At 39.5% G+C, this 72,089-nt stretch overlaps 1 protein-coding gene across 1 annotated transcript; it reads right to left on the reverse strand.

Annotated features, from left to right (window-relative positions):
- Positions 1–23,633: 23,633 nt before the first annotated feature.
- LOC121310223 (PAX-interacting protein 1-like) lies at positions 23,634–47,329 on the reverse strand. Its single transcript, XM_041243528.1, has 21 exons — positions 47,133–47,329; positions 46,079–46,213; positions 45,573–45,616; positions 45,088–45,151; positions 44,006–44,119; positions 40,637–41,413; positions 38,176–39,058; positions 37,222–37,316; positions 34,524–34,619; positions 33,283–33,420; positions 32,775–32,896; positions 32,355–32,539; positions 31,786–31,829; positions 30,503–30,570; positions 29,815–29,917; positions 28,419–28,587; positions 27,606–27,706; positions 26,095–26,229; positions 24,970–25,045; positions 24,677–24,737; positions 23,634–24,134 (listed from the first exon to the last, which is right to left on the reverse strand). The coding sequence occupies exons 1-21, from the start codon at positions 47,211–47,213 to the stop codon at positions 24,119–24,121; spliced, it is 3,507 nt and encodes a 1,168-aa protein (XP_041099462.1). The 5' UTR covers positions 47,214–47,329; the 3' UTR covers positions 23,634–24,118.
- Between the last annotated feature and the right edge of the window lie 24,760 nt (positions 47,330–72,089).

Raw genomic sequence — 72,089 nt, forward strand, 5'->3', positions numbered from 1 at the left:
GCTGGGATTCAAGTGAATGATTAATGAGTAATTGAATCCTGGCAGAGCTGTATATATAGAGTCAGTTGTCATGCACATGAGGGTGTGTGTTTGGAAGTAGAGAACAGGAGAGAGAAGGAGAAAACAATTAAAAACTAAAAACATAAACAAGCGCTATGGGTGCTGGAAGCACCAGCATCGTACTTGTTTAGCTGGTGTCAGTTTTGTGTTCGTGATTTGTTTTGGGTTGAACCTGTTATTTTGTTCTGTGAGCATTGTTTCTGTCAAACCTTTTTATTGTGTTTCAATATACCATTCTCCATTCTGAATCCTTCTTCGAGCAGCCAAACTGCAGCTCTTTTATATTGGTGACCGAGGGATCAACTAGCTGTCAGTTATTGTATTATCCCTCGGTCACCTTGTGCACAGGTTTAGTATGGATGCATGTCTGTCAGCTAACTCAAATACTTAGCAGCTGATCAGTCACGCATTCCCACGAGGTATTTAAAATATAAACAATAACAACATGGCGGATGGCACCTTGCTCGTTCTGCCACACAATAATAATACACAAATAAACACTGCCTTTTCACCGTCATATATACATAAATCATAACAATAATAATAGTAAACAAATATATACACAAAGGGGCAGAACACCCTGCCACAAAAACCCACTCAGTGGCCTTGAGGAGAGAGGATGGTTACTGGAATGTAACGTGTACGACACACGCTGGTATGCTGCCACCCCCAAGAGGAAGAGCGGCCAGCTCAAAAAAAAAATTATCCCCGGAAGAAATGAAAGAAGCCAGTGCCAGTGCTAGTGTCAGCTCCAGAGATCCTGCAGCAGCAGCAGCTGGAGGAAGAGTTTCTAGGGGTGCTACGTCTGTGCTGAGCCCCGGCATTCATGGATGGACTGCCCCTTGTATCCTCACTCTCAGCCATCGTGGTAGACACTACATGGCCAACAGCCGCGTCCTCCAAGAGGAGGAGGAGGAGGAGAAAGAAAGAGTGGGAAAAGCCCTGCTGTCTCCAGTGCCTAGAAGGGGGAATGACAAGTGTCCAGCACCTGAAAGTTGGGAGCACGAACGTCCAGCACCCGGAAGGGGGAGCATGAGCGTCCAATGCCAGAAAGGTGGGAGCACAAGCGACCAGTGCCCGAAAGGTGGGAGCATGAGTGCCCAGCGCCCAGAAGGGGGAGCACAAGTGTCCAGCACTCAGAAAGAGAAGCACGAGCATCCAGCGTCCAGCAGGGGGGAGCACAAGCATCAAGCGTCCAGCACCCGGAAGGGGGGAGCATGAGCATCCAGCACCCAGAAGGGGGAGCACAAGCTTCCAGCACCCGGAAGGGGGGGAGCACAAGCTTCCAGCACCCGGAAGGGAGCACAAGCTTCCAGCACCCGGAAGGGGGGGAGCACGAGCCTCCAGCACCCAGAAGAGGGGAGCACGAACATCTGGAAGGTGGGAGCATGAGTGTCCAATGCCCGGAAGGGGGGAGCATGAGCATCCAGAGCCCAAAGGAGCTGCACCAGTATCCAGAGACAGAGGGAGACTACCTGCTGTTTCTGCCTCCACCAGCAGGGGAAGATTGTCTGCTGTTAACACCTCCACCAGCAGAGGAAGACTACCAGCTGTTTCCACCTCCACCAATAGAGAGAGACTTCTTGCAGCTCTCATCACCACCACAAGAGGAAGTACAAGGACATGATGCTGGGATTCCTCTACAGTCATTGCATAGGCTGCTGAGGGGATCATGGGGGAAAACAGCCCAGCTGCAGTGGCCATGGAGATGGACAAACCCGCTACAACCACTACCAGAGTGGCCAATCCCAGCAACATGAGTGGAGCTCCTTCTGCCGCCTCATCGGCTGGGGGCTTCCCTTCCGGCTTCCCCTCCCGATGGTCCACCCTTGCTGTCGCCTTCCGAGGGACCTCTCCAGTCCTGTCCCTCACTGCCTAGGCCTGTTGAGCCTGCAATGCCTGGGGATGCTTGTTCGTCATTGCCTAGAGATGTTGGTGTGCTATTGCCAGGAGATCCTTGCTCTGCAGATTGTTTGCTGCTGACCTCCAGGGATTTGCAGGCTGTCAGCGCATCTGCTGATAGCAGTATCCTTGACGGTATGACTAATGGTGTTCAGAGTGGGTGGAGAAAGTCAGTGATCTCAGCCATTCATATGCAAAAAATATCTTTCTTTATTTAGGTCTGAACAATGTCATAAATACAGACCATCATATTGAGGGTAGTATGTATAAAATGCCTCAGTGAGAATGAATCAGTCCCATTTTGTCAGAGCCATTTATCATCCCAAATAAGATAAAAAGATCTGCAATGATTGATGGTTTAGTTCTGAACTTTTTCCTCTTATGCTTTGAATAGAAATTCAATGGCACATTATATAAACATCAAATGGTGTGCAGTTTTAATGTTTCTATAAATACCTAAAAACCTTCTTTTAATAAACAGTATGCATTTCTACACTATGACAATTATACATAAAAGGTAGTAAAATAATATTAACATACAACCTGATACAATAGTTTTTAAAAAACTGTTTGTTACAGTAACCCTTTTAGTATAGCACCAAAGTGTAACCAAGGAAACTCAGGCAATAGATTCTTTATTAAAATGTAGACTAGACAACAATACTACATTATTTGAATATTGGCCTCACCTATCGAGGTACCCCTGCCTATAAATTAGCTGACAGATAAGTGGAGAGGCTGACTGTAGGGAAGCCATGGGCAGGGGGTAGGATAGCTGCCCTCCCCGTTAGACGAAGGCGGAGGAGGTGAGCTCTGGCACACTTCGTGGATGTAATAGATTGAGATAAGATATAAACCCCTCCCTTGCCAATCTTTGGATGTACAGTATTGTTTATTGAAGGACAAATAAGATACTAGCTATTTAACTGATGATTTGATCTGGTATTGGAAAAGTGTCTAAAATATGCATGATGTTTAAATGATTTGATCTAAGGTTAAAGTGAGTTCCCTACCAGAACAATGCTTTGCATGACTGCTAGCATGGTCACAGTTTTGCAGCTTTGTATTGCTGTTTGAGATGGGGGGGGTGGGGGGCTAGCTAGCAACATAGGGCTGTAGGGTATTGTGGTATTATTTATTTAGAGTTATATCAATTATCCAAAGCCTTTTATTAAATTACAATATAGTTATTTAATATGAATTATTAAATACCAATGACAAATCTTGAGCAATAGTAAATATAATCAAATTATATTTTATTACAAGTTAATATTGATGGTTACGAATAATAATAAAAACATAAAAAAATAAATAAACAAACAGCACAGTTACTACAAATATACTCGCAGACTGAACACATCAGTCAGATAGCTTTAACAGTTACAAAATAATTGATCACTATTACCTGAGCTTTGGAATTCTCTTTCAGGCAAGATCTAGAGATGTCAATAGAAATGAAATGCCTGGTCCAAACTCTTTAGTTTATATACATCTCAACAGGATGGTTTTCATGCCTTGTATGGTACACAGCCATACAGCTCTGTGGCATCCCATCACTCCTGTTGCTATGCCTTTCAACACACAGTTTAGTTTCACTCCTACATGGTCTCACATTCTAGCATGTGACTCTAGATATTTCCACTGATAAGAGAACCCAGTACACTATAGAATGGGCAAAATGCATGGTACTGTAATTCTGTGCATGATTACTGGATACTATTTATACAACTTCAGTGTATTCCTCAGTATTGGTACAGGGGATTCATATTATAGTTACAAGAGTAGTAACCAAGGCTATAACATGATTTTCATACATCTCATAGCATAACGTTCTTGCTAGTCCGTTATCAATGCTGAAGCTCGTTTATCCAGTCACAGCACTGTAGATTCAGTCTGGGTCCTGTCTGGACCACACCTAAAATCCTACAGTATGTACCGCAAAGGGAGCTTTATGTTTTAGGTGGGGTGCACATTGGGTGGAAGCAGATTAACTGGACTGAAGAAATCTGGAGAACTGAAACATATATAGAAGAATCAGAAGAGGTTTGCAAGAAAATATGTATTTTTCTTTCTTTTTGAAGAACCTTGTTCTGATTGCTAACACTTTTTCAGCAGCTGTGATTTTCCCTTCCTGTTATGCCACTGAAAAAGCAGAAATACAGCAATATTCTTGGTTTTAATGAGGTTTTAATTGGTATGTGTCACCTGTGTGTCAATATGCGCTGTATCAACAAAATCTAAACTTATTGATAGTCAATCTAGTTAACAATACAGTTATTCAGGGCTCGTATAAAATCCAGTTATTCAGTGTATTAGTGATATCAAATCGCTATGACAAAAGTGATAGAAAATGTTTTATATATATGTGTGTGTGTGTGTGTGCGCGTGTGCACATTGTTCAATATCCCAACAGACATCTCTAACATAATGAGGTGTTTCTGAATAAATATTGTTCAGTCTAGAATATGTATTAAGTTTCTCATGCATAACCCATACGAAGACTGTGTAGCGATTCTATTGCAAACATATCTCAAGATCCTGATTTTAAGTTGGACAAGTATTCATAAACAGTATATTGGAGATGCATCGCAAAGTGTTCTTTATAACAGTAAACAGCAGTTTTCAATATTCATACGTGGTACTTGATATATTTTGATGTAAAAAAAAAAAAAAAAGTAATAACCAATAATAATAAATAATAAACAATAAACAATATCACAGAAAAGAAAAGCAAACAAACATTTGAACAAGAAGGAGCCCATCATATTTAATGAGCAGCACAGCAAGTAGAGAGACTGAAAGCAGCTGAACTAGCTTGTTAAGACATCATTTATTTAGCTCAATAGCTGAAGTGCAGCACAGTAACTAGAACCTTAAAGCCATAGCGCCAAATTTACACCCCTGTATGATCCTTTAATAAATTATGAAATATCTTGAATATCTTGACATTTCACCTAGACAGTCAAAATGCGTTGAAAGAAGCAATTTTTACTGTAAAAAAATACAAACCTACTTGTAAAAACAAGTCACCCAGGACATGTTTAAGCTAGCCTTCTCAGAGGCACTCCGTCGTGTCTAACTGCATTGCTTCTCAGAGGCACTCTGTCGTGTCTAACTGCATTGCTTCTCAGAGACACTCCATCGTGTCTAACTGCATTGCTTCTCAGAGACACTCCAGCGTGTCTAACTGTATTTCTTCTCAGAGGCACTCCCTCGTGTCTAAATGCATTGCTTCTCAGAGACACTCCCTTGTGTCTAACTGCATTGCTTCTCAGAGGCACACCCTCGTGTCTAAATGCATTGCTTCTCAGAGACACTCCCTTGTGTCTAACTGCATTGCTTCTCAGAGGCACTCCCTTGTGTCTAACTGCATTGCTTCTCAGAGACACTCCATCGTGTCTAACTGCATTGCTTCTCAGTGGCACTCCCTTGTGTCTAACTGCATTGCTTCTCAGAGACACTCCCTTGTGTCTAACTGCATTGCTTCTCAGTGGCACTCCCTCGTGACTAAATGCATTGCTTCTCAGAGACACTCCCTCGTGTCTAACTGCATTGCTTCTCAGAGACACTCCCTTGTGTCTAACTGCATTGCTTCTCAGTGGCACTCCCTCGTGTCTAAATGCATTGCTTCTCAGAGGCACTCCCTCGTGTTTAAATGCATTGCTTCTCAGAGACACTCCCTTGTGTCTAACTGCATTGCTTCTCAGAGGCACTCCCTCGTGTCTAAATGCATTGCTTCTCAGAGGCACTCCCTCGTGTCTAAATGCATTGCTTCTCAGAGACACTCCCTCGTGTCTAACTGCATTGCTTCTCAGTGGCACTCCCTCGTGTCTAAATGCATTGCTTCTCAGAGACACTCCCTCGTGTCTAACTGCATTGCTTCTCAGAGACACTCCCTCGTGTCTAAATGCATTGCTTCTCAGAGACACTCCCTCGTGTCTAACTGCATTGCTTCTCAGAGACACTCCCTCGTGTCTAACTGCATTGCTTCTCAGAGACACTCCCTCGTGTCTAACTGCATTGCTTCTCAGAGGCACTCCCTCGTGTCTAACTGCATTGCTTCTCAGAGACACTCCCTCGTGTCTAACTGCATTGCTTCTCAGTGGCACTCCCTTGTGTCTAACTGCATTGCTTCTCAGTGGCACTCCCTCGTGTCTAACTGCATTGCTTCTCAGATGCACTCCCTCGTGTCTAAATGCATTGCTTCTTAGAGGCACTCCCTTGTGCCTAACTGCATTGCTTCTCAGAGACGCTCCCTTGTGTCTAACTGCATTGCTTCTCAGAGACACTCCATCGTGTATAACTGCATTGCTTCTCAGTGGCACTCCCTCGTGTCTAACTGCATTGCTTCTCAGAGACACTCCCTCGTGTCTAAATGCATTGATTCTCAGAGACACTTCCTTGTGTCTAACTGCATTGCTTCTCAGAGGCACACCCTCGTGTCTAACTGCATTGCTTCTCAGAGACACTTCCTTGTGTCTAACTGCATTGCTTCTCAGTGGCACTCCCTCGTGTCTACATGCATTGCTTCTCAGAGACACTACCTTGTGTCTAACTGCATTGCTTCTCAGAGGCACTAGTACCTGTCAATCAAAGCATTGATTTACTGCACAGAAGCGTAAACTGTCACTTAACATTGTAATCTGAAATACTAGGTACTTTTATAAACTGTTATTCCACAATTAATTATACAAAAACAAGTAGTGTGCTGAATAGAAGCTTATTCTCAAACATTCAAGGGAAGAGTAGCTTTGGAGCCCATTCTCATGATGCAACACAAGCTTGTACAATGAAGAGTGTAGACTTTGATTCACTCACAGCAGATTAAGATTCTTAATAACTAGTCACAAATATAAAAGCCGGTCATTGGTTGTTAATTTTTGTCTTATATGCAAATAATGCCTCTGGAGGGAAAATATCTGTGCAGGAGAATGGAAAGTAATTTCACTTCTTAATTCTTGTGCTGGATATAATTGAGAATGTACATTCTTTTTTCAGCATATGTTCTCTAAGGGTCAGCTTTATAGAGAATGTTGAAACAATTACAGGAGATTCAGACAAAGCTATATGGCCCGTGCTCCTTTCAAAGTGTTAGGTCCCACCTGAGAGGCGACCCTTCTTAACCTATTCCATATATCCCCATGGGTTCAAAGGCTATTTCAAGACAATGGCTTGTTATAGAAGTGCTTAGATAACATATTGCTGCTCTTGGCTTATCTGCAACTAAAGGTAAAAAACATTTTTACTATGCTGCAGAATGCCTTGTTTTCCAGACTTTATTTTCAGTTTGACTAAATTAAAAACAAATTTTCCTTCCATACAAATTAAGCAAAGTGGTGGTTCTGGCAGAGAACTCACTTTAACCATAGATAAAATAACATAATCCTCAATCATATTTTAGATGCTTCCAAGATCAGATCAAATTGTCAATCGAATTGCTAGATCTTATTTGTCCTTCGATAAACAACATGTCCAATGATCAGCATGAAGGGGTTTATATCTTACCTCAATCCATGACGTCCCTGCTGAGCGCCAGAGTTCACCTCATCCTCCTCCTCATCCTCCACCTGCTTTTTGGCTTCGTCTAATGGGGAGGGCAGCTATCTTGCCCCCTGCCCATGGCTTCCCTACAGTCAGCTTCTCTACTTTTCTGCAAGATTATTTATGGGCAGGGTTACCTTGAAAGCCAAGGCCAAAGAATGCAGTGTGCAATATGTACAATGTAGCCATGTTGTCTAGTCTGTTTTAATAAATTCTCTGTCGCACACGTTTCCTGACTGAACTAAAAGTCCACCGAACAATGCTGCACTTGTACCCTGACAGTGCTGGCTTCTTTCAAGAATGCAACAGAATTGCGCTTAAAAGGTTTGATGAGCATGAGAGAGACTTCTAGCAACTGGCTTGAACCGCTACAATCCCTGGTGGCCATCCTACTATTCGGTAAAGTTCCTAACAAAGTTTATGTGGATATCACATATAAAACAGGAATCTAATATGGATAGAAAACCAAGCAAATCAATAAAACTTATTGGTTCCTGTTGCAAAGTGATTGATAGTTGGCAGGTGCAGGTGATCAATCAACAGACAGACAATTATATTCCAGGTGCAAAGTCTGTTTAATGATATTATTTGTGTCCAGTGCCTGACGGCAAAACAAACAGTAAACAATAATACAGCAATGTGTATTACTTAAATTACAATCCCCGGGTTTGTCCCGCAAATAACAGTCCTGTTTTTATTATACACCCACACAAAACACAAAAACACACACACAAGTCTGTGAGTACATGAATTAGTGCTAGTGGTACAAATACAGTTATTTGTGATACAAGTGCAGTGCTGTTCCGGGTTTGTGCTGGCCTCTGGTGACAGCTGCGGAACGTGTTCGCTGTCTAGTGATAACAAGCAACAAATAGACAGAACAAACAAACACTCACGATACGGATACACAAAACACAGGTCCTTCTGGGTCACACTTCATAAACCAAATGAAGGAACAGATAACATTGTTTCGACCCCTATTTATACCATCACTCATGACCCCTTGGTAAACGATTGCAGCCACTCGTCCAATCCGCGGCTCCAGATCATTTCCCTTCTGGGTCAATGAGTTAGTGTATCGAAGCTCTGTCTCTTTCCTCCACGATGACTTCCTTTTAACCCTCGGAACGAAGTGTGAGGCCAGGTAGTCCAGAGTACTGTGTTCCAGTTACTTAGCGCCCTCACCAAGAATCATTGTCTTTCTGTCACACTTCCTTATTGGAAAAGTGCAGTGCAAAGACACCAATAAAAAACAAACAAGTAAAACAGCTTAGTTGTAGGACAAACACTGTTAAATTACTGTTCACTTGCTTCACAATATGATAAATCACAATTGGGTAGGACACTGTTAATGTTAGGTCACAGTTTAAAAGAAGTAACAAGTGAGGTTGGAAGCACTCAAGCTGCAAAGGGAACTTGTATATTTTAACAGACAACGCTCACACTGTGTGAAAAGCAACAGGTTTCCCGAGGTGAAGGTGTGGGGAAGCTTAGGGAGGAAGAAGTGAACTCCACAGCACAGCACAGACTGTATTAAAAGGTAGGTTGTGACTAGCCTGGCTTGAATATTAGTGCAGGTGACAGGTGAGGATGGTTAACAGGTATAGTAGCCGTTGGTAATTGTTGCTTCTACTTTCTTGACAGGTTTGTGCAAGGAACTGCCACTTGTGTTGAGTAGATTTTTGCAGCACTTAGAGCTAATTTTTTTCTTCATACCCCTTAAGCAGTTTGGACACTGTCAGACTTAAAAAATAATATGAGTATCTTTCAAGGACTTCACTTCAAGCAGCGACTTTTTTTGTATAATGTTCTTTTCTATGCATTTTCATATTCTGGCATTGTGCATTTATATTTAAGGTGGATGGAATGAGACATGTAAGGATTTACAATATATTGTGTTCAGGAATATTAATGAAAAAAAATTCCAAGAACTGTCAAGTAGATTTGAATGACAGTTGCTATTCTCAGAGTCAATACTCCTGGGTCATCGGGCTGCAGTGTTATTTTAGCTAATACACACATGCACTATGCAATGAGAGTGTGTGTAGGGATACCAACTGTCTTTAGGAGATTCAAATTGCATTTGAAGACCCTGTTGTTGCTGTCTCAAATAAGTGTTCTGAAATCAGAACTAAAACGACTAAGAGGCTGTCTATTTGTTTTCCTGTTTCTTGGGTAATATTGTGTTTTATTAAACCTTTGGATCGCAACATTGTTGGCTTACACAGTGTCAAAAGACCATCGCTCAGCAGTCATTAGTCAAAACATTATTGCCTAACACAGGTTTAATAAAACAGATACCAACAGACAGTTCCATCGATACCAGTTATTATTTGTACAATGCTCCAACAGTACAGTGTATTTAATCTGTTGTAACATTATACAAAGAAAGTGACATGTCTTCCACTGTCTTTTCCGTTTTGATAAGATAACCCCTAGAAATTGTAAAGTCTAATCTTTGGGCCATCTCATTTATAACAATAATTAGCTAAATATATTAATGCTGTATAATTGATTGAACTTGGGAATAAGACACTTTTTTTCTTTAACAAATTATATTCCTATGGGAACAGGAACGATGTAGAAACCTTCATGAAAGGATTGCAGATCTAGCCGTAATTACAAATATGATATGTGAGCCTGATGGCAGTGCCTGGTGTGATAGAGATAACTGCTGTTTTTGTTAGCTCATGGTTGTAAAAAGTTTAATCTGTTAATGACCAATACTGTTAATGAAAGTGTTCCAGACAACAACTAGAGGAGAATGTCAGACAATGCTACATTCTCACTGAATTAGAGAGGACATGCCGAGGTTCAATGTAATAAACAACTAAGTAATGCCATTAGCAACAGACAATACAGTGACCTAGACAGCCTAAAGAAAGTTTACACACGACAGGTGTCGTCTTGCTCGTTTGGTTGTTAGTAGCTTATTGATCCCAGAATCTCACCAAGCAGCTTCTTGAAGGATCACAGGGTATCAGCTTCAACAGTATTACTGGGGAGTTGGTTCCAGATCCTCACAATTATATTTTATGTTCTGAATGCCCCTTTATCTAATGTCCATTTGTGACCCCTGGTCTTTGTTTCTTTTTTCAGGTCGAAAAGTCCCTTGGGTTGACATTGACAATACCTTTTAGAATTTGGAATGCTTGAATCAGATCCTAAGTCTTTTTCATAGATTCCGTCTTCAATTTCAGTATCTCCCATATGATATTTATAATGCACATTTGTATTGCCTGCATGCAGTACCTTACACTTTTTTTTCTATTAAATGTCATTTGCCATATGTCTGCCCAGTTCTGAATGCTGTCTAGATCATTTTTTTACCATTTGTATCTCTTAGACATTTTGTCTCCTCTTTGAATGTTCTTTTGCTGTTATAATATTGGAAACACTTTTTGGAATTGGTTTTAGCCCCCTATTCATTTCTATCTCTCTCTTGGCCTTTCTAACTTCCTTTTTGACTTGCGTTTGCAGTTCCAAGTACTCTTTCTGTGTACTTTGTTCTTGGTCCCTTTTAAACACCCTGTAAAGTGCCTTTTTTCTCAAATATATATATATATATATATATATATATATATATATATATATATATATATATATATATATATATATATATATATATATATAATTATATAATTGATCTATTAAACCATTTTGGCAATTTAGTTTTAGATTTGTCTACTTTTGGGTTGTAATTGTTTTGCGCCTCTAGTGCTACATTTAAAAAAAAAACAGTCATCCTTTTTCTGTGGATGTTTTCTCTATTTTACTCCAATTTACTTCTGTTAATCTCTATTTCATTCCTTCATAGTTTGCTTTTCTAAAATTGTAAACCTTAGCTTTAGTCATTAATTCTGGGGTTTTAAAAAGCACTTCAAATGAGGCCATGTTGTGGTCTCAGTTTGCCAATGGTTCTCTGACCTCTGTTTTAGTTATTCTGTCTTTGTTATTTAAAAGACTAAATCAAGGCCTGCCTCCCCTCTAGTTGGTGCCTTGAGAAATTGTATTAGGAAGCAGTCTTTTGTCATTTCCACCATTTCAATTTTGTCTGTTGTGCTTCCCATTGGGTTTTCCCATTTTATATGATGGAAGTTGAAATCCCCCATTAGTATGGCTTCTCCTTTGCTACACGCATTTCTAATGTCATTGTATAACAGATTATTTTGCTCGGTGTCTGAATTTGGCAGTCTATAGCATGTTCCTATTATTATGCCCTTTTGATGTATAGTGCTACCCCTCTGCCTCTTCTGTCCTGCCTGTCTTTCCTATACAGTGTATACCCACTAATATTATATTTGTTTTGATGTAGTCTCCCTTCTGTTTTTTTGTTGATTTCTCCCCCTAAAATTTCTAGTTCAAATGCTTCTGAACCTCCAAGTAGGTTGGTTCCCTTTTTATTTAAGTGCAGTCTGTCCTGCCTATATAGATAGTCCTCGTTGTAGAATGTGCTCCAGTGATCAAGGAAGGTGAAGCCCTCCTGTGTGCACCATGTTTTCAGCGATGCATTTGGATGATTTATTTCCAGCTGTCGTATGGTCCTTTGCAAGGTACCAGCAGTATCCCAGAAAACACCAGTTTTGGTCTTGTCTTTTAATTTCCATCCTAGATCTCTGACTTTGTTTTGCAGGGACTTTGGTTCCAATGTTGTTTGTACCAATGTGGACGACTACTACCACATCAGATCCTGTTCATTCTAGGAGCCTGTGTGCCTTCTGAGTGATGTGCGTGACAAAGGCTACTGGAAGGCAGCACACTGTTGTAGTAAGGGTGTCTAGACTGCACAGTGAACTTGCTGTGTTTCTCAGTATGGAGTCCCCTTCTGGGGAGTTCTTAATTCGCAAACCCTGACCTTCGGTCCTGAATGACCTCAGTACTGGTCCTTAATACAAAACGCAGTTCAAATGGAATTTAGCACCATTTGTTGGACTAACAAGCTGCAAGTTTACACTGGTCTCCGAATCAGGTCTATAACGATAGTATAATGTAGGAACATAGACAGTTGCAGCTAAATTGTGGTCCGGCAAATGTAAAAGATGGACACAAGTTTAAATTTAATTTGAGTACCATCAACATAAAAGATTTAACTATGTATTTTCATTTTTAAAAAATGGAATTGTGCTAGGTTAAAGAATGCTCTGTTTGCAAACATTAACACACCGTTTGCTTCTCCCAATAATCAAAATGCTTTGCAACAAGAGATGAAACACCTTTCTTACTGACATCAATGCTTTCAGAAGTTAGCTTGCTAATGACATCACACCATCAGAACAGCTGCATGGTATCATATTACATCATCCCATAGAAAAATGTGAATTCTAAGCATGCAAAGAATACAATCAGTTCTAGATGAAGACTGGCGCTCCGAGCCTTTCTCGCAGTTTGTTGATGTCAGCAGAACCATTAGAGCTCATTACATACATTAGTCACTTTGCAGATTGTACATTGTGTGTTTCATGATCCCCAGAATGCTTCTGTATAAGATGACACAGTGTAAAGTCACCCTTTTATGTATTTCTTGAGAGTGTTATACTATGTCCCGTTTTGCACGCATGTTTTGAACTAGAAAATGCCAAGCTGGCCAGTGAAGTGGCATCAGATAATCAATCCATACAAAAATAGATCTATTAGAGATGCATCTCTTTCATAATGTACTCGGCTCTGAAAAAACACCTCAAAGACCTTGACTATCTTGAACTGTCTGTAATTTTTAGGTCACATATGTTGGATATGAAATTGAATTAAATATAATATCACTCTCTTATATTTGTGGGGTTGAAGAATGATGAGATGTCACAATTCCCTATGAGGGAAATGATTTGCATAAGGTATAATTAGTTTTTTTTTTTTTTTTAATTCCAGGTTTATTTTATTGGAGATATGTAAATCAATTAATATTCAATTTCATATATTAATATTTTAAATACAATTTACTTTATCCTCAGCAAGATAATTACAACACAATTATTAGATAATGTGCATTGATTGATGAAGGTTAATTTCCATTCCATAGTAAGAAAATAATATTTTTTTAATCTTCCAGGGTAATACAATTATATTTGATATTTTAAAACAAAAGGACCAGTTGTGGTCCTTGGTACTATCCTTTTAAACTCTAATTTATAAATGACACCGTGCTATCATCTAAACTGTAATATTATGCAATATTTCTCCCGGTGGATTTCGACCATGAAGAATTTGCACTACATTTCTTGGAAATGTTCAAAGCCTGGTGGTCTACTTAATTGTGTTTGCAACAATCCTAATGGGTTATTTTTTAAATGACTTTTTATTATAATTATAATTTTTTGTTAAGGTGATTTAACAGCCATTCAAACGTTGCTCTTCATTTCTGTTTTTCTATATAAATATATAACTATCTAACCTAGGCTAGATCCCCTGTATAGTCCATTTCTAGAAGTAAGTGATCACCTCCTTTAAATCAAGATCTTTGCATTGCTGGTAAGATGGTTCTAGCACTAATATCCCCTTGGGTCACTCATTTTTAATATATTTTTACAGACACTGCTCTGGTCTAAGGCAGATACTTGGAATTGAAAAGCAGCTCCTGCACTCTAGTGTCAAAATACATTAACACAAAGTTATTTCAGAAACAATAATCAGACACAAAGAAAACTCAATAATGAAGTAATTGCAATAATAACATAATTATTGCAAAATTTGTGAGACGGTAAGGGGATAGTCAAAAAAATAAACAAACAAAACAAACAATGAAAAAAGTAATTTATAGCCACCTAGTTTGTTAAAGCTTTAATTGTTTCATAATAACGTATCTCCTTTTTTATACACTAAAGCCCTTTTAAACCTAGAATTATTTTTTTAATTGTATTGTATATTAAAACAAGTCTTGTTTTTATTTGTAAATAGCAAATAAATCAAACTTCTCTTTGTAGCAGAAAAACAGAGATGTTTTTTAAATAATCTAATGACGGGGTCCCAGAGAGTCTCACCTGGTAAATACGGCTGAGGGTTTGATTCCTGGCTGTGCGAAGTCACCGCTCTTCACTGGGGGTGCTGGAGGGAGCTTTGGCTCTGGCACTCCTGTGGGTTAGGGACGCAAAACTGGCCAGATCTGTTTCTTCTCATTGCGGTTCAGCAGAGAAAATTCAGGAGAAAATTGGGCACTCAAAAAAAAAAAAAAAAAAAAAACTTTATCCACAATTACACTAAGATCAAAAAGTGCATTTTCAGCAAAAGAGAAAGGAAGGGCTCTGTGCTCTTCAAGCAATGCAGAACTGACATATCCTGATACAGAGCTTCTTACAAGTCCAATGAAATTGACATTGAAAGACATGGTTGACCTTGTGATACTAGGTGATAGTAAAGTGTAGGATGTGTAGCCACATAATAAAATAACTGGCTGAGATGAGAAGGAGTTTTACAAAACACAGGATGCAGAGGAAAATATTTTCATTTTAGTCTCAATTTTAGTGTCATGAGCTGAATTCAGCTGCATTTTTTTCTGGAAGACAGGAGAAGATTGCAGGGAACAGGTGGATGATGTTTTCCGTAACTGGGATTATTGTCATTTTAATTTGAGCCTGACGCTGTGACACTAAATGTGTTGCTTTTGTTGAAAATTAATATTGGGGTTATACATACAGTATCAACACAGGCATAGGATGGTGGTGCCATAGCTAAGTATAGCTATGGTAGCACTATAAACTTTGATTTAATTCAGGGTACAGTCTTATTTGCCAGGATGAATTTATACATTAACATTTGTAAATGTACTTATGGAACACATAATAGCTAGTTTTTAAATGTATTTTACATTATCAATGTAACTAACATGACTTACAATGTGACAGACATGTTTGATTATATTGACAGTCTAAAACATAACTGCTGTTAATTGGTGAAAGCACTATTCTGATTTGCTTACTTACCATTAATTAGCTTGTTTGAGGTAATTAGCACAACTGTAAATTAGAAATTAATTAATTCCAAAGCACTAATTATAACAAAAGATTAAATCTGAGTTTAGTTAACTTCAAGATATATACCACATGTTATCATTTCATAGGACAAGTTGTTGTAATTAAAAAGCATGTAATTTATTTTTGCGTCTAATCTTAATTAGAAGCGTGACTTTTCCCTATACTTTACAACTGAAATATATCAACATATTTAATCATTGAGGACACAAAGAGCAACCAGTAAGGAACTTCTTGCTATTAATTAAATCTATGTGCTCCAGAAATGGGATTAAAGAAGAAAGCTGTTGTATGCAAATCCAGAATGGACTCCATACTCAGTCTCCTCTTGAAACTGAGAACCTCTGGTAGAACCCTTCTCAGTGAAGGATAAGTGGGTTCCCCTTGTAGTCAGTAGTGCCTGTATTTAGTAGAATAGCAATACTGTTTTATTTCAGTTCCACATCATTTGATGTTCACTTTAGGTTTTTACATACCAGTACTGAGTATTTTAATAGTCCTCTATCTTTAATGCTATTTTATCATACTTGAAAATTCATAAATATACAAAATACGTGTGTCAAATTGCAATGGTTGCAGTCAGAGGAAAACACTAAACTATGATTAAGGGATCAACACACCACGCCAGTGCCATTAGCACTATTATTTATTTCTTTACTTACCTTTTTTATCTGAATAAAAGAAAATGTTTTCAAGTTTACTTTTTGAGAGCAGGGCTCCAGCGTCCGTGTGAATCGCTTCACCAGTAAGCCATGGTTTTTAGAAGAGCTGTCGTTAAACAGCATCCTCTTCTCAATTGTGCTGCATCCCTTACTGAGTAATAACAGCTCTATAGAAACAAGGGATTGTAATAAAAAAAAACAATACAATACAAAATCAGAAAGGCGTGTTCAACAAGTGTGGACTGCAGCCTATGACAGGCATGATCACTCAGAGCTGGGTGCTATTAAACACAGGATCTTAGATCATGATTAATGGTCTGATGTGGAATAGGCCCACATACTGCACATCACTCCAACCCACTCTTCACCCATTAAGAGTGGGTTGAATAACTGGATGTGTAGGCCCCTTTTCCAGCAATTTATTATGACACAAGGGTTCTCTGCCCCTCTGTTTCTGATTGCCAATATTATTAAAATGAAATTGGTTTGCAGCAGACAGGATGGCCTTTTCCTTCACAACAAAAGTAATTGATATCTTAACATGGTGATTATGGGGCAGCCGGAATTCAATGATATTCACATGCAAAGAATCAGACAGGTGTATGCTTGTTTAACGGTGGCTCTAGTGCCTTTTTCCTTATATCCAAATATAACAAGGAGTTCAGAAAGGCTTGTGACTCATCCACTTACAAACAGGAATGCTTCCCTGGAAAAACCCAAAACAACTTAGAGACCTGAATTGCTTTGGTGTCTTGAGATAGCATGCAGTAACCAGATTGCATGTGTGTGTAATGTATCAATTTTGAAGAAAAAATGAAACAGTTTAATTGCATGCAGATAATATTCAAGAGTAAGAAAAGATTATGGGAAGCATACACCTTATGAAGGGAATATTGTCACTGCGGCACTTGATGAAACCACTAAATACTGTGCTGGAAGATTGAAGTCGTTTCCATGTAATATATTGCTTTTTTAGCATACGAAAAATATGGTGGCTTTAGTCCAGGGGTCCTTAAAGTTGTGCTTGAGAGTAAATTTGAGTCTGCAAGACAAATGTATGTACTGGTACAGTGGGTGAAATTAAGCAAAGCGGTGTCTCTAGCACGGAGATCACTCACTGTAGATGAAATCCTGTAAACATCAAGCATATTTTAGATGCTTCCAACACCTGAGCTAATCATCAGTCTAATAGGTAGTTTCTTATTTGTCACTTGATAAACAATATGTCCAACGAATGTCAAGAAAATGATTTCTAACTCAATCCATTAAGTCTCCACTGTGCGCTAGAGTTCACCTCCCCAAACTCCACCTGCTTTTTGGCTTCATCATGGTTCAATTTCATACAGGGGCACCTTGTAAGGTGAGGACACCAAAGAACGTAGAGTAAAAAATGTATGTTGTAATAGTGTAGTTTAGTTTGTTTTAATAAATAATCTTTTGCACAAGTTTCCTGCCTGAACTAAAGACATTACAATGTGATAAACTCTCCAGTTGTGTGCTATTTGATAAAGCTGTGTTTTGATGTTATTTAGCATTTTTAAATATGTTAGTTAATCCCCCTGTAGTCTGCTTTCAGAGATAGAGGATTCATCCCCCTGTAGTCTGCTTTCAGAGAAAGAGGATTCATCTCCCTTTGGAGAAAGAGGATTCATCTCCCTTCAGTCTGCTTTCAGAGAAAGAGGATTCATCTCCCTTCAGTCTGCTTTCAGAGAAAGAGGATTCATCCCCCTGTAGTCTGCTTTCAGAGAAAGAGGATTCATCTCCCTTCAGAGAAAGAGGATTCATCCCCCTGTAGTCTGCTTTCAGAGAAAGAGGATTCATCTCCCTTCAGTCTGCTTTCAGAGGAAGAGGATTCATCTCCCTTCAGTCTGCTTTCAGAGGAAGGATTCATCTCCCTTCAGTCTGCTTTCAGAGGAAGGATTCATCTCCCTTCAGTCTGCTTTCAGATAAAGAGGATTCATCTCCCTTCAGAGAAAGAGGATTCATCTCCCTGCAGTCTGCTTTCAGAGAAAGAGGATTCATCTCCCTTCAGAGATAGAGGATTCATCCCCCTGTAGTCTGCTTTCAGAGAAAGAGGATTCATCTCCCTTCAGTCTGCTTTCAGAGAAAGAGGATCCATCTCCCTTCGGAGAAAGAGGATTCATCTCCCTTCAGTCTGCTTTCAGAGAGAGGATTCATCTCCCTGTAGTCTGCTTTCAGAGGAAGGATTCATCTCCATGCAGTCTGCTTTCAGAGAAAGAGGATTCATCTCCCTTCAGAGAAAGAGGATTCATCTCCCTTCAGTCTGCTTTCAGAGAAAGAGGATTCGTCTCCCTTCAGAGATAGAGGATTCATCCCCCTGTAGTCTGCTTTCAGAGAAAGAGGATTCATCTCCCTTCAGTCTGCTTTCAGAGAAAGAGGATTCATCTCCCTTCAGTCTGCTTTCAGAGAAAGAGGATTCATCTCCCTTCAGTCTGCTTTCAGAGAAAGAGGATTCATCTCCCTTCAGAGAAAGAGGATTCATCTCCATGCAGTCTGCTTTCAGAGAAAGAGGATTCATCTCCCTTCAATCTGCTTTCAGAGGAAGGATTCATCTCCCTTCAGTCTGCTTTCAGAGAAAGAGGATTCATCTCCCTTCAGAGAAAGAGGATTCATCTCCATGCAGTCTGCTTTCAGAGAAAGAGGATTCATCCCCCTGTAGTCTGCTTTCAGAGAAAGAGGATTCATCTCCCTTCAGTCTGCTTTCAGAAGAAGAGGATTCATCTCCCTTCAGCCTGCTTTCAGAGGAAGGATTCATCTCCCTTCAGTCTGCTTTCAGAGGAAGGATTCATCTCCCTTCAGTCTGCTTTCAGAGGAAGGATTCATCTCCATTCAGTCTGCTTTCAGAGAAAGAGGATTCATCTCCCTTCAGAGAAAGAGGATTCATCTCCCTGCAGTCTGCTTTCAGAGAAAGAGGATTCATCTCCCTTCAGTCTGCTTTCAGAGAAAGAGGATTCATCTCCCTTCAGTCTGCTTTCAGAGAAAGAGGATTCATCTCCCTTCAGAGAAAGAGGATTCATCTCCATGCAGTCTGCTTTCAGAGAAAGAGGATTCATCCCCCTGTAGTCTGCTTTCAGAGAAAGAGGATTCATCTCCCTTCAGTCTGCTTTCAGAAGAAGAGGATTCATCTCCCTTCAGCCTGCTTTCAGAGGAAGGATTCATCTCCCTTCAGTCTGCTTTCAGAGGAAGGATTCATCTCCCTTCAGTCTGCTTTCAGAGGAAGGATTCATCTCCATTCAGTCTGCTTTCAGAGAAAGAGGATTCATCTCCCTTCAGAGAAAGAGGATTCATCTCCATGCAGTCTGCTTTCAGAGAAAGAGGATTCATCTCCCTTCAGTCTGCTTTCAGAGGAAGGATTCATCTCCCTTCAGTCTGCTTTCAGAGAAAGAGGATTCATCTCCCTTCAGAGAAAGAGGATTCATCTCCATGCAGTCTGCTTTCAGAGAAAGAGGATTCATCTCCCTGCAGTCTGCTTTCAGGGAAAGAGGATTCATCTCCCTGCAGTCTGCTTTCAGAGAAAGAGGATTCATCTCCCTTCAGTCTGCTTTCAGAAGAAGAGGATTCATCTCCCTTCAGCCTGCTTTCAGAGGAAGGATTCATCTCCCTTCAGTCTGCTTTCAGAGGAAGGATTCATCTCCCTTCAGTCTGCTTTCAGAGGAAGGATTCATCTCCCTTCAGTCTGCTTTCAGAGAAAGAGGATTCATCTCCCTTCAGAGAAAGAGGATTCATCTCCATGCAGTCTGCTTTCAGAGAAAGAGGATTCATCTCCCTTCAGTCTGCTTTCAGAGGAAGGATTCATCTCCCTTCAGTCTGCTTTCAGAGAAAGAGGATTCATCTCCCTTCAGAGAAAGAGGATTCATCTCCATGCAGTCTGCTTTCAGAGAAAGAGGATTCATCTCCCTTCAGAGAAAGAGGATTCATCTCCCTTCAGTCTGCTTTCAGAGAAAGAGGATTCATCTCCCTTCAGTCTGCTTTCAGAGAAAGAGGATTCATCTCCCTTCAGTCTGCTTTCAGAGAAAGAGGATTCATCTCCCTTCAGTCTGCTTTCAGAGGAAGGATTCATCTCCCTGCAGTCTGCTTTCAGAGAAAGAGGATTCATCTCCCTGCAGTCTGCTTTCAGAGAAAGAGGATTCATCTCCCTGCAGCCTACTTTCAGAGAACGAGGATTCCTCTCCCTGTAGTCTGCTTTCATTTACTTTAACAGGTCATTATGTCTTCCTTCATACATTGAGGGTGCTGCCCTGAGACTAGCAGAGTTCCAAGCATGTTCTCTCATTAGGAGCCCTCAGAGCACAGCACTGATTTAGTGTAAATTGGTTACCATTGTATCCTGTAGTACAATGACTTTGTTCTTAGGGAGCAACAGAAACTGGGGGATGATTGATTACCAACTATACCCTGTTACACACAAAGCTCAATAACCTTTCATTTCAATTTATCATATAACTACAGGTATTTTGCTGGAGAAAGGAACCATCCAGATTTCTACGGATTATCTCAAGTAATATTTTTTAAATATATTTTTCAAATGTTATTAAGCGGGTTTCACATTCATGGCTGCATGTGTAGTTTATATTGTTTAAAACAGAAAACATATATCACACACACACTGTTGTCCCGCGTTATAACGCCAGCTATTCTCTGAACAAATGTCACCAATATAAAAACAGTGCTCTTTTTACCCGTTATATCGCCATCCCGCTGTCCGCCACCTGCCAACTTCCCAAGCCAAGCAAACGTAAATATAAGCATTGTAGTTTCCCTCATTGTAGTGCCTGTGAAATAATCATGGCCAATTAAAAACAACAAAGTTATGCAGTAACCTTTGACTCGCTTTCCTAATTAGTTGTTAACTGAATACTCATACCAATGTCATCAACACTCCGACTTCCAAACCAAAACAACGTACAAAACGGCGAGTCGACCCCACATTTAACATCAGAGCAAAAGAAACAAATATGCATATGAAAATAAAGCAAAGACATTGCAAATGTTTTCTCACGTAACTGAGGCATATACTGTAAATCAAAAGGACAATGTAATAGATAAAAAAAAAACGGCTTAAATTGACGGAACGGGTCGATCTGTTTAACCTGAAAAAGGCTTGACGCGGTCTAAACTAAGCGACTTTTATAAACCAGTTAAAAAAAAAAGTTTGCTGGTACATATTCATTTTTTTTTTTTCCTGTAACCCTTAAAGAAAAAAAAAAAAGTTTTAAAGTATAAACTGTTCCTCGAAAACCACGTATGTTTCATTCAGATGGAAAAAGATGATAAAACGTCACTAACTACTATTGTGTTAAATTCTTACTGTACTTTAAAAAAAATAACGTTTTATTAAAATGGCCTGGAGATATTGTAATTGTATAACAAAAAAAATTAAACATTTGTATTTATTGCAAACATAAAAGGTTTTTTTTTTGGATCCTCACTATAACGCCACCCCCACTTATTGCCCATTTTTGCACATGGCCCTTACCAGGCAGTATAAAGAGGGCTGACATTATACACACACTATATATGTCTCTCTGTGTGTGTGTGTGTGTGTATATATATATAATATATATATAATTACACACACACACACGTCTGTAACGACTATTAGTGTGACCAAATAGTTCTATTTTTGTTTCATTCCACAAAAGCTTTGACCAGAACTCTCATCTATCATTCAAATGCCGTTTTGCAAACTTTAAGCGATTGTCCTTGTTATGTTTTCCAAAGAGTGGCTTTTTCCTTGGCCTGTGACCAGGGACCTTCTCCATGCAATACTCAACCTATGGCTGAAATGGAAACCCCAGTCCCATCTGCAGCCAATTCACTTTGAATATCTTTGGCAGTCAATCTCAGATTGTTATTAACCTTCCTCACAATTATTCTGCTTGTTCTTGGTGAAAGAACCTTCTTTCAGACCAAGGGAGCATTGTGACAGTACCATGAGTCTTGTACTTCTCGATAATAAATACAGTATTCAAATGATTGGAAATCTTGAGTCCTACTCCAGGTTTATGACAATAAATAATTTCCTGCCCAAGGTCTTAAGATAGCTCTTTATTTTTTTCCCATATTGACTTATTAGTAATGACAGCAATCATCCTATGCCTAACCCTTTTATACTGTCTAAGAATGTTCACCTACAATCCAGCATTTTCTAGAATTAGGTTCTGCATTATCATACAGACATTTCTAGCCTTGTAGACAATACTATTATAGCATCAAAGGGTATTGAATTAGCATTTTTTGAGTTTTGACAAAGAAAATTGCTGAAATAACTTTTTTCCTTATCCACAAAAGTAAAACTTTTGCGACAAAAGATTTTTCCTAAAATTGTTTCCAATACATTTCTAGAAATTATAAATTTCCAATGGGATATGTAAACTTTTGACTACACATAGATACAATAATATATGGGCTGCTGTGCATTACAAGAACATACTTCATTGAGGGTTTCTGTGACATTATAAACTGAGAGTGGAGCTCAAGTGGTTTATGAAATGCCATAATATTTTCTCCTAGTAACCCATATGTAATTGCTGATCTTACATAGGTTTTTAATATGGTAACATATGTTGTGGTTCAAGATATCTATCAATACTACTCAGAATAGAATGTATCTTTCCAGGTTTACAGGGTACTCACTCACCACTGTCTTTTCATAATGTATAAACACAACAACAAATGTTGAATTCATTATAGTATTGTTAGCTTAAAAAGATGCCACCTACTGGATCAATAAAGAAAAAACAAGCCAGTGGCTTCAGAAAATGCAGATCTTTATTTGACAGCCATCCCGATCCCCAGTTTCACAGTCTGACCAGAGTCTCTAAAAAGGCCCTGCTAGGAGATAGCAACGGAAGGAGAGAGTAGCTTCCACAACAGCAGGCTTTTATGGAGCTCAGCCCATACACAGTGCCAGGTTTGTACTCACCGATTTTTTCTCATAGGTGGCAATAATATTTATATCTATATATCAAATATGGACCGGAGAGGAGTGCTATAAATACTTGCAAGCCTTATTGGAAAAAAACAAAATAAACCGCAATATACTACTAGTGCAACAGGTCACCAACATTTCTGGAGCAAAATATGTTTTGTGGGATACGCCAAATATTTTGGTCGCAAATATTTATGGCTTTACAATATTTTGTTTTAATATAGCTGATACAACAGAAGTAAATAACTAAACAACAAAAAGAAGACATTTTTCAAGCTCATATCTCCAGTTTTTTCTCTCTTTTGTAGTATGCAATTCATTTTCTGTTAGGTCACAGAATCGCCGTTCAGCAGTTTTTCCATCCAGCCTTTTTATCTTATTGTTTAGGAGTGGAGGTGTTGTGCATTCCTTTAAAAGGGGCGGGACTGACAGTGATGTGAACCAATCACATGACAGATGGAGACTATCGCCCGGTGGCGTAAGTATGTTAGGGCAATAGTTCAATCTATTTTTCATCCTATCATGAGGTTTTAACCAATCAAAGCCCCTGATACATATATACACACACTGGTAAAAAAAACAAAACATTTTGAAATGTGTCAAAGCTCTTAATGTCACCAACACATTTAGCACTCATGATTTATATAACACAACAAGTGTCTACCTCAAATGGTTTCCTATGAGGCTTTGACACTGGCAGCTGCACATGCCTAAAAGAGGATTTAGAGCTTCACAAAATGTAATCAAAAACATCACATTTTATTCCAAAATAGAACACACAAAACAGCTGCAAAGGATACAAACTGTACAATATAAAACTCTTCTTTTTCTAACAATCATCATTTAATATAGCTTACCCACAGCTACTTTAAATATTAAATCAATTCTGAATTACAATAATAATAGAAAACATTTTAAAAATCAACAGTGTTAGCCATCTTCTTTCCTCTCATTAGAATGTGTTATAAAGCATCAGCAGCAGGATTTTGTTTTATTATTGTTACTTCTTATGGCTGCTTCTACACGACACCAGAGAAGCATCACGTGAATTTATATGTAGGATTGTTAAGGAAATCATGTGAAGGGTTAAAAAAGTTGCAGTGACTTAATCCTAACCTTACAGTTAAAGAAAAGAAGAAAAAAAAAAACTAGACTACACTTTAACATGCTTTACAAGATCCCTTCTTTCAGCAATCCCTGTTTCTGTACAATTACAGGTGTGTAGACACTAGATTTTGAATGTATTCTCTCCAACACCATGTGGTTGAGTTGACATTTACAGTATTCTTCTTTCTTTCATTAAGAGCACAATGTGATTTCATTTACTGTGCTAAGTCGTGCGTTATTGTCTTGACACAAATGTATTTCAAGAGCAGCTCCAGCTACCTCACTTGTATTGAAAATGAAGACTGACACTGAACAGCCAGCACAGTTGGGAGGTCACTTGATGTCATGTGATTTGAATGTGCATAGCCAGATAAAAAAAGATAACCTACTCAGACACAAAAGAAGTATTAAAGTAAACATTTAAAATGCCATTTAAACCCACCTACTCCATCTATTCAAGTATTCATATACAAGCTTCAAAGAAAGGATATGATTCATAATCCATGGTTTGTGTGAGCACTCCAGTCAGGATAAATTCTGCATTATGGACATCTGAAAACAATAAACATGCATAAATATTGGAAATTTAAAAAAAACAACACCTCTAAATAATAAATTACAGCAGACAGTTTCTGGATAATGGATGTCAAGCTCACATAAAGCATTTCATTATACACATCCTAATTTTGGTATTAAACTGAGTAAAGAACATTTCACCAGGTGTTGGACAGCGATAACTGAAATGCTCAAAGACAGCACAAACATGTCATGAGCAGCTTTTTACCTATATTTTTTGCAAAATATTCTCTGCACAAGTGAAGATCATTTTCACAAGAGATCAGGATAATTTCAGGTAAGCTCTGAGAAGAAAAGAAACATGTTAATAAAACGTTATCACAATAACATTTAGTAAAATATAGGATATTATTATTATTATTATTATTATTAATAATAGTAATAATAATAATAATAATAATATGTTGCTAGCAACTTTACGGCTTCCAGTAGCAGTATCAAACACTTTAGCAAATTGTGTAGAATGCCATTATTACATAGTAATCAGTGCACATAGGGTCATGTCTCAGGAGTTATAAGCCAGTTTTACATTTGACCTTTAGGAGAGGTCAAAGGTCACAGGCAATGCTATTTTTATCGAGCATACATGGGTTACTTTGTGTATTCCATAGGAACAGCCCTATCTGCACTCCAAGGAGTTTAGCCAGTTTTGTATGTTGATGTCACCGTACTTGGCCTCAATGTTTTTTATTGCAGCAACTTCCCTTGATCAAATCTTAAAGACAACCACACTAGGATCATGTGTGCCAAGTTTTGGTTCAATTGGACTAGCGGTTTGGGAGAATATCTTTGTAGTTTGTGATTATGATGTTGGTACCGTGCGATTTTTATGTCATGCAGCCCCATACCACACAACCTATCAGCTTCTTACAAACAACAACTAATCCTGGACTATACCTCAACAGCTATACCAACTTTCAGCACTCTGCAGTAAGAGGTTTTTGAAAGATGAATTTTTACATTTAGGCAAAATGTTGTTTTTCAATCTAATATGGTGGCCAAACCATGCGACCTACGACATATGTTCAATTAACATTCATCAACTTTCCATAAGCATCTACCATCCTACCGAATTCCGTCAGTTTGAGCAACTTTTGGCAGAAAGAATAATAATCATCCCAGCAATAACAATAGGCTTCCTATTGGCCCCTATGGGCTGGGTCGCCTAATAGAGTTCCAATTTCCTCAGTTTTTTATCAGGTTCGGTATGCAATCACTCAGACAAAACAGTCACATTTCAAAGAAAGAAGAGCCCTTTGTTTTTTAATGTAGTTTTGTCCCCACCTGCCCAAAACTGCGCAATACAGAAGTCAGCAGACTGCAGTAAACACACCTTGTTCTGCTTGTGCTCCATGATCTTGCGGAAGGATGGCTGTTTAGTTAACAGCTTTCCACCAGCACACTCCACTATGGCTTTCATTGTTGTAAGGCTAGGGCAGATCCCAGGAGTGATGTAAAAAAATTTCCCCTTTAAAAAAAAAAAAAAAGGCTTAATTATTTATCAAGAAAAGCAGTTGTACCCTATATCATGCCCAGCAGACAGTTGTAAAATTAAGTAGTATAGGGAAATAAAACAATTTAAAAAATTCAAATTAGGTTCTGCTGTGCCTTAACACAAATTAATTTGAAATAAAATCAACTTTTCACTAACTGTTAAAGCCTCGCTTTAATCCTTTGCGGTCCTATGTCGGACCATATCCGACATCAACAAAAAGATGTCAAGCACAGGACTCTGGTCATTTTTTCTCCAGAAAAAGCAGAGAAAACCTTTCAATGGTCGCTTGCGACCAATAGGAGCCGATAAAAAAAAAAAGTGGCAGATCTGAGCAATACATATAGCCCCTGCATCACAGAGATAACACAGACATTTGCAGAGATGTTAATAGTAATAAAATAATTACTTTGAATGCATTATTGAGGAGTTTGGTGATAAAACGAGTGATCAGGAGATGATTTATCAGCATGCATGACTATGAAGAGGTATGTGATACATACAGCAAACAAGGGGTGGGCAGGGCTGTAGACGCAGTACTGAGTGTCCTGTTGATATGCAGTGCCTTTTAAACCTGTTTTTTTTTGTTGTTTTTTTTTTTTTTTTTTTTTTTTTTTTTTTTTTTTTTAAATTTAGTCATCTCCCAATCTGAAAATGGCCGCCTATTATTTTGGCTCTGCTCACCGCTACCACCCCTGTGCTGACTCGGGAGCGGGGAAGACGAACACACGCTGTCCTCTGAAGCCTGTGCTGCCAGCCGACCACTTCTTTACACACTGCGGATTCACCATGCAGCCGCCCAGGAGCTACAGCGTGGGAGGACAACGCAGCTCCCGAGCAGCTAACAGGCAAGGCCACAGGCGCCTGGCCAGACTACAGGGGTTGCTGGTGCGCGGTGAGCCGAGGACACCCTGGCCGACCTAGAAACCCCCCCGGTGACGCTCAGCCAATTGAGCACCGTCTCCTGGGAACTCCCATCCACGGTTGGCTGTGGAATAGCCCAGACTCGAACCAGCGATGTCCAGGCTATAGGGTGCATCCTGTACTCACGCAGAGCGCCTTTACTGGATGCAACACTTGGGAGCCCCCCTAAACCTGTTTTAATGTGAAAAAAAACACTTAAAAATCATGTGTAAAATAAACAGCGCATGTGAAAATAAATTGGACCCGACATGCCTGACAGGCGCTGAATTAATGGCCCGCAAAGGGTTAAAGAGCATACTTTTTAACCACTCTTTACCTTAACGCAATCACTTTGAATAAAGAACCAGCAATAGGAAGATCCGTTTTAGCGAGCGACAGTTTGCTTGTTTTTTTTTTTTTTTTGCAGTTTTCTTGTACTGAAAAGTTACCTTAAACAGTGGAGCAGCATGTGCCCTCTTCAGCGATTCTTCTAAGCTGAAACAGAACAGCACCTCTGCCTCAGCATCCCTCAGCATGAAGTTTTTCTCATCTGAGAACAACACATACTTTAACATATGATGTTCAATCCCTAATCTCACGAGCGTGGCAGAGATGTACAGCTATGGCTAAAAGGTTAGCATCACCCTATAGAACTCAATCATTTTGCTTCATAAAGTCAAATGAAACCTGCTGAATCATGTTTGGTTAACATATTGAATTACATATTGCTTTGTAGTTTTCAACATACTTAACTAAAAAACTGACAAACATAGAAAAACAAGACATTTCAAAATCTAACATACTGTACTACGATTACGGCTTCCAGTAGACTTTTGTGGTATCATTTTGGTTCTTTGATGATATGACGGTAAATATACATCTAAATAATGCCATCTGGACTGTCTCAGTGATTTTCTAAGTGTATAATACAGTACTTCCTAGATATTCCAGCATTGAATGATTCACCGTTATTCCATGCAGACAGTAGATTGTAAAAGTGCTATTTATCATTTCCTTTTTGTATGCACCCTTCAGAAATTACTTGTTTTTAATATTTCATTTACAAAATAATCTGGGACCTTTAATTTGTACCTTTTCACACAGTGTAGGTGCGAAAGGAGTAATTTCTTAGAAGACTCAAAACAGAAAACTGCATTCTATACATCAATAAATGCTTGGGAAATATAATTTCCCCTGAGGAGTAATAAGCATAATAAAAAGGATCATCAGAATTAAAGTGCTTTTTGGTGGAGGATACTTACCAGCAAACTGCTGGCTTTTAAAACTTTCTTCTAGCCATTCCGGGGTGACTATGTGCTTCACGATGGACACAGCCGTCAGGAACTTCACAGTTCTCGTCACTTTGCTTGCAATTAGATGAGTACACTTCTGTGCACTTTCTGCAATTTCTCCTCCCAGGAAGTATAATTTCTAACAAGAGAGAAATAATATTATTAAAAATAATGATTTAATATTATTATTATTATTATTAGTATTATTATTATCATCATCATCATCACTTTTTTTCTGTAGATATAACCTTTGCCTCTAAGACTATTATTCACAAAGACTAATGTTTTCTTAGCGTTGAGGCAAAATGCATTTGTATCACTAGGGTTTACTTGCATATCCACTGTAAAGCCTACATTTCTTCTGTTACTGACAATTATTCGTCTAAAGTTAATATAAAACTTGGCATTAACCTTTTGAGCAGTACGAATGTACCGGTACGTTATGCAAATTTTGAGCTTTGAACTTGAATTACCGTGTCTACAAAACTCCTGATGTGATATTGTAACACTAGGTGTCTGTAACACCTTGTAGTGGTCTTTTGCGCCATCTGCCAGATATTTACGGAATTATACACACAACAAACCCAGTCATAAAAATGTCAATGATGTCTAGGAAACGGCGAGAAATGCTCTGTGGGAAAGTACTAGATATAATAATGAATTCCGATTCAGATTACAATCTAAATTCTTCTACTGAATCAGGTGTCAGTGAAGAATATTTTATTCAACATCAATTCGGCTTGACATGGCCGTGTTGATCGCCTTCATCCTTACAAAACTACATCTAAAAAAACTATCCCTTTCAGCAAGATCAGGCACTTTCTCATCTCGCAGCTTCTAGAAAATATCACACAAGGTGTAAGTCATCCAATCGAGGAGACACCCAAGCTCAGACAACGTGATAAGGATCACTGACCTACATTTTCCTCACTGCCTTCACCCTCGGCACGTGTTTACCTGGATGTGATGAACACCTTTCTCTCTCTGAGATTTTTTTTTCGTGACGTGTTGTGATTGATCCGGATCATAGTTTATTGTTTATCGATTACCTGCTATTTTTGTCAAAACCTTTCGTGGATGACAAATTAACGATTAATACTTATTTGTTTTGTTTATTTACAGTAAGAAATAGTTGTTTACATATTTTCATTGTGTAATACATTGCTAACAGGCCTACTAACAAATGTATCGATGCGAGGATTGTAAATAGGAAAATAAAAAAACTCACTCCAGTGGGCCCATCAAAACATTCTAAAACTCGCTACTCAAAGGGTTAACAGGTTAAACAAAAACATATTTCAAATTACCACATTATGAATATTGTAATATTACCAGTTGTCTCCAAACATTAAACTATTAATGTTACCTTTACATACTGCTGAACCTGTGCTGGTTCAAACCCAGTGAAGAGCATGGCAGGGGTTGATTCTGGTGGCAGCTTTTTACTGGGAAGTGGCAAATCCTCAACCCTACAGAAACGAGGACAGGTTTGTACAAGTTGGTAAATGGTCATTATAAATAAAGCCACAAGACCTTGCATAGCAGCCTGCAACAGCTCAAAGTAAGCTTGCTACAAAATCAACCTCAAACCCAAACCCATACACAACCATTTAAATATCTGCCATTTGGGTCTGAATGAAATGTAACCGTGAAGTAAAATGGGTATGTGATGTGTAATGTTGATGGGATACCCATGCTCGAACTTGACCAACACAATCAGAGAATACAGCGTCCAGTACTAAGCCAATGTTACAAACCATTAGGTCTTTAACATCCAGAAACCAAAAGGTCACATGACCACACGAGGCCAGCTGTATTAAGTCACTGGTAAATGTACCATTAGATTGTGCGAGAGGAACTTCCAAAATATTGGAGATCTGAAGTCTGCACATCAGTGTTATATCAGATAATAGCAGTTAAATTAGCTGCATCGGTATTACAAATGCATTTGTTACTCAAATGGTAGCTCCCATATTCTTTACTGCAGCAGGTACAGGCTGAATGTCCTTGGTTACTGTTGTACAGGGCAGTAGTGCACTTTCCTTTTTGCTTACCTGGGCTTTTTTGCAGGAGGTTGGAGGCCGTGTTCATTGGGTTTCTGTTTTGGGTTCAGGCGCAAGCTCTGTTGGAAACAAGTACCATATCATTTTAAGAAGTATGGGAACTCAATGTCTTCTATTATGGGCATTCATTTGATTTATTTGAAACACGACAACCTTGTTTCCTTAAGAGAACGCACTGCACTGAATCCAAAATGTGCACTTGAAAGCCAGCTTTCGATTGCCTTTTTACTTCAGGGCTGATGTGCATTAGACAGAAATTGGATTTCAGGACAGTGCCAGACAGAGACCAGCAATCTGTTTCTTTAAATCCCAAAAGCAGCATGCTACTAGACTGCATTTAAAAAAAAAAAAAAAAGTATCTGAACATTTTAATATTGTAAGGGGCTGCAAACAGCAAGAACCGATTTAATAACCATAATAATATTGGGGGTGGGTGGTATTTCATACTGCACAAAACATATACATTAACATCTACAGCTATGGCCACATGTTTAGCATGACCCAGGACTGAGGCATTTAGATCTTTATTTAAAGGGTACATAAGGACCTTTTTATTTTACTGTGTTACGTGTTCCCATGTGTTGTTACTGTTTATGTAAAGTGTGTGTTGTTTTAATTTATTTATTTATATTTTGACCACTTTTAAATTGCATTCCCTGCCTCAAAATGGCTTCACAGAACTACATTTCCTCCTGCTCACATGATGGGAAATGTAGTTCTGAGAGGTCCAAACCATAATAGTAGTACAGTATATGATGTTAGATTTTGAAATGTCACATGGAAAACCACAAAGCAGTATGTAACTCAATGTGTTAACACATTATTCAAGAGGTTGTATATGACTTAGTTAATTCTACAGGGTGGTGCAAAGCTTTTGGCCATAGCTGTGAATGCATTTTGTAGCTGGCTAATGTAGACTAATTCAGTAGTTTGCAAACAGATGTGCTTAGTAGAACAGTAACAAGGTCTCCCTGGCTGCAAGTTTAGATTCGCTAGACATTGGCACTTGAGAGGAGTTGTACCTTAGCCTGGTTTCTAGTGCTACAGATTGGTGGTGGAATCGCATAATGAAAGCCAAAGTGTGCAGTGTTAAGAACCACAGTCTGCCGTAGTGCGGAAAACCGCCTATGCTGTTATGTTTCTTCCAGATGAAGATTTGTGGATAGTATAGAAATACCATTTTCTTTTGGCTACTTTATTCCATACTACATTACAACACCACCTTGTTTCAATAGCTAATAACAACAACAATAAACAGAACAAACACCACTTACCATTAGGAGTTCTTGTGATATTTTTAATGGTATCCGCCAAGCAGCTGCATGAAAAACAAATGTTTCATATTACAAAATCATGCATTTCTGTTTTACATACTGTCTCATTCTACCAACCTTTTCAAAATAGTAACAACTATTCCACTGTTCCACAGGTATCTAAAAACTAAAATGTACATACTTTGAGGTTTCCACTTTCAGAATATATCATTTTCCACTGAAATTGGTATAATATGGAAGCTGCTTAAAGAAATTGTCTGCATTTGTGCAAGAACTTTTGAAACCCTCTATCTAAAATTAATGGAAATATTAATAGACGCTTCCCTCAACTAACTTACTGTAATTTTAACAAATACATGGAAACACTTTCACTCACAAAAAACAGATTCTAAACCTGTATTGCCTACTGTGGCTTCAACACCAAAAGTATTTTAGTTCCTGGTCCAATTGCACGATCTGGGGTCCATTGCAATAAGATACATGTCTACTACTTCTACACCAAAAAAAGAACTCATGTTTTAAGAGGCAAAACGCAGTTCACTTGTCTTAAAACACAACGGAACACTTACCTAAAAGATTTGAAACGAGGTGCTGATTGGGAGCCAGAGGATCCTGAAGATTGAATACTGAATAACGACTGTGATGAACCTGCCGCAATGCTTCAAAGTTTCCAAGAAGGATATCACACAACCACTGGGCATTTACACAAGGAATCCTCCATTCTTTGGCCTTTTCATATTTTAACCCGCTGGGTCTGAACAGGGAACAAATATGTGAAAGTTCATGGATAGGTTAGCAACATTGCAAAATGTGAAAACAATGCTAGCACCGTATCCCCTGTACTATATTGAGAATGTACATAAAGGGTAAACTTGTGCCAGAGAAAGTTCTAACTTTTTTTTTATTTTATTTTTTTTAAATTAAACTTGGATAAGCATTTCTCTAACTCTGATGTGTAGCTTATTCAAAAGTAATACAGGTATACTTACTCTTTGCAGACGAGCACTGTATTACTGCGACACAAATAACCAGTGTATTTTGCCCCTGCCAGATAAGCCATTAACTTGAGGTCATCCCGATCAGTATCCACAAACCCCGTCACAGAAATGATCTGCAAGTAGGAGATTATGATATCACAAAACATAAAACGATACACCTTACAGTAGTTAGCATGCCATATTCATGAATGGATATCCAAGCCAACAAAATGAACAGGCTTACCACTGCTGATTTTATATATAAATCACTGCAAACATATACATGATCAATTATTCACTTTGAATAAAAACACATTTACTAGAATGATGCCTTCTACATTACATAATAATATCACCCAAATTGCATAGTTTTTTCCCCCCCAGAGTTTTGTTAAGGGGAATATTTATTGTCCCACCACCAGAGTTTAATTCTGCCCTCCATCAGCATTAGCACCTAATCCTGGCTCAACTCTTTTTACCCTTCATCACCACTCTTCATTCCCACAGCCAGATTACTCACATGCTGTGAACACGGTTTTCCTCCAGGGGGAAATGCAAAAGGAAAATGCAAGGTTCTATGAGGTGGGACCATCTTTTTCTTTTTGAGGATGGTATTCAGCCAATGGGCAGTCACACAGCGCTTCCCCTCTCTCAAAGCCTACCAAAGCAAGGCACATCAAATACAAACAGAGAGAAGATCGCTAAGGGTCATGAAGTGGACACAGTATTTAATGTATCTGATAAAACATTAACAGCCTCTCAGAAAGAATAACTATTCAAGGGGCTCAAGTTTGTTCCTGCAAGAAGACACATAAATAAGGATACAGAATAAAATGAAATACTTTAATTAAATGAAACACACACAGAATCAGAATATGTGTGTAAACAACATGGAATACAAATTAATACAAATTAAAAGAAAGCATCATTTGACTCCTCCAGAGGGAAGAAACACATGGTAAGACGTGTATATTGAAATGAAATAGTAACAGGCCTAAATTTAACTAAGAATGAAGAAAAAGCACAGAAGAGAGGATGACAGCATCATTACAAGAGCAGCAGATAAAGGTTCTGGGGTGGTGATAATGAACACAGATGACAATATAAAAGCAGTAGGGGCTGAATTGCAAAATATAAACACATAAGAAGCAGCAGCAAAAACTAATAACAGCATAATAAAAGAAGTGAGTATATAAAAATGGGTTTGTATTGAAAGAAGTAAATTAAATGCTTCCACAAAATCCAAGAACAGGATTGCTTAGAGGTACCCCAAAAATGCACAAAGAAAAACACGTATGTTAAGGACACAACACATTTTCTGAAAAGGATTAATTGTGAAATCGCAAATAAAGAAAGAAATGCTGTCATGCAAGGATAGCAACCTTGTATATAGTATATTTTGCATAAAATGTAATACAATGAAATACGTAGGAGAGACAGGCACATCGTTACATAAAAGAATACAGAACCACCTATTAAACCAGTGGGCATACTGCAGCAACTGTTTTGTACTGCACGCTAACCATACTGCAGCTTCAACTGGAAGAGCTTCCACACTGTGACATGCTGCTGAACTGTGAGGTGTTAGGTTGCGTCTTGGAACTAGGGGAAGAGATCGTTACCACAGGGTACTTTGAGCAAGTGTCTTTGAGCTCAGTATTCTAATGCTGTAACCAAAAGCCCCAACAACTTTGCGCCCCCTGGGCACTGACTCGGCAGAATCCGGTATAGATAGAGATATGATTTTTCTTATTTACCTACCTGAACAAACATACTGCTGACTTGGCTTTCACATAAAAGGTGTGTGCATCGGCTACTGAGAGAAGGGTCCACTGTTCCACCATGTGCTTGAATAATCTTAACACAACAGTAAAAGGGCATTTTGAAAACTTGCAAGACAGCACACACAAGCAAATCAAGCTTAAGCAATTTGGGAGTTGATATTTTAAATAAATATTCAGTAAAAGAACAAAGGCAAAAAAAGCTAAACCTAAATATAAACCCTGACACATGGAAAACTACAAAATAATAATACCACTAGTTTCTGCAGTCTGTCTTCAAGAAAGACAGACCGCTGGTGGGAGTTGCTGTTGTTAACCTCCTTCTCTTAAGTCAAGGGGCAGAGTCTACATGTTGCTTCTACATTGATGCTTCAAATTTCTGGGGACGCTACTCTACAGTATGTAGAAATTGTAGATAGAAAGTTGATGTGACGGCCAATGAGCTATATAGAAATGAGCTTATAAAAGTCACTGTCAACCAATCAACATTTAATATATTAAAGCAAAGGTAACCTGGTACAGTAATAACCTGCCTGAATGTTTGTTTTATTTCTGTAAATCAACATGTAAACAAAACTAATTGTAAATAGGCGAGGTTTTTTTTTCTCTATAAAATCAGACATTGCTATCTGTGTAACAATATTTGAAATAGGACTCACTCTATCCATTACTATTAAGTTGTATCAAATGAAAGCCTTTATTTGAGACAAAATGACCACTGAAAACAACTCTGGGAACGTAACCCTTTGAGTAGTACGAACGTACCGGTACATCATTGAATTAATGGTCCCCAGGGAGTACGAACGTACCGGTACATCATTGAATTAATGGTCCCCAGGGAGTACGAACGTACCGGTACATCATTGAATTAATGGTCCCCAGGGAGTACGAACGTACCGGTACATCATTGAATTAATGGTCCCCAGGGAGTACGAACGTACCGGTACATCATTGAATTAATGGTCCCCAGGGAGTACGAACGTACCGCTACATCATTGAATTAATGGTCCCCAGGGAGTACGAACGTACCGGTACATCATTGAATTAATGGTCCCCAGGGAGTACGAACGTACCGGTACATCATTGAATTAATGGTCCCCAGGGAGTACGAACGTACCGGTACATCATTGAATTAATGGTCCCCAGGGAGTACGAACGTACCGGTACATCATTGAATTAATGGTCCCCAGGGAGTACGAACGTACCGGTACATCATTGAATTAATGGTCCCCAGGGAGTACGAACGTACCGGTACATCATTGAATTAATGGTCCCCAGGGAGTACGAACGTACCGGTACATCATTGAATTAATGGTCCCCAGGGAGTACGAACGTACCGGTACATCATTGAATTAATGGTCCCCAGGGAGTACGAACGTACCGCTACGTTCTGCAAATTCGCAGCTTTGAACTTGAATTACTGAGTCTACAAAACTGCTGACAATCTGATATTGCAACACGAGGTGTCTGTAACACCTTGTACTGGTCTCTTGCGCCATCTGCCAGATATTTACATAATTACACACAACAAACCCAGTCACAAAATGTCAACAAAATGGCTGGAAAACGGCGAGAAATGCTCTGTGGGAAAGAAGTACTAGAAATTATACTGAGTTCCAATTCCAATTTAAATTCTTCTACTGAATCAGGTGTTGGTGAAAATATATACCTTCAACATCGAGTGGGCCAAGCTCAGACAATGTGACAAGGATCACTGACCTACGTTTCTCACTGCCTCACTATGTTATTACTTGGATGTGATCTCTCTCTCTCTCTCTCTCTCTCATTTGAGTACCTATTATTTTTGTCAAAACCTTTCGCTATGACAAAATAACGATTAATAGTTATTTGTGTTGTCTATTTACTGTAAGAAATAGGTGTTTATATGTTTTCATTGTGTAATAAATTACTAGGCCTACTAACAAATGTGTCACAGTGAGGAGTGTAAATAGGAAAAATTAAAAAAAAAAACTCACTCCAGTGGGCCCATCGAAACATTCTAAAACTCACTACTCAAAGGGTTAAACACGAGATACCATTAACATACCGCTGTAACATGAACACTAATGCTAACTAATATTAGACTATAATACCAACACAGCATTATATTTAAAACAGTTCTTAATTGTAATTCGTTTTTTTCAAGGAATATATTAATAATTGTGTCAACTTTAATGCCCCTCAACTACATCTCCTGGTCATTAACTACCAGGAGTGGACCAATGGACACAATATTTACTTGCCTATATCAACTGTTAAAAAAAAAACAAAAAAAAAACACCACCCTGAAAAAACATCAACGGAGAGCCTCCCTCTCAATATCCCACACCGGCTTCACATTCATTTTCTCATCTATTTCTTTGTCCCCCCTCCCCCCCAGAGATGCAGCTAGTCACATGACTTTTTACATCACTTTAATTGGCTGATTTATTCAATGATGTAATGCTGCTTCTACAAAATCAACAACCTTTGATACAGTTGCTTGCAACAAAGTTGCCTGAAAAGCAAAAAAAAAGCACACCTTTCCACATTTTTTTTTTAGCAACATATAGACTAGTGTCCCCTCAGCATCAAAGTCTCATTCATTCATTTATTTATTTCCTTATTTACAGAATACAGTGGCTTATTTTGATTTGTATACAGCTGATTTAAACCCCCACCCCGTTGCAATTACTTACCCTTTTCCAGGTTGCTAGAAGTTGTTTGTCAGACATCTGTTCAGGATAATCAGCAATGGAAAAGATGCAGCCCACTAAGAAGCTGTGCTCTGGAACTGGAGAGAAGGATTGGAGTTAAAAACACAATGACAGTGTTCATAAAGAAAGCATCAGCATGTGCTCAAAAAAAATACAAAAAAAAATCTGGCAGACCTATAAAGGAATCCTTCTGCAAAAAGGACCCCTCCCTCCCTCTCAACCTTTTCCTGAAACTCACTTGCAGCATCTACCGAATCTGTCCTTTTCTCTCTATTTACTCCACTCTACTCCTGGTCCAAGCTCTTGTACTCACCAGACTGCACTACTGTAACTCTCTCCTTGCTGGTCTCATTCAAAATTCTGCAGCTCGCCTCGTTTTCTCTCAACCTCACTACTCTCATGCTTTGCACCCTCCACTGGCTCCCTATATATGCTTGCATTCAATGGATCCTCAGCTGATGCACTATTACTATGTTACTGTAAATATAAATAGTTGCAATCCTAACTTGTTGCATCGTATTTCATATTGTACATTAGTAATATAATTTACACTTATTGTAAACTATTCTGTATTTAAATATTGACCTTGCATTGTAACCCTGTACTGCCCTGTAACATCTGTTAGTGGCCTTGGATGAAGGCGCCTGCCAAATAAAAAAAAAAAAAAAAAAAAAATAATAATAATAATAATAATAAGCCATGCAAATATGAAGTCTACATTTTAAAAGGGTGTGGGTTAGAGGTTGTGAAACAACTGTGAAATTTGAGGGTGATATGCTAAAGTATATGATCTCCAATATGCTGAAATTAGTCACTGAAATGCAAAATGGTAGCCAGATTAGTTTGAATAGCAAGCTGAAGCTTTGTTCTGGAATTTGCCTACAATGCCAGGCCTGACATAAAAAGGATGGATCACAGATAAGATGCAATACATACTGTCTAGTCCTGGCTCATGCCCAAAGAGCTGCTGCGGCTGCACTGGCTGCAGCTGTGCCTGTTGCTGCTGCAGTTGTGGATTCTGTTGCTGATGAGAATTCTGACTCTGCAGATGTTGCACAGTCTGCTGCTGCACAGTCTGCTGCTGCAGTTGTTGTTTCTGCAGCTGCTGCAAATGCTGCTGTTGTAATTGTTGCTGCAACAGGTGCTGCTGCTGTTGCTGCTGCTGCTGCTGTTGCAACTGCTGCAAATGCTGTTGTACACTTTGCGGATGCTGTGGATGCAACTGTTGCTGGTTGTGCTGCTGCTGCTGCTGCTGCTGCAGTTGTAATCTGTGCTGCTGCTGCTGCAGCTGCTGCAATTGCTGCTGCAAAACATGCTGCTGTTGCAACTGCTGTCGATGCAACTGCTGAGGTCGCAACTGCTGCTGTTGGGCAAACTGATGTTGCTGCTGATGTTGCTGAGTGAGGATTTGTTGGTGGATCTGCTGCTGGTGTGGCTGATGGAGGAACTGATGAGTTTGTTGTGGTGGTGGTTGTGGTGGAAAGTTTTGCTGGGGAATTTGTTGTTGCTGCTGCTGCTGCTGCTGCTGCTGCTGCTGCTGTTGATGCAACTGCATAAGCTGTTGTGGTTGGAGATGTAAGAGAGAATGCTGTTGGTGTTGTAGCTGCTGCTGCGGTTGAGGATTTTGCTGCTGCTGTTGGACCTGCTGGGGTTGCTGCTGCTGCTGCTGTTGCTGCAACAGTTGTGCTTCTGGAGCTAGCTGCTGCTGCTGCTGCTGCGGCTTTCCTTGGTTAAACAGTACTGCATTTGGATGCCCTTGCTGGGTCTGATTTGCTGCTTGTTCCAGAGATTTTGTAGGGGCTGAAAGGGTCTGTAAGATCTACAAAGGGAAGACAAAAAACAGATCCGTTAGCAGACAGAGAGAACGGGGTATATAGTGTGGCTTATTTTCTTCTACAGCGAGTTTTCCAATGCCCTGCTCAGAAGACATTTTGAAATTCAGATTGTTCATATAGGTACAGCACATAACCTCAGATTGAGTGCACCTCTATTGGCATATCTGTAGGTCCGTTAAAACTGTGAACAAAAACTGACAATCGTCATATAAGGTTTTACAGTCTATTCCCAATAAGTGGGTAATATTCTGATATTTTACATATTCCACTTCCTGTATTATTAAATATCTGCAAATAAAAAAATAAATCACTGAAGGTGTCATTTGTCACAGCTCTATTACTAACAGGGCATTCCCATAAATTGCTTTGAAATCAGACTGCCGGATTTAAAAATGGCATTAAATGCATGTTATCACTAAGCAAACAACTTGGCAATCAATCTTCAACAGATTGAATTTTTGTGTCTATCCAGGGCAGAAACATCACACTACCAACATAGTAGACAATTTTTTCCCATCTGTGTCCCTCTCTTCATTTGTTTTAATTTAAGGTTTTAAAGAATAAACATGCTAGTTTATTAATAAAACAGACCAAATCTGAAGAAAATACCCCATTAATTGCTTGCACTAACAAGCAAATCCACACTGTTGTGAAAAAAGTAATTAATAAATGTTCTGTACATAATATAATCATCCAAGGCTACAACCAAAAGAAGATTGTTAATCAAGGATTATTAGGGTACTTGTTATCAATGTTTTTTCGATTAGATTGCTACAAAATCAATTCTTCACAGATTGGATGCATTATTATATATAACTTGCTCTACTGTTCATGTGTAACACATTACTGCACAGTGTCCAATTAACTGGACTGGTTTGATCTTGATAACTGAAGATTGTTTCTTTAGCTTTCTAAATTACCTTATTAATGTATCCCTTAGTCAGCCGCTGAAATATTTATGCTGCTACTCAAATGTCAGTAGACACACTTCACATTTTATAGTCCTCTATAAGATAGTTATTTTTAAAGGAGATTGCAAAGCAGTGCTGTGAAGATCTTTGCGACCCCTTATCACAGGGTTTGCCAGAATACATCACTGCTGTACAATGAAAGACCATATTGGGTCCTGATATTCTATTTTAACATTAAAATACAATTTTTAATGTCTTGATCCACAGGCAAAATTGATACATGCGGGTAAATCCGATTACAGCTTAAGCCTTTCATAAAAGACTAGTCTACTTTTTTGACCATTACAAAATCAAAGACTCTTAAGTACTATTTACTCTTTAGTATTTTCTAAGATCAACCTTTTCCTTAAATTCTTCACACTATGTTGCCCATCATTCCCCAGTACCTGTACTAGAATGAGTCACAGAAAATAAGAATCAGTTAATCAAAAAAGTGTCTAGGCGATCATTATAAAAAAAAAAAAAAAAAAAAAAAAAAAGATAAAACATGACCAATACAAATATCAACAGGCAGGCAGAAGATTTATAGAAAATAAACAAAAATTACATTTTTAAAAGGTGCAATAAATAAAGTCAACAGATTTAACTTACATGTGCCACATTTGACGGCCTGCTAGTTTGCTGAATATCTGCATTATTTGTAATGTTCCTCAATGTCCGTACAGCTGGGCTCCAAGAAGCCATAATTTCCTGCCTCTCTGGTCCCTGGGCACTCTGTCCCAAAGGCACCAAGTTACTCCGTGCCTCCAGGGGCAGAGCATTGCCTGGTGCTGGTGGTACATTAGCACACAAGTTACTCCGTGCCTCCAGGGGCAGAGCATTGCCTGGTGCTACATTTGCACACAAGTTACTCCGTGCGTCTTGGGGCACAACGCTGCCTGGTGCTGGTGGTACATTAGCACACAAGTTTATTAGACCGGTGTCCTTCCCATGGGGCAGCCGGTGCTTAGCAGCCACTGCCTGGGGAACCTCAGCTGGGGTCCAGTTCAGGTTCCTCTCCTGTTTCTCTGGTGAGGAATCAGAGGAATCATCAAACATCAATTCACTTTTCAATCGGTCACTCCTCTTTTGCTGCTTTGGGGAGAACCCCTCTGTGCTCACAGGCGACCCCTCACGAGATGAGGCTGGGCTGTACTTCCTTGATCTGTTTTCAATGTAGCTGCCATCGGACTGCGAGCCCCTGTCATATTCTTCCTCTTCGCTCTCCTCCTCCTCTTCTTCCTCATCCTCCTCCTCTTCCTCAAGAATATTCAGTCGTGGATGGTACGTCTCCTCTTCCTTTCTGGACTTGTCAACAACGGAGTCCAACACCCAGTCTGGAGTCACTATTTTAATACTGCTGTGCTTTAAAGCACACTCATACTTTTCCTAATAGAAAAAAAAAAAAAAAACACATTACAACACTGTTGGAATACCCAGTGACACTCACAAAATTGTACCCAGGTTTTTATTTTCATCAATATTTCAAATTGTGTGGTTTATACCAAATATAAAGACAGTACCTTGAAGTGTAATACTTTCTCTACCAGTTGTATTTCTAAAACCTTTCTAAATCCCACTGGTCACCCATTTCACATGACAAGGGAATGTATACCGGTTTTTAAAAACTGCTGTCTAACACTTGGTTAACTTACACAGACATGCTCACAACCTAAACTCCCTGCCAAAAATTGAAATCCTAACTACATCCTTGAATTGGGCAGTCATGTTAGGGGAAGTCTACTGTTGCCAGATTTTCATAACACTGAAAACATGAAGTTGGTATCTCAAACGTTTTGTAAGGTACTTAAGCTCCATAATTAAAGATGTGGGATTCTGTTGAGCAAAATGATTGCATATAAGTGCCTAAGCAAATCATCAATTTTATCATTGGGAAAAAAGGTACACTGGTAATTTCTGACACTTGTGAAAAGGTTTATTGGCTGCCAGCCCCTGTAGCTGAGAGTATTGGGCTATAAACACTAAACACTCTTCCTGTAATAAACCGAGCACAGCCTTATGCACAGACACTACAACGTCAAGCTACACACACCCTGGTATACGCAGATACAAAGCCCTCAGTATTATTGCTGTCTACCAGACCAGTCAAACGCCCCATTAAATTGAACTGAACACAAAGCAGATGTGTTTGCACTACTCCCATTTTCTCTGAGCAATCGCAATAAATAAGAAAAACACATTTTATAGGATGCTTGCTACTTAAATAGGTACTTGAGGCTATGCGAGTAGGTAGGACAGACACACCAAATCAAAAACGTTGAACTTTGGACGAGTAATCAGGAACCACCGAAATGTTTCTGACTGAAGAGGCTGGATTGAAGCTACTGACGTTGTGAAGTGAGAACACATTCTGACGGGATGACCAGATGCATAACTGATGTGAAATGAAAATAACCAGCCAGAAACTGCACATTTCTGCTAGACAGAAAAATTAAATTCACTTGAATCTAGCACTGATTTTCAATGCTGGCCCTGAAAGACAAGCAGTACAACAGATAAGGCGCGTATACAAATAATTTACGTGAAAAAGCTTGTTTACACAAGGAATATACTGTATATGTATCTACTATAAATTACGTTCAGTCATCCAATAGTGCACGTACACCAGTATTCATAAGTACACGATGTTTCCATCAATGTTTCACCAGTGTGTTTGCCATATTTATTGCTCTTAGAGGGATCAAGCAGTAAAAATAGACTCATTGTCTGTCCTTGTAAAAAAAACCTGTGGAGGAACCTGTATCCAATGCGTACACCCGAGTGACCAACATTACAGCGGGCAGTGCTGCCTTTAACCCAGGACCAAGCATTCAGTGGGATGCTTCCCAGGACCAGCGATATTTGGCTGTATTTGACTCTCTTCCTATGAAAATCCACTAAAAAAAACTATTTTTCACAGTAGCACCTTCGAAATTGTGTTTTTTCTTTCAGAACAATCTGGGAAACATAATAAAGTAATCATACAAACGTTTCTTTTTATTTATTTATTTATTTTTTTTTACATTAAATATTGCATGCATTCTGCTTATAGATACATGTATAAAACACATTATTCTATGCCCGAGGGACATTACAATACTTCCTGAAAGTGTTGTTGAAAAATATTGGTGTTTGTGCAAATTGCAAGACATTGCATCACCCGAGTGATTGCAATGCAATAATACACGTTTATTCTCAGGGGATTTAGAAGCAATAACTACTCTCGATTATTTTCTCAAAATATATATTTATGAATAAAATAATAGTTACTAATTGCATTATTACCAGTAAGGAAAAAAATATATATATACCTGATACATTTAGTTCATGAAATAGTATCTGCTTATATCATTTCTTGATAGTAATAAATGCTGTATTAAAACGAGACAGAATAAATGTTCTAATATAATGAAGAGTCGATACATCATTTACGGCGTTTCCCTTTTTATTATTCGCTCTAAGCAAGTTCCTGTGGGCTGCTGTAAACTGTCTCCGCCCCTTAGACACCAAATGTCCCGCTCGGTGACATCACACAAAAAAATATCTGAAGGTCAGCCCCTCCTCTATCCAATGACATGTGTTTCAAACATGTACTGCAAAGTAAGGTGGGCCTGCAAGTCATCAGAACAAAGTGCTTTTTTATCATGTCTATACGATCGCGGTCCTAGAAGTCCACTTCATTATGATCGTGTAACACAATCCCGGTCCTTAAAGGGTTAAGTTTAGCTGAAGCACAAACATGACTCAATGCAACATGTTACTGTACATAACCTGTGAGGTAAGCTGTTCCTTTGGTGCATTAAACTAGTGAGAATAGAGGTTGCTGTAATTTTAAAATATGCACAAAATAACATTTTGAAAAGGCAATGACACCAGTAACCAAGAGCATACAGACTTGGCTGGCTGGTCCCAACCTGCCAACTCAAACCATCCAAAATCATGACTGCACATATGCAGCAAGCAAGAAAGCAGTACACTTACCCCAGTTGGCTCAAGTACAATTAAATGAGTACACTTCTTGTTCAGGTTCAACTGGCAATCCCCTCCATAAAAGGTTATCAAAGCCCAGAGTGTATTGCGGTCCTCGGACGAAATCTGGTGCAAAAAAAAATCAATTATGAAATGAGTTCTTTTTTTTTTTTCTTTTTTTTTATTTTTTTTAAGTATGTATATCTAGAATGCATACGGACATATTTCCCTCTAATCTGTCTGTTAGTATTAAGGACAGGTGTGTACAGTTGCGACCAAAAGTTTTGCATCACCCTATAGAATTAACTAACTTTGCTTCATAAAGTCAAATGAAACCTGCTGAATAATGCTACGTTAATATACTGAATTACATACCGCTTTGCAGTTTTCCATATACTTAATGAAAAACGACACGTGACATTTCGAAATCCAACATGAAACACTGCACTAATCCTATGGCTTCCATTAGACTTTGGCCACATCATTTTGTAGTTTCTTTGGCCATGTCATTTTGCAGTTTCTTTGGCCATACCTGTACAGCAAGGCTTCTCAACCCTGGTCCTCGGGACTCGTGTCTTCTGGTTTTCTTAACTGAACTGATCATTCACTCAATTAGGCCTTTTTAATTGTTCTCAGCTTTTAAAAAAGTTGCAGATTTCAGGTTACTTATACAATGTTATAGCTAACTTGAAATCCTCAACTGTTTAACAGCTGAAAACAATGAAGGCCTAATTAAACAAATTTCAATTACGGGTTTAGTTAAGTAACTGAGAGCTCAGTTGGAACGAAAACCAGAAGACTGTGGGTTTGAGAAGCCCTGCTGTAGATGATCCTCTCTGAATATTTCCTGAGGTCTATAATGACTCACTCAATAACAAAACCATTATATGCAATGATTTGTATTATTTTGTAGGGTTATTTGCATTGGTTTATTTCATGAACATGTTGTTCAGGAATAACGTTAGGGATGAAACAAGGTTAAACGGCACACAAGAACACAACAGTAAAAGGTAGTTATTACTTTAAGAACAAACTTCTTAGCAGGTAAAAATGAGAAACTCAAAAAAAAAAAAAAATGACTTGAATGTACATACCCTGGGTAAACATGCAGTGACGCCGTAGAAAATCTGCCCCGATTCTGGAGAAAAACCAGCCACTCTACATGTCATTTGTCAAGGAAAAACTAAACGTGCTGGAACATGAAGGCTACCACCAGGTAGTACACCTGTTTTGTTCAGCAAAGAGCTGGCAACTTGGAATACAAACATTTTTAAAAGCAATGAAAAAAACTTGTGATTATGACCAAATAAGTACTTGAGATTAAGCTTTTTAAACATTCTTTGGCACAACTTCTTAAAAGTAATTTCATGGTAAGTACATTTCACAGGAGTTCCGAAATCCTATTACAAATAAGATGATACCTTCAGAGAGCCTGTCAGAACTTGATTAAGCTTTAATACACTGATGTTTGTTGCACAAGGTAACTTAGAAATACAGAAAACACTGCAATAGTCCAACATTAATGCAAGACAAGTGCATATACTATACTTGTTTATGCAATGCCTAACAATAAGGATACGGTAGAAGATCTCCACATCGAACAGACAAGATTACCCAGGAAGGCTGCAAAACAAAGTTCAAACATTAATCCTACCAACCCCACAGCAGAACTGGAAATGCTCAGCTGAACTGATCACAACTGGGGAAGAGCTCTAGAACTGCTACTTAACAGCTTGCAGAAGGGGCAACCATGCCTGATCTGGTAGAACAACAACATCAACACTGTATTTTTGTAGTCTTTCCAGCAACTGTATCTTTGTATTACTCTTCTAAAGATGTACTGTAATCCTGATGGGATGTAATAATGTAATGTTTGTACTGTAATCCTGATGGGATGTAATAATTTAATGTTTGATGTTGTTTGCTGTGGTAGTGCCAGTCTCACGCCAGGTCCTTGTTGGGAATTTGACCTCAAATCGACTCATCTGAATAAATAATAATAACAGTATACTATGAGGGGTTGTCTGAAACTGTAACGCCTAAAACTGTTTCACACAAACACTGAAAGGGCTTGATAGTCCATACCTTAACAACAGGCAGGTCAAAGACCTCACGTGCCTCTCCCACCTCGGGACTGTCCCCATCGACTGCAATGATGTGTGTAGCGAGCGCATTGTAGGACACTTCTTTGGCTTTCCCAGACTTCAAGAGCTGAACTACCTAATAATAAACCACAACAACAGCGATGATTGTGATCGTGATTTCAAGACTTTAACACAAATCATTTAACACGTACGCTTTTCTTAAAAAAAAAAAAAAAAAAAAAAAAAAACATTTGCATGAACTTCATAAACACTAAATTCAGATGTTAAATGACAATTATATCTACCTTAATAGCACTAGTTAATTGCATTCAATTACAGTCATGTTGTCATATTATTTTTTCTATTTTTAAAAAAAAAACGTATTTAACGTAAAGATAAACAGAATACCATACTGTTATTTTCCCTCATTACGCTGGCGTACATAACAAATACATCTTGAACGACAGTTGGACAGCATGCTGTATTACACTAAAGATTCCCGAGTTTCAGGGATGGAAATAAGGCTCCTGTTGCATAAGCTTTTAAAATCAACACTACAATCAACACCCCTCTTTACAACTCAGGGGTACACTATCTGGCAGGAAGTTCAACCCAGCAACATCCTGCTACAGCATGCCATTCAATCCCAGACAGGAGCACAGCACGCTAGTTCAGAGCACACTATTTAGCAAACCGAATTACCGAATGTAAAAACACAAATTAAACGAGCACGCTCCCTATGGAAGCAAACGGCGCTAAACAGTTTCGGGCAACAAGCGCACTCGCAGGACACAATAACGACATGCACACGCTTTCATTTTAGAAGGCTTACAAAAAAAGCAGATAGAGGCCCTGTCGCAAAAGAAAAGCGCTACTCTGCTGTGTTTTGCTAAGGTACACCAACAACAACGAAGTAGGTCAAGCAATTCGTAATTAATATGCGTACACGTCAGCATGATGCATGCAACAGCCGTTATAAAGCCAACGCAAACTATTAGTGCGGCTATCCACACTTGCACTATACCCTCCACACACAGGGCATACAGTCGCTCTACCTTTTGTTCAATGTCTCCAACCACGTAGAATTTAACATCTTTAAACAGCTCTTCTGGAACCGTGAGCTCCTCATCGGACATAGTTTTTGAAGTGTAAAAAATAAATAAAAACCTGGAATATTACAAACTACCTAAGAACAAACACACGTTAAAGTTAATGCGTTTCCTTTCTTCCGCCACAACAACCGCCAAACTGCACAGTGGGCGCCTCTAGTTTACTGTTTCAAGGGGGGGGGGGTCTTCATAAGCAATGATGTGCAGATTTCTGTTTACGACTTGCGGCTTAATCTCGTTTTATATATGTATATATAACTTCAATATCTGACTGTGAGTAAATGAATATGGTTTTTGGTTTGAGTATTTTCTCGTGTGTGCTATGAATAGTACAACGCGTTTCCCCTGTATAAATGAGATATGCCATTAAGAGGAGGAGCCTGCATAAACAACGTCACGCCCCATTGGCCGAGGCTAGCGTGTCTGTGATGCGCCGCGCTGCTTTTTTCCCGCTAGCAGGGAAAGCGAATATTAAAGCAAGGCGCGCCTGACAGGGCGGTGCACCGGCTAATTGAACCGTACAGCGAGTGACACTGGCTGCTTTTCTGCTCGGAACACGCAGTACCGCAGCCAGGGCTGCCGATTCCACTTCATGAGGGTCGGGGAACACTTCCCGCGAAACTTCGATTGGCACAGTTTAGAGCCTTGTTAAAGCGTCCCGGTTTTGCTATTGTATTCGCTTAATAATAATAATAATAATAATAATAATAATAATAATAATAATACAAGTACAAAACGATAGTACTCAGCAATTTTAAGGTATTGTCAAGCTAGCTATTTAAATTTTCCCAAGTGTTTGTTTTACACAGCTACCTGCAGAATAAGTGATTTAATATCTCACCTCTTCAAGTGGTAATGGCTGATCTTATTTTGTTAACCTTTTTTTGTTTTGTTTTTTATACAGGTGAGGTGACAATAAATACCTGACCTGAAATACACCCAATGTTTAAGTTTTAAATTACGAATTATTTTAACCGCTTCAGAGTTGATCCCAATCCCAATGAATTGCATAGAGAAAGCTGGCAGGTTTTTCAACCTGCAAATCTGGTATTAAACCCTAACTTCATGTAATTCTAGGTTAGCCAGACTAGAAAGTGGCAATGGTCGTTAAAAAGTTGTAAACGTGGGAAAGGTAATTTACAACCACATGATTACATACATTATTAACACACAGTTTAACCCGTGTGAAATCAGCTTGTAACGCTGATTGTGCTTATACCTTGGTTTACTAGCATGTTAATAAGTGTGTGTATGAATATCTATCCAAACCTGTTTCTTTGCAACATGCACAAAACCCACACTGGCAAAGCAAACAAAGTGCTTCGGTAGTCTCCTAAATGGGAAGCAGTTTGTTTTAATGTATGAAATACATCCTCATTTTGCACCTGTATGCTCATTTTATTAGGGCAATTAAGCAGAGTACCCTCAATCATAGAGGAGGATTCCTTCTTGCTAGAAACTTTCATTTGAGAAGCACTGTAATACAATAGGCTTACATCATATGTGTTGAGGGAAGTGCATATTACATTAACCCAGTACATGTCATTATTTGGCTGTGTGTATTTAAGCACCTATTCTATTATTAAGATACCCGTGAGGGCAGCACACATGCTCTTGGCAATGGTTGCTAAATTTAAGCTGCTGATATATCAGAAGCCACAGTATACAATGGTGTGTTTACAGTGCAGTACACATTTTTACTTCTGTGTTGAAAAGTAAGTCTAAAGTAGAACAAATCTCAGATGAACTTCCTTTATGGGTCTGGCCCTGTTCATGAAGCTTTAACTCAATTTGGGAGTTTAGTGTAAATTAACAATATGGGGTCTATAATTGTGAAGGTTGTGTGAAATGTTGAACATGCAGCCACAAACAAAAGCACTGGCACTCTACACTTTATATAAGATAATTCAAGAAAACATGTTCAATACAAGCATCTAGTGAACATTAGCCACTAATTAACAAACAATCTTTTTAAAAAAAGCAAAAGCACTTGAGCAATCTCAAATATCTGTTCATGATAAAAGTGTGGGCACCCATAGATTAAAGTGTGTAAAAATGTAGTAGAACTAATTTCTAAATATGTTAACTGATTGAAAGCCATTACACAGTAACTAAGCTGCATTATAAAGTCAATAGCCAGAAAAAAAAAAAGATAACACTATGTAACACAATTTTTGTTCCTGGGTAGTAAGTGTTATTTCCTAATTGCTTATGACTCAAAAGTATAGAAAATGGCTATTATTCGCCACAAACTTTGCTTTTGTGACCAGGACAGTGATATTTCAAAATATCACTATTTCCAATGGGAAAACGGGCAAATGTGTGTCTTTTCGTTCACATAAAGTCAGAAAAAAACAACATATGAATCCAAATTAACGTGTATTTATACTAAAGTAATACAAAAATGACTACAAAAGATTTAGAAGTGAGTAGTTTTTCAAGATTTATGATTATACTGTATTTACAGTATAATCGTAAATCTCGAAAAACTACTCACTTCTAAATCTTTTGTAGTCATTTTTGTATTACTTTAGTATAAATACAACGACAACGAACTGTACCAAAATGAATGAAACTGTTACAGGTATTACCCTGTGAAACAAAACCTTCTGTGTTCTGAGTATTTCTCCCCTACAACACTGTGTGGAAGGGTTAGGGTTAGGGGGTTAGGGGGTTAGGGTTAGAGTTAGGGTTAGGGTTAGGGTTAGAGTTAGGGTTCTGAGTATTTCTCCTCTTCAACACAGTGTGGAAGGGTTAGGGTTAGGGGGTTAGGGGCTTAGGGTTATTGTTAGGGTTAGAGTTAGTTAGGGTTAGGGTTAGGGTTAGGGTTCTGAGTATTTCTCCTCTACAACACAGTGTGGAACGTCCTGAAAGTTACACTTTCTCTTAAGTGATTGTCAAGTCTAGCTGGAGGTTTGTGTATCTTCTGAAATGCCTTTGTTCAGACTTGTAAGTGTTTCTTATTCTGTGTTCTTCTTCTTTCTTTGGCCCTGTTTTCTATCCGTTGATTCTCATTGGATTTGTATACAAAAAAGTTTACTCCACTAACTAGCTGTTATGGCCTTCCTTTGCTTCTTGTACATGACATCAAATACTCCTTGACCAAGAGAAAATACTTTTTTTAAGAGTAGAGGGAACTACTTAGTTTGAAAATCTGAAACTTACACAACTCTCCAACTGACTTATTATTCAATAATGTATTGTGGAATCCCTGAACAGATTGTACACCACCAAAGTGGGTTTTAGATGATAACTACCATTTCCTTAATCAACTTCTGATTTATTATGAGGGTGCCTAAATATATCTTACAATTGCCTTCTCACATTAAGAGACATGTCAGAGAAGCTGACTGTTGGCCTTTATAGAAAATAATAAAACTGACATATTGAAAGACAACTTTATAGAATTAGTCTTAATGCTACAAAACAAACTCAATCTCATTCAGCAAACACACAATCCTCTCATAATAGTTATGTTAGCATAGGTCTCCTATGGCAGATACATTTTTTCTTTTTTTTTAACCTGACAAATGTAGTTCGCTTTCAAATACCCATCCTATTTTTGGCGAGCTGAATTAAAGTGAGTCAGTAAAGGAAAGTGTAGTCCTCTGTCTTGGAAAACAGAATTTAAATTGTGAAATTAAACTCTAGAACATTTGATCATTTAGTGAATTGATTCAAATTCCCTGTAACCACAGAAGTGCAAAATAAACCAGTACAATTGAGTCATACAATTCAAAACAGAAAATAGCATTCCCCCTGACTGAAAAGGATGCAGGAAAATGTTCACAATTGGATCCAGTGAACACCAGCAGCTTATCATGCAGCCCTGTGACAGCACACTGGCAGTGGAAGTGGTGTGGGGACATTGATGCAAAGACATGAGACTATGAGTCACTTTTACCATAGTCTTTTACATTGGAAAATGCAGTGACAGAGATTCCAGACCACCCAAGTGACCAGCATTCCACAGGTCAGACGTGCCAATTGACATTAAAGCCTGCAGAGCCATGACAGTCATTGTACAACTTGCAAAATAAAACTGATATGTGAGATCACTGTACTGTTTGGTGAAAAACGGAAGTTTGTCATTACCCACATATGATTGTATGTACAGCCCATTCATTGATACAGGAGCCCTGTACGTAAAAGGGGGCAGTGCAAAACTCTGCTGTAAAATGTATTTGTTTTGTATTATGATTTGTATTTATTTATTTTAGAGGGGGTACCCCTCCACCCCTGTATTTAGTGTGTATTATTTTGTATCTGTTTTGTTTTTGTCTTTGTGGTTAGTTTAAAATATATATTGTTTTGTAGCATTGTTGGGAAGCCCCATCCATGTCAAAAACTTTGTGCAGAAGGTGACCATCTCCTGAGTTAATTAATTGTTTAACTGTTGCTAATCGGAAGATGGTCCCCTGCATATAAGCCTGCAGCTCTCTGCACTCGAGGTGGGAGTACAGACGAGCATACGGGAGAGCGAGAGGCGAGGAGAAAAGAAAAGAAATGAAACGAAAGGAAAAGAATAGAATAGAATAGGAACAGTGAAAGCAATCTGCCCAACCTGACCTATTTGGTTTTGTGTTTGTGTTTTTATTTAAAACTTTTATTTTGCTCTGTGAGCAGTGTATTTTTGTAAAAATGTTTTATTTTATTTTTGTCTGAATAAACGGCGTCGCAGCGCCTTTCACTGCAGTGCTTGCTTCTTTGTTCTTGTTCCTGCTTCTGGCCTGACGTTACCACCAAGCCATTCCTGTTACAGATGGGTAATTCACTTAATTCAAATTTCTAATGATATTATTTTAAATCAATCAGCAGTCTGGCCCAGCATTCCAGTTGCTGAAACTTGGGACCTATGGTTTTTTAAATATGTCATTTAATGCTTAATGGTTCTTTATATAAAAAAAGAACCTGTTTTACAATTATATAACAAATAAGAAATAACTGTCAACTTATTTGTCTATTTCTGGTTTGGTTGTTTTATTTATTTATTTATTTATTTATTTATTTACTTACTTTCTGAAAAAACAAAAATCATTCTAATGATGGTTTGGAATGAAGAGCTTTGAGAATCTAACCCTTTGTGTCAAATCTCATTTGCTAACTGATTACTCTGGTTAATTCATTTCACACAAACAAATCAAGAAAGCATTGTTGTGTTTTGTTGCATCTTACTCAATTAAAGCACTCATTAATGATGTAAAAGCCTGACACCTCGATGCCCGTAGATTGAGGAGGACTATCTAGAACAGGGGTCTCCATCCCTGGTCCTGGAGAGCCCCGATCCAGCAGGTTTTGTAAGTGTCTTTACATCATCAGTGGCTAAAGAGCTGGAACAATCTTGACTAATTAAGCCAATAATTGGTGCAATTAAGTAACTGAGAGGTTGGTTGAAACAAAACCAGCAGCCACAGTAGCTCTCCAGGACCAGGGTTGGAGACCCCTGATCTAGAAGAACATTATTGATGCTCAGCTTTCTTATTGAAGAATTGTATTACTGACACTTTGCAGCTATATTACAACTACAGTTCATGATTTCTCTTGTGTGCAGTATAATTCACTCTTGCACAGCCATACACAATAACATAGAATAACTCTTAGTAATGTAGAGAACTTCAACAATACTCCCAGGACACTGAAGATCTACATCCATTGATCAAACCATGCTTCTACAGAAACCAATACTTCTGTAAAGGACAGGTAGAAACAAGGAATTGGATTTTATAGTTTTTATCAATTTTTTTCCCACCAAATTGAATTGTTAAAAATCAGGCTTAAACCCAATTTCACTGGAAAATTATGTTCAAAAGTGTAGCTATGGGGCTCTATGTAGCATTGGTTTTTCTTTCGTATTTTGACTTTTCGTAGGTTTTTGTGACTTCGTAGATCTTAGTTTCATCCCTGCTGCGGTTGTTTAGTTACAACTGTGTTTCAAAATACTTTTGCATGCAAACGTTTGAATCTCATTATAATATCGAAGGTTCACACTTACCCTTGATGTATTATCATTTCTTCTTGATTTATGACTCGGTTTGTTTGCGAGGATGGAGAGTCCGGGTTTACCCAGTGGAAGTGGGTTGTTGAGGATTTGTGGCACACTCTACAACCTGGTTTCTCAGAGACGTTGGATTCAGTGGCCAAGAGTTGCGTTGCACAGTGAAGAACTTATCTGAAGCAGCAGAGAGGAGCAGCAACTGGCTATGGTTGAGACGGAAAGATTCTGGCTAGGGATCTCAAGCACAATAGAAAGAAAGAAACACTGATGTACAGGTAAGTAAGCTGGGCTGAGTTGAGTGGGGGACGGAGGGGGGTGATGCTGGGACGCCAGAATCACCATCGAGCCCTCTTGAGGTGTCGTGGGCTAGTCGACGAAACACTGGTGATGGAAGGTGCCCACTTGAAGACCCCAGAGATGTACCCTACTTAGCTCAATCCAGACGGTTGTCATGCTGATGCGCTGGGAAGGGCGCACTGTTGTTGATCCCCGGAGCCAGAATCGCAGCCATTGTGTGTGCTGATGCACCAGGGAGGCAAATAAGCTGATCCCTGGAGCCAGCATTACACTTCAGCCATTAACACCAGACAGAAGGATATCTACATCATTATATGGAAGGAAATGCAAATGGATGGAGACACATATGGATCACATTAGTTTACTGTAAAGCTATGTATTAGTTGGTGCTTATCTTGGCGAGAGCAGAGTTCAAATCAGCATGAAGTTTTAACATCTACTCTCGTGTAATGGAAATCATGCTTGCCTCTCACTGGACCAGGCTGAAGTTGTTTTGATATTAGATATTCACAGTACACTGTATAATACTACAATTATAGTGTCAGCTTCAATCGCTCCTACCCAAAAAAAACAAATGCAGGAATTTACAAGGTATAGTCATTTACAAGGTATAGTCTTTGTACCTTGCTAAACAAAATAAATAAAACATTCCCAGGGTACAATTAACCCTTTTGCTTTTGCTGCATTATGCACACAATGATACCACCCATGTTGTATAATACTACAATTACTGATGTGGTCTTGATTGATAAAGACACTGTTTAATGTTCCACAGAGGTGTGCCCTTTAGAGTGATGAAGGTGCACTTGTGTATATAACATCATTAACAGAACATGTTTGTGGTGTGAGAGTGCTATCTGCTTTTTCCCACATGTGGTTTGGCTTTTCTTTCCAGTGCAAGTGTCCCTTGTAGTTCATGGCACTAACAAAATGGTCTCCTGTGTTAAATGTAGCAGGCTAGAGAAGGTGTTTGTTTGACTCTATGTGAAATGAATCCTTAATATCACCCAAAGTAATACATTGCATGGAAACTGAACAAACAGTAAAGGCGGCAGCAATCTGGTAAACCTTTGTGAGGTTGTATGCAGTCCCTTGCATTTGGGATCTTCTGTAAACCTTTGTGAGGTTGTACACAGTCCCTTGCATTGGAATCTTCTGCATGGATCAGTTTTCTGAAAGACAAGATGGTCAAGCCATGTTTGGTCAACTGCAAATATCTAGGAAACTGTTCTTGATGTTGTGAAAAGTGAGCAATGATTGTTGGAGCGCACCGATGTGGTATGCCTCTTTTGCAGCTGGATAATATGATCCACAAAAAACTCTTCCTCAGTGCTGTACAGATTCCATACCAATGAGTTGCTGTTTTCCACTTTTCAATACCCAGAAACCATATATGCTTTGCCTCACTATATTTTCCTTCCAAAATTGCATTATGCACCTTCAAAAGTCATTGGGAAATCTTTGAACTGCCTTGAGCATCCTGGGTAAACACTTCAAGGATATGTGGCTCAGAAAAGAAAATTGTGTGCATTACCATCAGATGATTATCAATTGTGCAACTGCTGGCCAGATTTAACATGCCTTGTTTGGTTGGCACTTTGCCTCCCCACTTCACAGGTTGCAAAGCAAGGTGCTATTCATGCATTTTTGCCTCATTCCCTGTTTTGATGTGAGCCTTTCCTTTGTAATAGAGAGAAACTCCAATTCTCTTCTTTTTCTCCCATATTTCTTCAGCTAGCTCAGTTTCTTCACACCTCTTCATTTTCTTGCACCTGCTAATAAAGGTCTATTCTTTTACCCTTCCTTCTGTATTGTTATATATCTGTCTTAAAAATCAGCCTTTTTTATAATTTTGAACCAATTTTCTACAGCTGCATTGCTGTCTCTTGTTCTGCCTTCAGTAAGGAAACACCCTGTCCACAAAGGAAAAAGTGGAAGACAGCAAGACAATAAAACTAGCACAAAATGTGTACAATGAAATGGGTTTGGTACTTTAGAAATACCTTTGGTTTTATCAATGCAAGTGGAAATATTGTCACACAATTTTAAAAAAGCAATGCCAAATTGGGAGAGTTCCCTGATATTTTTCCCAGAATGTTTATCCCCACTTTCACTGCAATTTACTTCACCCTTTTTTAATTCAACAGACACATTAATTAACTGTTCAAGGAGCTGCTTGTGATAATCTGTCCCTGCACTGTTACATGGGGACAGTAACAAATAGAAGAGTGACTTCAGGACTGTGTCTGCTTGTTGAAGAGAGGTGACATTCTAAAGCAATGCAAATGTGTGCAGCACAAATGCACTTAGTTTTGAGCTTGGGAGAAGCACCTTTAGATCTTGGAACACTGCGTGAAAAACGTGCGCTGCACAAATGTGCACGTTTTTTGTTTACTTTTCCACCAACGTTGCTCATATAATCCCAAATCCAGTTTACATATGAGAGCAAATCCTTTTTGTTAAAAATAAATTAAAAAGGAATAATTAAAGCCAAACTGAAATCAACTTCTACTTTATCAGCAGACTGGACAGAAGGACCAGTGATTGATGGAAATGTCCAGAGATAAAGATTTAGAAAATGAGTTATAGAAGGACAGTATTCTTTGTTGTTAATAACTCTGCTACTGGCATATATATTCCTTGTTCTGAGTCATGAAGGAGTAATGAATAGTAGAGAACTTGCTTGTCCTCCCATTCTACCTTTGAGGTTACTGAGCCTGTGGTATCTAGACAGAGATTAATTGGTCCTAATTTTGCACATGATTTGTGTATTAATATTTGCTCTTCAGTAAAAACTATCACTCTAAAAGGCAGGTATCCAATTTCTTGTATGAATCCATGGACTGTTTTGCATTTCATTTCTTTTTCTTTTTGTTTTGATAGACAGACAGACTTTTTGCATAGCTCAGATTTCCAGCCTCTAGTTATTCCACGTCTGCTTTCCTTAAATGTTTAAAGGAGTTTTGTGTTTTAAACTTGACCTATTGGTTTTCTATTTGATTTGCGTGTGTGTCTGGAATGCTGAATGCCTTTCAAGCAGCAGAATGAACCATAGCTGCTGGCATCAGACAGGTTCTTTGGAGATTTTAAAAATGAATTTTTTGCAACCTGTAAATTTACATTTAGCTTGTGCCTTAAAGGGGGCATTTCCTTTTTCATGATTTTCTACAGTAGCATGACTGTATGTGAATACGGGTGTCACGGGAAATAAGTTAGCCGTGAAATAAGTTAGCGTTTGCCTTTTTGAGCCTTTCTAGGTATGTGTGAATTTTAGAACTTAAAGGCAAGGTTCTCTGGAGATTCATCGAAGATTACAGGACGCCGTTTGTATTTTTTTGAGAAACGAAAACCAGTTTTGCATTGCAGACAGTATTTTTTGTTTAAATATGTAGTCATCTTATTTATCGAAGTGTATTGCAGACAGTTTTTTTTTCTTCCTTTTTTTTTTAAAGGTGACATTTATCGTAATGTATATTTACGTTCCATTTGTATTATAAATACATTTTATCTTCATGAAATTGCTCGCTGTATTTTATTTTATTTTAAAAAATGAATAAGTATTTTAAAAACATTTATTTGTCGGTGTAATTTATGTCTATGCATAGTTAAAATCAATACTTGCCAAATGTGTATTTCCTTTAAAAAATGTCGTTCGTGGATGTCATGTACTGTGGGGTGAGCAAATACGTCTGTAAGTGTTGATGTAAGCTCACTTAACAGTTCTATTATTTTCATGGTAAATTGCTCTGTGCCTCTGAATCTTTTCAATAAACTGAGTGGGAAAGTGGGTACACTTTTCTTCATGTAGAGAATAATGTTTTTGATGTTGTAATCAAGTCTACGTGGGATATCTAAATCTGTAAATATAGAAAACGTACACGTTTTTAGTGGAATATGGTGTTTTAAGGTGTATATATCATTTGAGAAATGCAGAAAAAAATTGGCTTCCTATACATACCAGCCTAAAGTGCAGTTATATTATTAAATGAACATCTGTAACCCTAGGTGACGTGGTCGATGTACTCGCACAGCACCAAATACTCTACTAATAATTCAAACAGCTCTTCAGTTTAATCTAGTACCCTGTGCAAATCTCGTCATATCACAGGTTATACTTTTACTTATAGATTATTATGTGAAACTCCGTGTGACAACTTGTTCTTAACGTTATTTTCTAATTATTATGTTTTACACCAGATCTCATTTATCAAATATAAAGATATATATATATATATATATATATATATATATATATATATATATATATATATATATATGAGTTTAATATGCAGCCTACAGCATTGAGTATTCCCAGGTGGTCTCCCATCCAAGTACTAACCAAGCCCAACATTGCTTTGTTTAAGTATTGCATGGTAAGTTCGATTTGAAGAGCTTTTTGTCGTCAGAGTTGCCCACGGGTCACTACAAGGAAGTAGCTCTTCTTGACCCCCATGAATATAATGTAGATGTCATATAGCATTCATTGCATATACAGTAATACTTATGTCTATATACATTTCTCAATAACAAAGATACCAAAATAACAAAGATAACAAAATGCACTTTTCTTAAAACAAACCAATACACACAATACATAGACACAATTCAAAATATACAACACAAAACAATATATACAATAAAAGGTGTAAGGGTGGGTGTGGGAAGGGACGGATTACATAAGGTGTGGTTTAATTCCATGCTGGAGGTTTTTTAGTAATATATCATTAACCAAATATTAAGCGTCTGATTGCGAGATAAGTGTCTGACACTTGACCGGCATTTCAAAACTGTCTGATAGCTTTCAATACTGTCTTATGACTGCAGTATATAGGCTAATGCAAATCAAAATAAATCGCAAGCCAAATGCATAATGGTTTCTGATACATTATGTCAACACATACACAATATACACGTATTTATTTCTCTTTCGCTGTATTATTTGTACGAAGAAAACCTAATATAAATATCCGCACGACAAATGATAAATGATTTCAGTTTATGTCATAACCCATATACGAAATAATGCATGTATTGTATTTATTTCTCTGTCGCTAATACTTGCAAATATATTGCAAGCACATATACGAAGAAACCCTATAATATAAAGTAACCAGCAATTAATGTAAACTTTGTAAACTAGTATCCTAAAGTTGACATATTATTAAATAAAAATAATATGAAAAACATGTTATTAATATTACATCGTGTTTTTTTTTTTATTTTTACCACATATAATGCAGCTTTTAATAACGATCCTGACAACATTTTTAAGAGTAAAACAATTTACTAGAAACACTGGAAACAATCGCAATAACGATAGCTTGCGGGTTCAACCCCGGTTCCCTGAAAGAGAAAATAACCATTAGCGCATGGGACATTGCCGTCAGACAGCAGGGATTGGCTGAGCTTCATAGCAAAGCTGCCGATAGGCCTCTGAGCAAGCTGCCGTGTAAGCCCGCCCCCTGGGAGCTTACTATACGCAGCGCGCAGAGACTCTTTTCCTCTTTTGCTCTTCGGCCCGAGACGGCTTCCGGAGCGACCTCGCGGGTTAATGGTTATTTTCTCTTTCAGGGAACCGGGGTTGAATCCGCAACCTATCGTTCCCTTTCAATTCGAAAATAACCATCAACGCATGGGAACAATGTACCCAAGCTGTGGCGAGGGAGGATTCTCGGCAGTAAGACTGACTTACGTCATAACGCAACTGCGTAGGTAATACATCTAGGCATCTGGTAAAGGCATGGTTAGACAATGGCTGGCCCAAAGTCTTAGAACCATGGCATACGAACAACTGTACCGTTTGCCTCACAGCCGTCATACGGTCAATATAACACCTCAATGCCCGCACAGGGCAGAGCTTGTGTAACCGTTCTTCCTCTGGGGAAGAAAAAGGAGGAGGATGGAACCCCATCAACTCCATATGGAACGGGGATATGACCTTTGGTAAAAAGGCTGGATTTGGACGCATGGAGACCTTAGAACCGTCTCCTGCGAAACGAGTACATGAAGGATGCACTAACAGTGCATGTAACTCGCTAACGCGTTTAGCTGACACCACTGACAGCAGAAACACAGTTCTAATCAACACAGTTTTTATCCACAGTGTGGAGAGGCTCAAATGGTGCCTTGGTAAGGGCTTCTAGCACCACATCAAGGCTCCATGGCGGTAAACTGGTCGCCCTTGGAGGTCGCAAGCGTCTTGCGCCTTTAAGGAACTGAGATGCCAGAAAATGACAACCTGGCGATAATCCGTCAATACGTACATGGCAAACTAATATGGCAGCTAAATACACCTTAAGTGTAGAAGGAGATTTCCCTTCATCTAACAGCTTCTGTAGAAACTGTCATATTACTGCCATAGGACAAGATATTGGGTCATGGCCCCCCACCAGACACCAATCTTGGAACAACTGCCACTTGGACATGTACTGCGACCTGGTAGAGGGCGCTCTAGCGCTCTGAATGGTCAAGATCACCGCTGTCGAAAGCCCTAAGGCTGCCAGGCGCTCCCGTTCAGGGACCAAGCCCATAGCTGCATGAGCTTGGGGTTCGAGTGCCAAAGCCATCCTTCGACATGTGACAATAGGTCTGCTCGCAGGGGAAGCTCCCGCAGATGACCCTGCAGTAACTGCATCACGCTCGGGAACCATACTCTCCAAGGCCACCAAGGAGCGATCAGAATCACTGTCGCTTGCTCTATCCTGACCTTCTCTAAGAGGGCGGGGAGCATCGGGATCGGTGGAAACGCATATAGGAGGACTGGCGGCCATTCGTGAGCCAGTGCGTCGACTCCTAGGGGGCTGTCAGGGTCTCTCACAAAGAACCATAGGGGGCAGTGCGTGGTCTCTCGCGAAGCGAAGAGATCTACCTGCACTCTGCCGAACCATTCTCAGATGCGCTCTACCACCTGAGGGCGGAGACGCCATTCTCCTGCAAGAGGGTCTCCTCTGGATAGGAGGTCCACTGCGTAATTGGCTCTGCCCGGTAGGTGAACCGCACGCAGAGAGGTCAAGCGCGACTGTGCCCATAGCAACAGCCGTGCTACCATTCGGTGAAGGCGGGGGGACCGTAGGCCGCCCTGGCGGTTGATATACGCCACAACTGTGGTGTTGTCTGACCGCACAAACATGTGCTTGTGTAGAAGCACCGGCAAGAAGTGCCGAAGGGCGAGGTCCACTGCTCTGAGTTCCAGAGCATTGATGTGGGCTGACCTCCAGGGTCCTGACCACACTCCGCGGGTCCCTGAGCCGTTCCAGACTGCTCCCCAACCTTGGTTGGAAGCGTCGGTCGTAATCACTTCCCTCCGGAAGATGGGACTAAAGCGAACGCCCTGGCAGATGTTTGACGGAACTTTCCACCAGTGTAGTGCTTCCCAGCAGGTTCGGGATACCGTCAACTTGCGGTGTTTGTCTCTCCGCGGATGTAGGCTGTAGAGGTCTCTGGTGTAATAAACTCAAGGGAAGGGCTTGCGAGGCGGCAGCCATCAGCCCCAGCATGCACTGACACAGCTCCATGCTGATTGTTTCTCCCAACCTGAACAGGGAGAGGCACCGTTCCAGTGAGGCAACTCTTTGTGTCGATAAGGTCGCTTGCATGGACACTGAGTCCAGATGCAACCCCACGAACTCGGTCTGTTGGCTTGGCACGAGGTGGCTCTTCTCTGAATTGACCTTCAGACCCAGCCGCTGAAGATGGTTGGTAACCATCACTGTGTGCTGTGCCAGCTGCTCCTTTAACTGTGCGCAGACGAACCAGTCGTCCAGATAGTTCAGCAGTCGGACACCTTGAGCCCGCAAAGGGGCTAAAATGGCATCCATACATTTTGAAAAGGTTCGAAGAGCTAGAGACAGACCGAATGGGAGGACGCAAAACTCGTACACCCTGCTCTGGAATGCGAAACACAGATACTTCCTGTGACCCCGGCAGATGGGAACGTGAAAGTACGCATCTGTCAGGTCCACGGTGGTAAACCAGTCACCGTGACGGACTGACTGGATGATGTGCCTGTGCGTAAGCATCCTGAATGATAACCGCCGTAGGTATCTGTTCAGTACTCACAGATCTAAAATAGGGCGGAACCCGCTGTCCTTCTTGGGCACTAGGAAGTATTTGGAATTGAACCCTTGGTCGATCAGAGGCACGCTTCCTGAGCAATGCCTATATCTCCACATTCAGAGCTGCGGACTGAACCGAGTCCTTCACTGCAGTTACAACCACCCCCCTGAAGGGGGGAGGCTTTAACCAGAACTGAAAGGTGTACCCGGTGGAAATGGTCTTGTGCACCCAGATGTCGTTGGTGCACTGTTGCCAGAACTGGATCTGTGGAACGGTGTAGGGGTGAGCTAACAGCTACCTGGGTGTCTCAGGGCTGCTTTGGCTGTGCTTGTTCATGAGGGGCCTGGCTAGAGCCACGAGGATGTGACCTGCCACCACCTCTAGGGCGCCATTCCACGTGCCGCGGTCTTGCAAAACCAGGCTGGTCGCGTGCTGATGGACCTACGGGGAAGTCCTACTACCCCGTGGTCGCGCCTGCTGCTGTAGTGGTGTCTTACACCAAGGCTGTTCCTGAGGCCGCTTCAGCTGGAACTGCTTACTTGGCCACATCTTGGCCATTTGCTGTGATGCCTCCCGTGCCTTAACGGAGCGTTGCAGCATCTCCTCCACTGCCGGACCAAACGTGTGTCCGGGAGTGATCGGAGCGTCCAGCAAGGGGGCCTTATCAGGCTCCTGCACTCTCGCCTGCGAGAGCCAGAGCTGTCTTCTGGCCACCACCATAGAAGCAATGCTCCTGTCTTGAGCCCACGCATTTAACTGAGCCAACCTTATCAGCAGCTGGCTGACAGTGCCTAGCTCGCCTCTGAGGGCCGCAGAAGGACACTCAGGTAAGTCCCTTATCAGTGAGTCAGACTGTCTAATGTAGCCAGTCTCCTGACAGTGATCACCTGATACACTGTCAGGAGACTGGCTACATTAGACAGTCTGACTGCCTCAGTGGTCGCAGAGTACCCTTTTTTGAGGTGTATTTCTGTGGTCCTGCACTGCTTATTAGGACACGCCGGGTCTTTAGTAAGCCCAGACAGTGTCGGCGTCTTCACCAATGCAGCGAACGCAGCGTCCCCTGGTGGAAAGGATGCTAGGCCGGCCTCACTGGCCCCCTGCATAGTAAAGGCCGAAGCCTTGCGAGACGTCACAGGAGCAGAGGCCGGAACTCCCCAGGTAGACTGCACCTCTTTGACAAAGTCCAGGAATGCCGGGAGCATCCTGGACTGATGGGACTGGGCTGAAGGCGACTCGAACAGAGATCGCTGGGGAAGCTCTGTCTGGGGCCAATCGATGCCCAAGTGGCGGGTTGCTCTGTCAACCACAGACCACATAGGGTCATCAGTGTCCATCAGCTCGGACTCAACATCCTGGTCCAAGTGGTGGGAGGCTACCTCAGCCTCTACACTGTCCCCTTCCAGGATGTCAGAAGCATCTCTGGAGACAGCGTCTATATCCCAGTCCTTCTGCGACTGCAATGGAAGGGAACTAGCCAATGAAGATTGTGGGGGGGGCGCTGATTGGCTGGAGACAGGCCCAGTGGGCTGCTCTGGGGCTTGAGGCATTGCTGTAGCCAGAGACATAAGCAGGGACTGCTGTCCCATCATGACCTCCATGAATTGGGACATTTTGGAGGTTAACTCCACCACCTCAGATCTATCTTTGTGTCGCCTGTCTCGTCGAGGGGAACGGGAGCGTCCTCTACGTCAAGGCGATCTAGAGTGTGACCTAAACTCCCGACGAGGGCGTGCCCTAGAAGGGGAGGGGCTGCTAGCCCGAGCGCGTCTGGTGGGGGACCTCTGACCAGCTGTAATCTGGAAGGCTGGGCTCGTGGAGAGCTGCAGTCGCCCTGGCGGCGTCGCCATGGATGATGGCGGGGCTGAAATAGTGTGGGAAGAGCCCGATGAAGGGGAGTGCCCACCCATTGACTTCTTGGCCCTTTGCCTAAGGGCATGAGTCTGAAACCCAGCACAAGACTGGCAAAAAGCCCTATCCACCAGCGCGGATGCGGCGTGCTCCGGCCCGAGGCATGCCACGCACTCCTCATGCGGGTCACTGGCAGGCAGGAAAGCCCGACATTTTGGGCGAACACGGTACAGCAAACATCGACTGAACACAGTTCGAAAACATCGAGTAACGAGCAGTAGAGCGCCGATGCGTCGATCGTTTAGCGTCGATGCGCCGAGCATGTAGCGTCGAGCATCGATGCGCAGAGCGCTGAGCATAGATATGCCGAGAGTGTAGCGTTGAGCGTCGATGCGGCGAGTGTCGAGAGTCGAAGTGTACAGCGTCGAGCAACGATGCACTTGGCACTTGATGTAATGTGATCATGGACATTAAAACCTGTCACCGAATCTGTAGGTGAACATTGTTCATTTTCGAAACCATTTAAACCACTTTCATCTTCTTTCTCATCTATTACAAAGCTTTCAGAATGAGTGTCAGAATCTGTTTCAACAGTGTGATTACTGGTGTCCTTCTCTTTGATTTGTTTCTTTCATTTTTTTTATAGCAACTTTTATTTGCCCAAGAACTCGCTCTCTTACCCCTTTATGATTATTTTTATACAAGGTAGTCAGCCGCTGGCGATTGTTGGCACTGTTTGCAAGCAGTGTCTTTGATGCTACCCCCTATAACAATGTTGATTTCTTACAGCTACATTTAAAATTGTTTTCATGGTTTCCAATTGTAATTAAACATGTGACAACTCCATCAGTAGTTATTTTGCACAAACGATTATTTGTAATATTTGATTTATTACTTGCCGTTCTGCTTATTATTGTCCACCATTTACAAACTGTGTACACAACAAGATTGAGTACAACACATCAATTTTGTTACTGTGCTGACAAAACGTGTTCTCCAACAAGAAAAAACAAGCAATAGATCTACAGTTCGTAGGACTAAACTGTGTCAAACTAAACTGTGAGGTAATCGTTTGGCAAAAAGTAGTATGAACACATTTCATAACCCCTACACGTTCCTTTGATTAACTCTGAACATGTCTAGATACCAACCCGTATTGTCTTGAAGGTTTTGCAGTGTATGTCACGTTACACAGTAAATTTTTGTCACAAATGTTTTTTCAGACTAAACAAGTATTAACTTAATGATTTTTTATTTCATGAAACTTTTGTTTCGACAATGATTTTTTTTTTTTTTTTTAAACTTCAAAAATAAATTAAACTTTCAACAGGAACTGTTTCAACTATATAGAAAGCATACTGTAGGATGCTAAAATGGAGAGAAGGAGGTTGGGAATTGAACAATGCTGGTTTATTATTCTATTTGCTAACTTTGAAAAGGCAGCCCTCTGATCTATCAAATATTGTTTCTTCCCAGGCTCAACGAGCTGGTTTGCAAATTAGAACAAAGCAACAAACATGCATTTGTATTCAACAACTACACACAAGCGCACTAAACAACACTCTCTTACTTCATAGAACACACAGCCAGTCTATTATGCATGCATAACATATTTCAACAAGTTAAGGATATCAGTCCCTTTTTTGTCTTGATTGCAAAGACCAATCTTCTCTACACAGTGTGTCTTAAAGTAAAAAAAGACAATAGATCTTAAGAAGATGAATGTATCGATATAGATGAGGAAACCCCAAAGTGTGGAGATGGTGGCTGTAGTTTCACTGCTAATAAATTGGAGAAGTTTACTATCCCACTCACTTTTTCTGAATGGTCAAAGATATCCCCAAAAATAACAAAACAAAAGTTCTCAAAACCATTTCCTGCAGAAAGGTTGGAATGATGTTAAAACATGAGTTCCAGTATTCACATACAGCATTGTTACAAGGTTTTTCAAGGCTCAAGCTAAATGTAAATTTACAGGATGCAAAAAATTAAATTTTAAAATCTCCAAAGAACCTGTCTGTGTGGAAACAGTCCTTATTGATGCCAGCAGCTATGGTTCATTCTGCCACTCGAAAGGCATTCAGCACGTAAATCAAACAGAAAACCAATAGGTCAATATTTGAGAAAAGACAACCGACGTTTATGGGTATCATTTTGAATAAAACAACACTTGAAAACAAAAAGAAATGCAATGAAAAACAGTCCATGGATACATACAAGAAATTGGATACCTGCCTTTCAGGGTGATAACTTTTACTGAAGACCAAATATTAATACACACACAAATCATGTGCAAAATTAGGACCACTTCATCTCTATCTAGATACCACAGGCTCAGAAACCTCAAACGTAGAATGGGAGGACAAGCAAGTTCTCTACTTTCATAACTCAGAACAGGGAATATCTAAGCCAGTAGCAGAGTTATTAACAACACACCATACTGTTCCTTTTATATGTTGTTTTCTAAATCTTTATCTGCGAACATTTTGATCAATCAGTGGTCCTTCTGTCCAGTCTGCTGATAAAGTAGAAGTTGATTTCAGTTTTCAAGCAGACACTATACTGAAGTCACTCTTCTATTTTTTACTGTCCCCATGTAACAGTGCAGGAATAGATTATCACAAGACGCTCCCTCAACAACTAATTGATGCATCTGTTGAATTAGAAAAGGGTGAAGTTAATTACAGTGAAAGTGGGGATAAATATTCTGGGAAAAATATCAGGGAACTCTCCCCATTTGGCATTGATTTTTTAAAATTGTGTGACAATATTTCCACTTGCATTGATAAAACCAAGGGTATTTCTAAAGTACCAAACCCATTTCATTATACACATTTTGTGTTAGTTTTATTGTCTTGCTGTCTTCCACTTTTTCCTTGGTGGACAGGGTGTTTGCTTACTGAAGGCAGAACAAGAGACAACAATACAGCAGTAGAAAATTGGTTCAAAATTATAAAAAAGGCTGATTTTTAAGACAGACGTAACAATACAGAAGGAAGGGTAAAGGAATAGACCTTTATTAGCAGGTGCAAGAAAAGGAAGAGGTGTGAAGAAACTGAGCTAGCTGAGGAAACATGGGAGAAAAAGAAGAGAATTGGAGTTTCTCAATGTGACAGAGATAAACCTTCCTCCCGACCTGTGAGGGCTCTGTGTATAGGGAAGAGAGTGCCCTGGACCGGGTGGTAAGACAATTCATTCCTAGGGTTAGGTGGAAGTTGGCCATCTAGAAAGGTGTCGGAGCTACGGTACACCAAGTCATCAATCCAGAAGGGAAGAGATGTGGCAGCCAAGGATTAGAACATAAGAACATAAGAAAGTTTACAAACGAGAGGAGGCCATTCGGCCCATCTTGCTCGTTTGGTTGTTAGTAGCTTATTGATCCCAAAATCTCATCAAGCAGCTTCTTGAAGGATCCCAGGGTGTCAGCTTCAACAACATTACTGGGGAGTTGATTCCAGACCCTCACAATTCTCTGTGTAAAAAAGTGACTCCTATTTTCTGTTCTGAATGCCCCTTTTTCTAAACTCCATTTGTGACCCCTGGTCCTTGTTTCTTTTTTCAGGCTGAAAAAGTCCCTTGCGTCGAAACTGTCAATACCTTTTAGAATTTTGAATGCTTGAATTAGGTCGCCACGTAGTCTTCTTTGTTCAAGACTGAACAGATTCAATTCTTTTAGCCTGTCTGCATATGACATGCCTTTTAAGCCCGGAATAATTCTGGTCGCTCTTCTTTGCACTCTTTCTAGAGCAGCAATATCTTTTTTATAGCGAGGTGACCAGAACTGCACACAATATTCAAGATGAGGTCTTACAAGTGCATTGTACAGTTTTAACATTACTTCCCTTGATTTAAATTCAACACTTTTCACAATGTATCCGAGCATCTTGTTAGCCTTTTTTATAGCTTCCCCACATTGCCTAGATGAAGACATTTCTGAGTCAACAAAAACTCCTAGGTCTTTTTCATAGATTCCTTCTCCAATTTCAATATCTCCCATATGATATTTATAATGTACATTTTTATTTCCTGCGTGCAGTACCTTACACTTTTCTCTATTAAATGTCATTTGCCATGTGTCTGCCCAGTTCTGAATCTTGTCTAGATCATTTTGAATGACCTTTGCTGCTGCAACAGTGTTTGCCACTCCTCCTACTTTTGTGTCGTCTGCAAATTTAACAAGTTTGCTTACTATACCAGAATCTAAATCATTAATGTAGATTAGGAATAGCAGAGGACCTAATACTGATCCCTGTGGTACACCGCTGGTTACCACACTCCATTCTGAGGTTTTTCCTCTAATCAGTACTTTCTGTTTTCTACATGTTAACCACTCCCTAATCCATGTACATGTGTTTCCTTGAATCCCAACTGCGTTCAGTTTGAGAATTAATCTTTTGTGCGGGACTTTGTCAAAAGCTTTCTGGAAATCTAAATAAACCATGTCATATGCTTTGCAATTATCCATTATGGATGTTGCATCCTCAAAAAAATCAAGCAAGTTAGTTAGGCACGATCTCCCTTTCCTAAAACCATGTTGACTGTCTCCCAGTACCCTGTTACCATATAGGTAATTTTCCATTTTGGATCTTATTATAGTTTCCATAAGTTTGCATATAATAGAAGTCAGGCTTACTGGTCTGTAGTTACCTGGTTCAGTTTTGTTTCCCTTTTTGTGGATCGGTATTACGTTTGCAATTTTCCAGTCTGTCGGTACCACCCCTGTGTCAAGAGACTGCTGCATGATCTTGGTTAGCGGTTTGTAAATTACTTCTTTCATTTCTTTGAGTACTACTGGGAGGATCTCATCCGGCCCAGGGGATTTGTTTATTTTAAGAGCTCCTAGTCCCTTTAACACTTCTGCCTCAGTTATGCTAAAGTTATTTAAAACTGGATAGGAACTGGATGACATGTGGGGCATGTTGTCAGTATCTTCCTTTGTAAAAACTTGTGAAAAGTAATCATTTAACATATTTGCTATTTTTTTTTCTTCCTCTACGATTTTGCCATTTGTATCTCTTAAACATTTAATCTCCTCTTTGAATGTTCTCTTGCTGTTGTAATATTGGAAAAACATTTTGGAATTGGTTTTAGCTCCCTTAGCAATGTTGGAGGAGCGGTTGCAATAGTTAACCAAGGGGGAGTGATTGATGGTACATAATGGGATGTAGAAAGGTGATCTGTTCCTTTGTTATGGTTACGGATGTACAGGAAAGGAGCGTGATAATATTGTGAGTGTTTGTTTGTTTTGTCGTTGCTGATACTGTGCTTGATTTGTCATGATTAGACAACTGAATATGATCCAGGAGCTGTCGCTTAAAGCCAGCACAAACCTGAACAACACTGCACCATTGTTCACTTAATAAATTGTATTTCACCGCTTGCATTGAAACCACTCACTCGGGACTTGTGATCTTGTGTGTATTTGTGTGTAAATTGACTGTTATTATTTGGGACTGCAAACCGTTATTTAGAACAGTGCAATATACATTGCTGTATTGCCTGGGATTATTATTTGTGGTCACCAGACCAGGATTATAAATAAACATTGTTGCACTTTAGATTGTCATTGTCTGTCTTTCATTGATCAGTACATCACTCCTGCACCTGCTCGCTGCAAACCACTTTGCCACAGTCACTATTACAAAGGAAAGGCTCATATCAAAACAGGGAATGAGGCAAAAATGCTTTGCAACCTGTGAAGTAGGGAGGCAAAGTGCCAACCAAACAAGGCATGTTAAATCTGGCCAGCAGTTGCACAATTGATAATCATCTGATGGTAATGCACACAATTTTCTTTTCTGAGCCACATATCCTTGAAGTGTTTACCCAGGATGCTCAAGGCAGTTCAGAGATTTCCCAATGACTTTTGAAGGTGCATAATGCAATTTTGGAAGGAAAATGTAGTGAGGCAAAGCACATATGGTTTCTGGGTATTGAAAAGTGGAAAAACAGCAACTCATTGATATGGAATCTGTACAGCACTGAGGAAGAGTTTTTTGTGGATCATATTATCCAGCTGCAAAAGAGGCATACCACATCGGTGCGCTCCAACAATCATTGCTCACTTTCCACAACATCAAGAACAGTTTCCTAGATATTTGCAGTTGACCAAACATGGCTTGACCACCTTGTCTTTCAGAAAACTGATCCATGCAGAAGATCCCAATGCAAGGGACTGCTTACAACCTCACAAAGGTTTACAGAAGATCCCAAATGCAAGGGACTGTGTACACCCTCACAAAGGTTTACAGAAGATCCCAATGCAAGGGACTGCGTACAACCTCACAAAGGTTTACCAGATTGCCCCACCGTTACTGTTTGTTCAGTATTCTGTGTAATGTATTGCTTTGGGTGATATTAAGGATTCATTTCACACAGAGACAAACAAACATCTTCTCTATGCTGCTACATTTAATACAGGAAACCATTTTGTTAGTGCCATTAAATACAAGGGACACTGGCACTGGAAAGAAAAGCCAAACCACATGTGTGAAAAAGCAGATAGCACTCTCACACCACAAACATGTTCTGTTAATGATGTTATATACACAAGTGCACCTTCATCACTCTAAAGGGCACACCTCTGTGGAACATTAAACAGTCTCTTTATCAATCAAGACTACAGTAGCTATATCAATGGGATCTATTTGCATATTTGTTACAATAAACCTTTTTTTTTTTAAAGTTTGAAATTCAGCAGAAGTACAGCTACAGCTCATCTATTCACAGGAATCCTGGGGTCCTTTGCACACTAAGCTACATGCATAGCCATATGGACACGCATCACAGCTGTTGCTGATAATTGTACCTTTGCAATTGTATCTTTCTTTTGTTTAGCAAGGTACAAAGAGTATACCTTGTAAATGTCAAACCATTCCTTTGTTTGGTTTTTTGGTAGCAGCGATTGAAGCTGGCGCTATAATTGTAGTATTACACAGTGTACTGAGAATGTCCAAAATTTAAACAACTTCAGCCTGGTCTATAGCTGTATAAACTCTTCTTTACTAATCCGATATGTGGATTTCAGTGTCAGATAAATACATAACAGGATCCCTGTGCAAAAAAGAAAGACACATTTTTATTACAGCAAACATATTTAAATGAAAATAAATGTCATGTCTTGTGCACATTTCAAACTGGCCGATCATACTTGCATTTAAGCTGCTGACACTGCTCTATAGGCACAGAGAAGTTGAATTGCATGATAATGGACCATTAGTTTATTTCATTTGTAGTGCCTATATATTGGAACGTTTAGCAGGCTTGAGTGAAGCAGGACTCAGGAAACAAGGTGGGATTACAAATAATACCAGTTTATTATTCTGGTTGAAACCGATAAAAATAACAAATCTCTGTTCTGGCCTACGGCTCCTGCCACTTCTGGAGAGGCAAAGAATGACTCTGGCTGATGCATCCTTCAGCAGCAGATGAGACCTTCCCCCACACGCACACACGCACACACACACGCACACACACACACACACACACACACACACACACACACACACACACACTCAAAGGGAAAATGCAGCTGTCTCTGCAAAAATTAAATAAATAAAATGTAAGCAGTAAATGCTTAGAACGAGCAAGCATACTAAGTTAGTGTTATACTTACACAGTACTGAGTTAACCCACTTGAACAGGATCATCACTGATTTGGTACACTACAATCAGGATCATCACTGATTTGGTACACTACAATCAGGATCATCACTGATTTGGTACACTACAATCAGGATCATCACTGATTTGGTACACTACAATCAGGATCATCACTGATTTGGTACACTACAATCAGGATCATTACTGATTTGGTACACTACAATCAGGATCATTACTGATTTGGTACACTACAATCAGGATCATCACTGATTTGGTACACTACAATCAGGATCATTACTGATTTGGTACACTACAATCAGGATCATTACTGATTTGGTACACTACAATCAGGATCTTGTTTAGTCTTATTTAGCAGATGATCCACCTGTGCTGAATAACTTCTAGTACATTGCAATCGGGATTTGAAGGTGTACTAACTTTAATCCAATCAAGTGGACTAAACCTGCTTAATCCACTAGTTAAACACATCAAGTGGACTCAATTTGGTACGCTGCAATTCACCCAGCATTTTCACCATCACTATATATCAAACAAAATAAAAACAATAATTGCAAAAATTACAGCAGGCACGTGACATGTCCCCTTGTGCTGAACAGAGTGATCTGTTCTACTATCTGATAGATGACACGAATTGCAAAGAATCAGTCAAGCAGCTCAGTGAGCAGGCCATGGAGTTCACATGGCTTCTTGATCTTGTTAAAACATGAAAGACAGAACTCAAGGCATATTCTGGGCTGTGCACAGCTTTCAGACCAGCAGCACTAAACCAGATGCTAGCCTGAATTGAGTTGACAATGAACACTAACAGGCTTTTACAGAGCTGAAAAGTTCAAATGAAAAACCTCACACTGACAACACAGCAGGCACCTACCATCTGATAGAAGCATGCTAGAGCTGAAAGCTAATTCAATCAATCAGTCAATCTTTATTTAGTATAGTGCCCTTCACAATAGAATTGTCACAGAGCGCTTCACAGGGTAATAAAAAAACAAACAAAAAAAAAAACAGTACACTGTCAATTTAAAAAGAATCTAGCAGGCATCAGGAATAAAATGCTAATACAATACAAGAACAGAACAATA

The sequence above is a fragment of the Polyodon spathula genome, chromosome 3 (assembly GCF_017654505.1).
Source record: "Polyodon spathula isolate WHYD16114869_AA chromosome 3, ASM1765450v1, whole genome shotgun sequence".
NCBI classification, from domain to species: Eukaryota; Metazoa; Chordata; class Actinopteri; order Acipenseriformes; family Polyodontidae; genus Polyodon; species Polyodon spathula.

What these genes read in the sequence shown, in the direction of transcription:
- LOC121310223 (XM_041243528.1), bottom strand. Translation starts at nt 47,213, where the DNA reads ATGTCCGATGAGGAGCTCACGGTTCCAGAAGAGCTGTTTAAAGATGTT. An exon ending in TCAGCAGTATGTTTGTTCAG is followed by an intron (nt 33,421 to 34,523) that starts GTAGGTAAATAA and finishes TTGCTTTGGTAG; the next exon opens with GCTTTGAGAGAGGGGAAGCG. An exon ending in TGGAGCACAAGCAGAACAAG is followed by an intron (nt 25,046 to 26,094) that starts GTGTGTTTACTG and finishes TTTTCTTCTCAG; the next exon opens with AGCTTACCTGAAATTATCCT.